The following is a 65,651-nucleotide window of genomic DNA, read 5'->3' as shown; positions in this document are numbered from 1 at the left end:
TGGTGGACTTCTCCTCCATCTAGTCCTGTAGACAGGAGAGAGAGCCTTCCCAGGCCTGTTAGTGCCAGGCTGACATCTCAATTCTGGCCCCACGCAGTCCCAGCAGTCGCTGGTTTTCCGCATCGAAGGGGTGGCTGGCCTGGCTTAGAATCAATCCTGAAAGCCATTGGTAGGCTTCTGCCTTCTAAAGAGACTGTAAGGCTAAATTGTATTCACACTGGCCTCTAGTGGCAAATTTCCAAAACAGCATGCTCAATGGAAAGTTGGCAGTGGAAGGAATCTTCTCAGAATGACCTAGATTTAGAAACTTAGGGTTAATAGGGGCCTCATTCTGATCTTCACCTGATGAATGAGAAAACAGTCTCAGAGGTAAAGTGATTTGTCCAATGGTCACACAAAAGCCTTACAGCTCACTGTCCATAAACTGGCTCTCTGTGGTTTTAGGGATGCAGTTAGGAATCATGAATTACTTACTTGAACAAATAAGGGCCCATTTTTCAAAATCAGACCAAGTCAGCCTTAGCGTGAGACCCTGTTTTCTTCCCCTACACATTTTGCTTCTTTTTTCCCCTCCTCTCTTTTATCTGTTAAAAAAATTAAAAATGTTGCTGGACAATCTCCTGTCCTGGTAGCGACATGAAGAATAGTAATCTACTCTATAGGCAACAGGGCTCTAAGGCCATGAAGTGCTTTGTAGGCAGTAAACCCTGCCACTTACACAAATGTGCTTCCCAATGCCTCCTCCTCCACACGTTGCAAGAATGTAGTGCCAGAAGGGCCACAGTGACAGCTCGGATTGGCTCGAGGATCTGGGGGTAGGAATCGTTTCCCGTGTGCAGGGAAAGCTATTTTGACATATTCTGGAGACGCAATCCAAAAATAAATCAAGCTGAGGACTTCCACAGGGCTTAGTGGAAAGGCTTTGCTGCTGTACCAGCTAAAGCTTGGGTTGGTAAAGCTATTTCTGCAAATGGATCTCAATCTTTTCCTGACAGAGAACAATTTTTAATTTGATTTATTCAGTAATAACCTCTCAAAGAATTGCATAAGGTGCTGAGGGGGCTTCCAGAGAGGAATAAGACAAGGGCTTTTGCTCTCGGAGTTTAGCCCGGTGGAGGGAGCGATGTGCAACTTGAGGCTGCTGAAATGTTGGGGTGAAGAGGCAGGAGAGGTGTGCAGGGGCTTCAAGGACCGCCGGTGCGAAGGACAGCTGCTTCCTAAAGGCCCGTCCCTGTTCTAAATACTTGCTCCGGCTCATTTGATCTTCACAACAGCCTTATGAGGTAAGGCCCATTGCCCTCATTCTGAGGAAACTGAGGCACAGAGACACTAAGGAACAAGCTCATCATACTGCTGCTAAGTGCTGAAGCTGGGCTCCGAGGCCTGGCAGTCTGCTTTCAGAGCCCTTTACCCTCAGTGTCATGACCGATGACAACATATCCCTGCCTTTCTGTGATGTCTACTAAATCATACCATCTTGGTCATTCTGGTTCCCACACAGGATCTCAGGGTCACACGTGGTCTGATGTTCATGGTACACTAAATGGGAATGTAAGGTGGAAGGGCACTGGTTCTTAAAGCTCCACCTTAGCAGCCAAAGCCAAGAGCTGGTAAAGCTCAGCCTGTGCTCTGAATCCCTTCAATTGTCTTAATCTTCTAAGAGGCAGAAGAAAAGGTTAATGTCCTGACTGCTCATGCTCTTAAGAACCACCCCCTTGCCCCAGTTTCATGTTGGGCAAACGTGAGCATTAGACTCTCACTATTCATAGTCTCTGGACCAGCAATCACCACCACCTGGGAGCTGGTCACAGATGCAGAAATCTCTGGCCAGATGCTGAATCTGGATCTGCTTTCTAAGAGGAGGCTCCCCAGTGCTTCTTATGTGTGGCAAAGTGTGAGAAGCTTGGGCTACTCCCCGTGGGGGCCATGCACTTTTCAGTCTGGGTACATGATCTATTTCATTAATCCCCATCTAAGTTACAAACTCATCCTGTGTTCTCCACATAACCTACCCTCATCTTGATCTCTTTGAGCTGTGACTGAAATGAGCTGTGTCCCAGCACATCCCACTTCCATGAGACTTGTCCTAACTGTACTTTTCCAGAGAGGATGTGAACATTCATATGACAAAAGGGTCAACCAGGATTCCTTTTACACAAGCTCCCTTTACATAGAATCAGGAATTTCTACATCTCTGGCCACCTGGCAGAATCACTAGAAACTGTGATTCAAGTTTTACTCTTTGAGGTCACCTCCTTTATGAAACCTGGCATGTACTTGCATGTATGATCACCATGGCACACGTGTGGTATGCTTATCCAGAAACAAGGAACTGTGCCTATGTGGCTCTCTTACCAGTGTAATCACAGTCTTGTTTACTTCTCAAAGTAGCCGTAATACATTTCCACCACTCCCATGACCTGGGTGAAAACAGGGATTTTCAGGATTATAATTCTGGAAGGTGAGTGATTGAGTATCTTATTCCTTGCTCTCAGAGGAGGATCCAATTATGTCCACCCAGTCCAAGCTGAAAGAAATGTATTTCTACTTTCCCACAATAGAACTCTGCGCCCTAAAACCATCTCTGGGAGGTTAGAGAGTCATATATATAGTTTGTTGTTGGGTTTTGCTTTCTTGTTGAGATAAAAGGCAACGATGCACATGGGGAAAGCTTGGGGAACAGAATCTTGTTCAGCCATTCCATAAAGTAAATCACCATTTCCAAAATTAGAGAGTGATAAGGAGGAACATTTAAGCTATAATCCTCTTTCAGTCAAGGAGCTATCCATTTAAGAAAGCAAATACCACAACACGTATTACCCCTGGGTTCATGATGACATGCGGGTGTATCTCCTGCAAGTTCACGTAACAGTTTGGGTATCTCAGCACATCCATTTGGTTAATCCACAGGGGTGTCCCCCTCGCTCAGAAACACTGGTCAACAGCACTTAACTTCTTTCTCTGGTACTACCTTTTAAAGTCAAACCTACTCTTGGATGGGAGAAATCTACTAGAGATCCCAAATCCTAAAATGATATGAAAACCTAAAGATCAGTCCTACAGTAAGTAATACTTGAGATTCAGATGTCCCAATGGCTGTTAGAACCTCGTAAAATATTTAAGATCAGACTACAGCAGTGATTTCAACCATCAATGGCATTTTATTTTGGAAGTTTCTATGCATTCCATAGGTATTAACTTCCTTTCCCTCACCACTCCCTCCTTAAAAAAATTTAGAAAGATTAAAAAAATATATATAAACTCTCTTACCTAATTTCTCTTAAGTTTTAGTTTAAAAAAACTTAAGTGGTGCTTCTCCTTTATGAGAATACTGCTTTTTTAAGGAGAACTCACAGTCTGCCTTTATGCTCACTACAGATTTCTACTCCTTCCTGGAGAAAAAATGGTCAATGCTTCTGCTTCTTTTTAATAAATTCATTTCTCGATTATTACACATTATCATTCCCCACTTGACACCTTCTTAGAAACTTGATTGTTGGATGCGTTTTTCATTTGGCAAAAATTCAATGTGGCTTTGCGTGGGATGTCTAAGTGTCAGAAACAGCAGTGTTGATGTTCTGAGAGGAAAAATATATACAGAGATGCATACAATCCCTAGAAGAACAAATGCAAGAGACTGAAATAGGGGGCGCACACAGTTAAGAAGGCTGATAGACACTACTTGGTTTTGAATTCTATGGCTGTCAGCCACTAAAGACTGCAATGTAGGCCGGAATATAAATTTCCACAAGAGGTTGGTTAGGCACTGCGAAATGACAGAGTTGGCTTCACTCTGAAGTACATAAAGCAGAGACACACAGGAAGGAGCAGTCTGGGTCACGTGCAGTGAGAAGATCATGAAGAGCATTTCTGCAAATGTTCAGTCAACACAGGCACTGGGGAAGAAAAAGAAGCATCTGACTAAAATACACTTCCATCTCTAACTCACCCAAGACCCCAGGCCTCCTCAGCGCCTCAGATCTGCAAGGCCAAAATGAAGTTTAGAGTTATGTGTCATTCTAGGTCATCTGCAAACTGGTTTGTTGGGGCCATCTCAGAAGACCTGGGTGTGTCCGAGAGGGCAGCAAGTCTACCCGGAAGGGTATGCCTTAATGATCTTCACATCATCCACGGGGCGGTCCTGGGAGTTTGTTTCCACCATTCCAACTCGATTCACCATGCCTATACCCTGACACACACGGCCAAAAATGGTGTGTTTGCCATCAAGCCACTGGGTGGGAGCCAGGGTCACAAAGAACTGGCTGCCGTTGGTGTCAGGCCCTGCATTGGCCATCGCGAGAATTCCAGCCCCTGGTGGCAAAAAGGAAGAGGAAAGAGTATGAGTAACCCTGACACTCCAGCCTGGACCTGCTACACCAGCCGAGGGATAGAAAGAAGCCACACCAAGCACCCAACCGGACAACCTTGCCCTCAGGGCAGGCTCTTTGCTCCCGCACACAGGCTGACAGCTGGACTACCCCAGCGGCCTCATCTTCCTCGTCTTCACCAGAAGTGAAGCTGCTCAGTCACGTGTGACTCTTTGCAATCCCATGGACTGTTACCGACCAGACTCCTCCATCCATGGCATTTTTCAGGCAAGAGTACTACAGTCGGTTGTCATTTTCTTCTCCAGGGGATCTTCCTGACCCGAGGATCAAACCCAGGTCTCCCGCACTGCAGGCAGACACTTTAACCTCTGAGACCCCAGGGAAGCCCTGTCTTCACCTATTCCTCAGCTTACATCCATCATGATCCCTGCTAACTGCTGGACCAGGTTCTCAATTCCCCTCAAAAAGCCAGGAAGGTTTCCTGCTTCTTTGCAAAAGTTTTTGCTTTTTTGCAACATTCAACAAGCAGGGAGAATTGAGATCATTCAGACCAGCACTCTGAAACACTCAGGACTCCGAGAGGCGCCGCTTTCCCTAATCAGCCAGAGCTCTTTGGGCGCTGCAGCTGGGCAGCTACATGGCACCACGCCACGGTGTCAGGCAGTCACCCTGAATCACTGCCAAAAGAGTGAGCTTTTAAAACCCACTGCCTCTTCCTACCCAGTCCAGCCAGATCATATACTTACCTGTGAATTTCAAGTCTGGATGAAGTTCATCTTCAAACTGCTTGCCATAGATAGATGCACCACCTCGACCTGCCAGTTAGAAGATGGGAAACCAGTCAGTCAGTCCCATGTTCTACCACACAACAAGAACTATGGTCCAGGGCCAAAAGACTGGAGTAGAGGAAAGGAAAATCAGTGAGCACACCCAGCTGCCCGCGAAGTACACTGCAACTACACAGCCCAGCAGCAGAATCAAGCACTGACGCAGCACATTCAGATCACCAGTTTCATTTAGGTAGGACGTTTCTCTTCAAAATAACACTGTTTTTTTTTTCCTGCTTATTAAAGTAATACATGTTCACTGTCAAAATGCAGAAAACATAGATCATTATCAAAGGAATAGCAAATTCTCCTGAATCTAACAATCTACAATAACCACCAATCATGATTTGACGTGTTAAGAGCTTTCTTAATTTTTTACACTTTTATGAGTACTTCAGATAGGAGTGGTCCAAGCCCTAACCCTATGCTAATCAATCAGCATTCTTCCCTGCAGAGCTCAGATTGGCCTCTGAATCTGTACCCACCCACAACTCCAGACAGCTGTTTTCAATGGCTCAGAGATGGCATAAGAATTAAAACCTATTCACTATCCTTAACCTAGATGAAGGGGAAAAAAAAATCATTTAAGTCAAAGACAACTAGCTTAAGGAGAAAAAGGGACAGTGCTAAGTGGCAATGTGGCAGAAAATAATAATATTACAGTAAAAATTCATTAGAAGGACAGGCCACATACTGTAAGGACAATATGAAGAAACATAGCACTGGGAACGATTTGCTGGTAACCACACCACCACATTATTTATATTATTGATATGTCCATAAGAGTCCATACTCTTGCTATGCTGGGCACCCAGGTTTATTGCTAGAAAAAAATGATATGTTAAATAAGAATTTACCATAGGAAAAAATGTCCTAATAGGAGATAACTCTCAATCAATTATTTAGTCAACCATATGCCTTGTTGAACTATTTTGGCTTCTCGGGGCTTTCTTGATAGCTTAGCTGGTAAAGAATCCACCTGCAATGCAGGAAACCTTGGTCCAATTCCTGGGTCGGGAAGATCTGATGGAGAAGCGATAGGCTACCCACTCCAGTACTGCTAGGCTTCCCTTGTGGCTCAGCTGGTAAATAATCCACCTGCAATGTGGGAGACCTGGGTTCAGTCCCTGGATTGGGAAGATCTCCTGGAGAAGGGAAAGGCTCCCCACTCCAGTGTTCTTGCCTGGGGAATCCCACAGACTGTACACAGTGCTGGGGTCACAGAAAGTCTCACGTGACTGAGTGACTTTCACTTTCACGTTGGCCAGTCAAGACAAAACAGCCTGAAAACAAAGTGAACAGTGGATTTTACCAGCTTATTCTGCTTGCCTGGCTGCCAGGAAACTGGTCAGAGTCAGGGAGCTCACTTTCTTTTACAGCCTGCTGTGAAAGTAGCATGTTAAAGCACCATGTCCACCCCCAGAGGGCCCTGGGCCCTGCTAAGATGTTTCCATGGTAAAAAAAATCCTTTGCTTTATCTTTTAGGATGCTCCACCACAGGGAGCCTGTCACAGCCCCCGGTTCAGGAAGGAAACACTGTTCTCCTGTAAAGAGGCATGGGGGTGAATCCTAACAGAGTTGGGGAAACCTCCCACCTGGCCCAGGCTACCTAAGCTTCTGGAAAATTACAGAACTACCAAACTATGTAAAAATTCATTCCAAAAATTCCAACTTGCCAGTATACCTTCAAACAGCACTTATATAACCAATACATTCCCTCTGACTACAGGGTCAAGGTTCCTGCTTGAGCCTGGGGTGAAGGTAGGGGGGTCAGCTGCAGAGCTAGGGCTGAAGATGAAAGAGGAGAAAGAGGGCTATGGGGACAAATCCAGGTCAAGCCCTACCCCCAGGGCTTGAATGAGCAAGCTGAGGGTGAATTTCAGCAGCTCGGAAGCATGATCTCTGCAAGTCAAGGACTGCCAGAGCCTCGTGGATGAAGCCTGGAGTTTTAAGCAATCAGGAGATGGGAAGAAAGGGCCTAGAGACTCCTTTTTACTCACTAGGCATAGTTTGACCAACCACAAGTACTTCAGGCCATGAAGACAGTTTACTCATAATGTTATCTTTTCATAACTTAATTCAGTTCAGTAGGGTTTGCAGCAAAATGTCAGAAAGACAGATAATTCCAATCAAAGCATTCCTTTGGGCATGTGGAATAGGGGAGAGATGGTAGGAGGACTGGAGTGATTAAAGAGTTCTCTGGGGAAAAAAAAGAGTTCTCTGGTGCAGAGCGGGCAACAGGTCAATGATCACATACAAAGTCAACATTAGGAAGCTCTGCGGTCAAAATCGGAGAAGGCAATGGCACCCCAATCCAGTACTCTTGCCTGGAAGATCCCATGGACGGAGGAGCCCGGTGGGCTACAGTCCATGGGGTCGCGAAGAGTCAGACATGACTGAGCGACTTCACTTTCACTTTTCGCTTTCATGCATCGGAGAACCCACTCCAGTGTTCTTGCCTGGAGAATCCCAGGGACGGGGGAGCCTGGTGGGCTGCCGTCTATGGGGTCGCACAGAGTCGGACACGACTGAAGTGACTTGGGAGCAGCAGCAGCAGCAGTCAAAATGCACTGTGTGCCTCCTCTGGTACAAGCACAGGCCCGTTTTCCACACTGTACTCTCAAAGTTCTTCACTCTTCAGTCCTCTCTTTCAAACATTTACTCAAAGTATTTAATGTTCCAGACATAAAATAATACAAAGAATAATATGGCAAACAACTGTGTATCCTCCTCTCAAGGAATGAAAGTGTGCAGGGACTCCCCTGGTGGTCCAGCGGCTAGACACCTCACTCCCAAGGCAGGAGGCACAGGTTCAAATCCCTCTTCAGGGAACTAGATCCCCACATTTGAGAATTTGCAATTGAGAGCTTGCATGCTGCAACTAAGACCTGGTGTAGCCAAATAAATAAAAAGAAAAAAAAAGAAAGAAAATATGGCCAGTCTGACAGGAACAGAGTAAAGGGACAAAGTAGGTGATTAAATACTTAACCCCACTAGGGGGACTGTAAGTAGAAAGAACACGCGAGACCCCGTAAGTTAATGATAAAGAGAAGGCTTGCTTAGCAATAGAAGCATGAGACCTGCCCCCCATCAAACAGTGGTGGCATTAGCCCCACATCCTGCCCAATGTGCTCGGTAAGTCAATGATCCCCAGGACATGCTCTCTGCACACATAAAAAACAATAATTTGTGGACCTAACTTGACCATATAGGGATGAAAAACTTCCCTACGCAACCTGGAGGAGGAACTGATGATGGAAACATAATGTCTAGTCAGAAAAGACAAAAAAAGTTCTTCCCCTGCTCCCCGCTTTTCCTTTGATTATAAAACTGTAGCCCAGTTCTCAGCACATGGCAATCCCCCGCCTGCCCACTTGTAAACCGCACAAGCAACCTATTCTAATAAATCACTTATCTATATCTCTTTGCCTCTCACTGAATTCTTTCCATGCTGAGACGTAAAGAACTGTGGTACTGGGAACTCTTTGAAGCCTCCTGAAATCACACCAGACAGTTTCAAATCCAGTCAAAGACCCCAAGCACACATCCCCCACCCCCACCCCATTTCCCTCCCTCAACTCCACCATTCCCCCAAGAACTAACAAGGGCTCTCATTTTCCTCTCAGGTAACCACTATTCTGACCAGGAATTTGACATTTCTGTGCATTTTCTTTTCTACTGCATATTGTATGCATCCCTAAACAATCCTTGTTGTTTGCATGCTTTTAAGTTTATATAAATGGTACTATATGCTATATGTGCTATGCTAAGTTGCTCAGTCACGTCCGACTCTGTGCGACCCCATGGACTGTAGCCCACCAAGCTCCTCTGTCCATGGGATTCTCCGGGCAAGAATACTGGAGTGGGTTGCCATTTCCTTCTCTAATACTCTATATATTCTTCTGCAATTAGCTTTTTTTGGCTCACACTGTAAGTGATATTTATCCATTTTGTTCCAGGTAGCTTTCCGTAGTAGTCATTCTATTGTCTGATTACACTGCAATCTTATCTCTTCTCATGGCGATGGATATTTAGGATCTTGCCCATGTTACTGCTATCATAAACTATGCTGCAATAACCATTCTTCTACTGTCTCCCGAACACAAGTGCAGGAGCGCTCAGGGACTATATCTCACTGGGGGAAGTGCAGGCTCACAGGTTATGAGCGTTTCACCATTACTACCTTTCCCCAACTATCTTGTCAGATGTGGCCCCCATCTGCATCCCCAACCAAGTGCTCTCTCACTGCCTGAGGTCCTTTTGCCAGGCTTTCTAACGTGTGTCAGTTTTAGAGGTGTCTGCTCTCTTGTGCTTTAAATTGTGTTTCCCTGGAGCCGTGCATAATTTCATGTTTAGTGGTTATTTAGCTTTCCTCCTCTGTCAATAGCCAACTGAGTGGTCTGACATTTTACAATGTGTGTGTGTATATATACATACATACACATATAAGTATATTTTATTAGTAGGATTATTCTAGATACTAATCCTTTGTCAGTTAATGCTTTTGCAAGTATTTTTTTTCCAGTTTACTTTTTTCACTCTTTTAATGGGATCTTCTGGCACAAAGTATTTTTTTGCAATTGAAATTCCTTAAACTGTTTCCGTATGACCTGTGCTTTCTCTTTCTTAAAACAAACAAAATAAAAATCCTTTCTTATTCCCGAGAGTCCTCTGATGTCTCTTCCTCCTGCTCCTGCTCACCGCCTACAGAAACCTCACAAGATGAAATTAGGTGGCATCTGAGACACGCAGAGTGGTCTCCCACACAGAGATCGCTAAACCTGGTGCTACTTGTCCCCACCACTCTCACAGCTGATGGGATCATGGATCAATATCCAGCCCTAAAGCAGCCAGAGGTCAGCCAGTTTACCCATCAGGAGGCCCATGTGAAAGCTCTGCTTCAGGCATTTGACACGAGAAGGTGACTAACCAATCCAATCAAAGCCTCTCTTCAGCAAGAAAGCCTCTAACAGATACTGAAGCTGTCTTCTGAGCATTTCCAACCCCTCCTCCACAGCCTGCCTCAACCTCAGAGACAAAAAAGGCAGGTACTGACCAGTCCCTTTTGCAGCTGGGGTGACCAGATGACCCAGTTCTGACTTACTAACGTAAACAGAAGCCAGTGAGTAGAGATTCTAGGAAAACTACAGCTTTCCTGACAAAAAGGGACAGACTCCGCTGTCTCTCATCTCCTCCTTGGAAAGCAGACGTGATGTCAGCAGCAACAGCAGCCATCTTGCAACCATAAGACAAGTTTGATATCAAAGGCCGAAGCACTAATGATGGTGGAGTGGAAAGACACAGCAAGCCTAGATCCCTGACAACTGGGCAGAGGAACCGACGCCTGCAATTGCTTAACTCCAGACATCTGTCACATGGAAAAAAACAAAGCCTCTGTGGTTTTCTGTTACTTGCAGCCAAAAGGATCTGAAACTGATACAACCACTTTGTTAGTTAACAGTAGGAAAGGGAAACTAACTAGTGGGGCTGCTAGTGGATTACCAGGGCAGATGCCATATACCAGATCTAACACAGCAAATGACACTACAGTTCTCCAAGAAGCTTTACAGTTAAGAGTCCTCTCATGCTCACTTGCCTTTGGGGGCAAAGAGATCTGGATTTTGGTTCCCACCTTACCACGTACTAGTTGTGCAACCTTAAGCAAGACACTTACCCTCTCTAAGCCTCAGTTTCCTTATCTGTAAAATAGGAATAGTAGTAGTACTTATATTTCATAGGACTGTTATAAGGATTAAATGAGACAATACAAGAAACCATGTGACATATAACACGAAGCACACACAGAGGTATCAGTGATGATGAGCCCCCTTTGAGATAATCTGAACATTTTCTGTGAGAGGTGACTGTAGGTCATGATCCACCTTGGGAGTCAGTCTGCCCGAGATTATTCTAGTTCTCCTTCAAACCTCTACCACTCCCCCGCTGCTCCTTGCTCTTTGTGGGTAACTTTGCTTCTTATTTCACTGAGAAAAAGATGAGAACTTTCACATGTCTTCACCACCAAATCCTCTTTCCTTCCTACATCTCTACCCATTTACTTTCCTTCCGTTATTAATACACTCAAACTGTTCCATTGACTATCCTACCACCATACTAATCAAGCCCATTCACCTTTAAAAAACTTTGCAACTACCATTTTCCACTCTCCTATATCAACTTTCTTTCCAGTACATCATTCCTATCAGTACATCATTCCTATCAGCATAAAAACATGGTATTACTATTTCCCATTTTGGAAAAACAGCAAGAATAACAAACACTGTCTCTAAGTTTCCCCCTACATCTCTGCATCAATTCCCAGAAAAACTCCATCCCACTTCTCCGGCCTCTTGAATGATCTCCATCCAGATGTCTGACCTCACCACTCCATTGAAACGGCTCTTGTCAAGGTCATCGGTCCTACTACGTTGTCATTAAATCCAACAGCCAGTCCTCAGGCTTCACCCTGCCTGTTCTACGAGCGTCTCGTAGCTGATGTCACGTTTCCTGAAACCCCACCTTTACTGCAGCTCTTCATTTTCCTCTGCTGGCCCCTTCGCTGCTTCCTTCTCTTCTATCACACACGTTAGACCTGCATTGTTACGTGAAGACTTCTCTTTCCAATCCTTGCTCCCTCACCCCTTTATCTTTCACAGGTGTTACCCCATTAAATCTCTTGAATTCCTAACTCTATCTAGGCATGCGCTTCCCAGAGGACCAGCACCAAAAGAACCACTATCACCATAGTCTAAACTACAAGCTTTGGCTTTGACAACAATAAACCTTCTACCTGGTCTCCCTGCTTCTGGCCTTGCCTCCAGCTTTCCTTACTAGTCTATTCTCCATGTGGAAGTCAGGGGGATCCTTTTAAAACAAGTCTTATCATGGCAGACCTCTGCTCAAAATCCTCCAGTGACATTTCTTCACACTTAGGACAAAATCCAAAGTCTTCACGACAACTTACAACACTTTCCACGACCCCCTGCCACTCTCCCCGCTCACTCACCTGCTCCAGCCACACTGGCCTCTGCTGTTTCTCACAGAACACACTCTGCCCCGAGACCTCTGATTGCCGTACCCTCTGGACTGTCCTTGGCCCTGACAGTCTCATGGCCTACTACTTTTCTTCATCCAGCGCTCCGCTCAAATAACTTACCAGAGGTCCTCCTTAATCATACTATCTACAATACCACCTCTCCCCATATCCCAGTGGTTGTCAACCAGGGGAGACTCTGCCCCCTGGGGACACTGAACAATAGGTGGAGATATTTTTGGTTATCACATTGAGGGATTCTACTGGCATCTGGGGGTAGAGGTCAAGGAAGCAGCTAAACATCCTGCAAGGCATAGGACACTCCCACAACAAAGAACTGTCCTGCCCAACATGTCAGTAATGCCAAGACTGAGAATCCCTGCTCTATCCCCTTTTCCATCGTTTTTTCTGTATCATTTGTCACCCATATTATGTACTTATTTGTTCACTCTCTCCCACTAGAATGAGTTTCACAAGGGCTTTCTTAGTCATTATTGTATCCCCAGGTCATAAAATAATGCCTGGAATCCAACAGACATTTGTTAAATGAATTAATAACCAAAATGAATAATAAAACCCGTACTTTTCTGCACTCGTATTTTGTAACAAGTCTGTGCTAACCATTTTAAAAACATCTGCTCATTTACTACTCACAATAACCTGAGGTACATATAACCACACTCCCCATTTACAGAGAAGAAGCTCAGCAAGGTTACCTAACTTGTCTACATTTAAGAAGTGTTCATGTGAAGCTAAGATTCAACCCCAAGCCCACCAGGCTCTACAACCCTCTGTTCACCCCAACACTACCTTACCTTGCCATGTACCACGGGTGGATTCAATGTCCTCAGATATTTTCCTTACAAAGAATCCCAAATGGTCCCCGAATGATGCTAGACCAAATCTGAACTTCTGTCTGTGAATCTCCACGAACTGGAGATTCTAAACCCCCACTCTCATCTCCTACTGCTCTGTGAGGTCTGTCCCTCAGTGGTCCTCCCTTACTGTCCCTTAAACATGCAGTTCAGAGGCCTCAGAAATCACATTTCCTGCATCTGTCCTGGGTGTGGAGAGGCAGCTGGGTTACGTCACCGCCAGTCTGGCGTGAGACACGACGCCTGGGGTGGTGGCTCTCCCTTGCATCCTAGAGGCCTCTGTTCCTTGTGCCTCCTCTTTGCATTCATTCCGAAATCTAAAATGCCCTTCCCTGTCCTCTCAAGTTATAATTCTACATTTCCTTTAAGGCTCACCTCAAAATATGCTTCCATCCCATTCCAGTCCCACTTCCACTGTACTTTTCTCTTATTATGAATTATTCCAACCTAGGTTCTATAGATAACCAAAAGTGTATAACCAGGAGTATGCATATTTATTGTACCATTACTTTCTGAAAGTGAGTCACTCAGCTGTGTCTGACTCTGCGATCCCTTGGACTATACAGTCCATGGAATTCTCCAGGCCAGAATAATGGAGTGAATAGTCATTCCCTTCTCCAGGGGATCTTCCTAACTCAGGGACAGAACCCAGGTCTCCCGCATTGCAGGTGGATTCTTTACCAGCTGAGCCACAAGAGAGGCCAAAGAATACTGGAGTGGGTAGCCTATCCCTTCTCCAGCGGATCTTCCCAACCCAGGATTTGAACCGGGGTCTCCTGCATTGCAGGCAGATTCTTTACCAACTGAGCTACGAGGGAAGCCCCCATGTTATTACTTTCTAGTTGTTTCTTATAATGAGTACCTTGTCCTCCTGGCAGGGCAGGGAGCTCTGCAAGGAAGAGAAAAATGCCTTGGCTTCTGTTTAAATACGCCTCACAGGCCTTGGAATAGTACAGGATACCCCGCAGACTCTTAGCAAACATTCATCAAATGAATAAAATTAACAAGGAGCTTGCTGTTGAGCACTTTACATGTCAGGTGTTCCTGGAGCTACTAAGAGGTGAGATGAAATCAGCGTGAGGGCAATGCACAGCATAATCAGCATGTAGTTAATCAGTGCAATCACGGCAGCCGGTGAGCGCCATGAGGCTAAGTGCAGAGCAGGAGGAGTGAAAGGAGAGCTTGACAGGATGCCAGGCCGCATAGGGAGGGGAGAGAGGGAAGTTAGCAGAAAAGACACAGAAGACATCCAGAGGGCTAAGGACTCTTTCAACATAGCATTATTACAATAAGGGGGATTTAAAAGAAGAAAAATGGTTTAAAATGAACAGCAGGTCAAAGATACTGAACTGAGAAAACATCTGGCAAAGGTGTATCAGAAAGATCATGGAAAGTATAGTTACAGAGAAGCCAGACTGAGGGATGGTTGGGGATGGAAATGATACAGGATGCCACACGCAGCATAGCTTGTGTTACCTAATCAGCTAGCAGTCCACACTCGGGACCCAGGAGGGCCCAATTCCTGCTTGCCTTCCATCATAGGCCTGCCAACAGGCTTAGCTCAACCACTCACTATGCTTGAGGTTGGATGCAATTATTTGGAAATCTTTTGAGTGATTCAATTTCATTAAAATTACATCAGGGAAATGTGACATTATGAAGGATTGAGAACCAATTATAGAAATATTGGGAAGCTCTGATATGAGCACTCACATCTGAGTCACTTCCAATTCTTGTACACTAATCAAGGACACTCTCAGTTCTACTGCTGTTATAAATTAAAATTTTATCTCATAACAAGGGAGAGGAGGAAGACAGGAAAAAGTACATCAAAGTGTTGACAGGACATTTTCAAACTAAGAAAGTGGAATGAAGCAGAATTAGACTCTGCCCCCTCCAATAACTGATGAAGCAAACCCCCCAAATTAAATCTCTTTCAAAGTAAAAAATTCGTCAGCAAAAACCAAATTGGAAAAGAGAGACAATCTTATTCCAAAGATTCTGAAAAGTTAGTCAAGGAAAGAATTAAGAGATTCTTTTTCCTGCATTCCCTAAAAGTAGAAATCAGGAAAGGAGGCAGGTCACCCAGAGAATTATTACACATACCCTCCACTTTTATGAAGCCAACAAGGGGAGCAGGTGAACAGCCCTGAAGAAGTTAAGGAGAAGCTCTTGAAGGCAGAAGCCCACACACCACAGGCATTCAGTGGTGGCGGTCAGGCTACCAGCAATGGCCACCTTAGTGGGCAGGAGGAACACAGGGCCACAATGGAGGATGAGGATACACTACTCCAAAATAAGGTTCCATACTGAATATTTCAAGTGGAAGGAATCAGAAACAGCAGGTGAAGAAAGGACTTTCTGACCTTCCCCTGAAGTGGGCATAAAGACCCTCAAGTGAGAGACACCCTTCGTACACCCAGGGGAAAGGAACATTCCAACCTTCAAGAAAGAAGGACATCAAGAGAAATCTGAATGAAAAAACCTTGCTAAGTCTCCCCTAGTTTACCACACTGAGCTCATACTCATACCCACTTTTGTCCGATCACATCTTCCCACAACTTTCCACTCTACCAACCCTACCACAGAAACGCTCAGACCTTTTCAGGTCTCCATTTCCTTGTAAAGGAAACATCATGCACAACTTATATGAAATGAATTTGTATGCTATTCTCTTGCTAATTTATCTCCTGTTATGGAAACACAGCTGAGAACAATAAATGGTATGAGGCTTCTTCCTATGCTCCAGCTACACTCAAGGGCTGCCCAGGACCCCGGGTGGCAGAAGGACACCGCTAGCATGGAGTCTGGGAAGGCAGAGCAGAAGTTGGCAACAGAGTATTTGGGATGGGAAAGGTGACTGGTCCCACAGAGGTGGGGACAGTGACAAAGAGAATCCACTTACACTGCACCCAAGCAAATAAAAGGTAAGCTCTATGCAGGTTCCCACACTAAGCATGGATAAGACGACAAGAAATGGCACAGAGACTGTGCAAACATACACAACAAATGGAAGGAGAAAAAGAAGGGAGAAAATACAATCCAAGAAGGGCTTCTCCATGGCTGTCTCAGCTACAGATGCTTCAATAAGAAAAATTCAACAAAACAAGAGCTGAAAGACAAGATAATATAAATCAACAGGATAAGGTGAAAAGATGGCAGAGTTGAGGAAAGTTTGAGAGCCAAATGACACGAAGACAGCACTAATAAATATGTCAGAGCAGTAAAGAACAGAATAGACATGACTCAAAATTGAATAAGGCAGAGAGTAAAGGTCTGAGATTACTTCAGCGGATGCAGGAAAAAATAGAAAAACATCATCTCACTTACTCAGAAGAAATGCGACAGATATGGAAGGTAAAGGTGATGAAACAAAGAATAACTAGTTCCCTGAAATAGAAAATCCAGTAAGTATAAAAGAGAAAAATATTCAGGAATACAAAAAAATTTTTTCCCCTGTATTGAAGGAAGGAGCAAATCTGGCCTCAGTATGTTCCACAGCCACATTCAAAACCAGAAGGCAATGGAGTAGGGTCGTCTGAAAAGATCTGAGGGAATTTGTCTGGTCCGAGTACACAGTCATGGTCTTTTTTTAACTGGAAGAAATTCTCAAGCACAATTGAGTTAAAAAATATAACACCTTCCAGCCCTTGCATTTCTGCCTTCTAGTACTTATGAATAAAGAAGCCTAGTGGTGAGTGCCGAACCCTCTGAAAATGTAAACCCACTCTGTAACTGAGGGACTCATGAGTGCAGTATAGAAAATGCTCTAAACTCTGATAAGGAAAAACAAAACTAACAAAAAATTGGGAGCAAAGGAGGGAGGACAGGTGTGAGACAATAGCAAAAAATATAAATAGATACCTGCCCCTGGTTCCTGGCACAGAGCTTCTAAACCCCTTGTAATTTCCCAAGTGATAAGAACACTAACAGTACTTCTTGTTCTAATATTTGGTCTTTGACCCTGTCCCTAACAGACGACTCTCGAAACGTTTATAAATTCCTAAGTGATAAGAGCATGAGGACCATCCTGTGTTTCAATGAGGTGACTCTGGGGGGCTCCTGGATGGGGGCTGGTCGCCAGAAAGACCAAGTCATAATTAGAAGTCAGAATTTTCAGTGCCTGCCCCACCCCCTTCTCCAGAGAGGGAAGGAGAGGAGAAAGCCTAGAAATGGAGCTAATAATTGACCATGCCCACATGAGGAAGCCTCCATAAAATCCCAGTAGTACAGGCTTTAGAGAGCTTCAAAGAAGACGAACACATCCACATTGGGAGGGTGATGCACCCCAACTCCACAGGGACAGAAGTTCCAATCTCCAGCACCCTTCCAGATCTCACCTGAAGCATCTCTGTTCGTCTCTATTCTTTGTCATATCCTTTAATAAACTGGTAAGTAAGCACTTATGTTTCCCCGAGTTCCGTGACCTGCTCTAGCAAATTAATCAAACACAGCTGGTGTCCAAGGAATTGCTTGATGTGGGGAGAAAAACTCCATATATTTGGTGACCAGAAGTGTAAGAAGTAAAGTGTTCTGTGTGAGCACATAAAAGTAAAGGAGAAGCCCAGGACAGTAGAACTGAGTTTTTCCCAACACAGGAGGGAGACAAAACTAAGTTTTTCCTAAACAATAGGAATGGGTAGAAATTTAAGTAAAATTGCCTCATCTTTCAGAGCAGGAAGTCTATTTTTCTGTTAAATAGATACAAAATTAAATACTTTTTCTTTAAAAAACAACAGTATTCATGACATAGCCTAAAGCTCTTGAAATTATTTCCATCTAGCTGGCGATCCATCCTTTTAACTAGGTATCTGAAACGCAAGATGTCTATAATAATGGTCACCAAAAGTTAATGTTCATTATTTCTGAGAGGTGGGATACTGGGGGAAATAGCTAACGGTGGTTAGGAATCCTTAGGAGGTATCCTTATGAGTGATTTTTCTTGTTTTGACCACATTGTGCAGCTTGCAGGATCTTAGCTCCCCAACCAGGGATCAAATCCAAGCCCCTACAATGGAAGCATGGAGTCCAAACCACTGTAACCAGCAGGAAATTCCCTCTTCACTGATTTTTTGGTTCTCTTTTCTACTTTCCTCTATATCCTGTATTTTGAAATGTGTCCACATATATGAAAAAAATAAAATGCCTCTTAGTCATAAAGGATAAACAAAGGACAATTGAGAATGACAAAGAAGAAAAAGATGGAAAAAAAGTTGCCACAGAGAGACCCAAGCTTACTTAAAGGGAAAAGAGCAGGGGTAGGAATCAGCAGAGAGAAAAATGCAGACTGAGAGGCAAGCGCCCTTTAAAGTTATAAATGTTGGCATCTACCAATTTCAGTAATAAATTCCACCTAAATGATGATAACTCCCAATTCATACCTCCATCCTAGACCTTACCATGAACTCTACGTTCATATCCCATTACTTATCCTACTGAAGATCTGACAAGTCTTTCAAATATAGTGTCCAAAATCCAAACCAAATTCTTGGTTTGCATCCAAACATGCTGCTCTCTCAGCCTTCTCATTTTACTAAATTCGAGTTAAGAACCTTGAAGTCATCCCTAACCATCTCTTTCTCTCACCCAACTGCCCCTCCCCATTTCCAACCTCAGCAAATTCCACTGGCTCTATCTCTATCAAAACATAACCTGAATCCAGTCATTTCTCACCACCATCTCTACCATCACCACAGTCCCAACCGCGTCCAGACTGGCTGACGACAGCAGCTTTCTAACTGGTCCCCAGCTCTCACTCTTGCCCCATCTCTATTCTCCAAACAGAATTCAGTGATCTTTTTAAAGAATAAATCAGATCACATCACTCTTTTGCTCAAAACCTTCTAATGGCTCCCATCTTATTCAGAAGAAAACCCGAAGTCTCTATGACTATGCCCTAAAAGGTCCTATTTGATCTCCCACCTCACAGTCTCTGGGCCTACTCTTCCCTCCAAGGGAATGTTCTTCTCTCAGTAACAAGGCTCATTCCTTCACTTCCTTCAGATCCCTGCTCCAACCACATCTTCTCAGACAGGACTTCCCTGACTTTTCCACGAAAATCCCATCACCAAATCTTTTTCCTGCTTTACTGGGAGCAGAAGGGTTATTTTCCTCTGTTCAGAGCCATGCCCCTAGAACTCAGAAAAATATCTGACACAAGGCAGGTGCTCAATATTTGTTAAATGAGTGAATCAAAGAATCCACTATTTTCTTTTCCTCAAAACGCGGCAAATATCTTTCCTCTGATTATCGAGACCGTGTGCTTAGTCGCTCAGTCGTGTCCGACTCTGCAACCCCATGGATTGCAGCCTGCCAGGCCCTTCTGTCCATGGGGATTCTTCAAGCAAGAATACTGGAGTGGGTAGCCTATCCCTTCTCCAGGGGATCTTCCCGACCCAGGAATGGAACTGGGGTCTCCTGCATTGCAGGCAGATTCTTTACCACATGAACTACTTACTACAATTCAGGCAGATGTCATTTGCTCTTAGTAAGCAATACATAGAAGTTATGAGAAACTCTGTATAGCTCAAGAGTCAAGACTGGTTTCTGGTCATATGCATGTGTTTGGGGAAGGGTGCGTGGTAACAAGGGCAGGAGTGGTCGCCAGAATCAACTAACCCAGGCCCTGATACCTGGAAGAAAGCTCTGGCTGCCACATACCCAGTTATAAACAGGATGAGACTTCAGAAGCTATCACTGACTTAACTGTACCTGTCCCTGTTGGGTCACCTCCCTGGATCATAAAGTCTTTGATGATTCTGTGGAATTTGGTGCCATTGTAGTAACCTCGACGAGCCAATTCAGCGAAGTTCTTACAGGTCTTCGGAGCATGCTTCCAGTACAGCTCCAGCACGATGATCCCCATGCTGCAGGGGGAGAGGACAGTAGAACTCCAGTCAAGAACAAGGTCACAGCACACAGGAGCATTACGGGACCGCTCCACAACTCTCCATTTGCAAGCTTATTGAGTCGCGAAATGATGATAAAGGTCAGATTGCATGCTCAGCGAAGGAAACAATAACATAAACACAGACACCTCCTTTGAGGAAAACATGCTGGGGCTTCTGGTTCTTCTTTCAAGCAAAGCAACCACGGACAACTAAAAATCCTAAAGCCATATATACAACAAATCACTGATCATTGGAAACCAATATAACCAACCCCTAAATTAGGGAGAAAAATCTTACACCTAGTTTATAACTTTAAGTTGGCTATTAAAATATTGGGAATTCACATTTATTTACATATACATAAATTTCTAGGGGCTTCCCTGGCAGCTCAGCTGGTAAAGAATCCACCTGCAATGCAGGAGACCCCAGTTCCATTCCTGGGTGGGGAAGATCCCCTGGAGAAGGGATAGGCTACCCACTCCAGTATTCATGGGCTTCCCGTGGCTCAGATGGTAAAGAATCTGCTTGTAATGTGGGAGACCTGGGTTTGATTCTTGGGTTGGGAAGTTCCCCCGGAGGAGGGCATAACAACCCACTCCAGTACTCTTGCCAGGAGAATTCCCAGGGACAGAGGGGCTTGGCAGGCTATAGTCCATGGGGTCACACAGAGTCAGACACGACTGAGCGACTAAGCATAGCACACAGCCTAAGTTTCTGGGGATGGGGTGGAAACTGTGTAAATGAGAGACAGAAAGGCTTTCAGTGATTTTTGAGCCATATAAATTTGGAAAAAAATTAATGGAAAAAAAAAAGTACAATTTGTGTGTATTGAGGAAGGGTGCAACAAAGGCAAAACCTGATTACTTCAAACCTTGCCCCAAACCTGAGCAAACTCCGAGAGCCAGTGAAGGACAGGGAGGCCTGGCATGCTGCAGTCCATGGGATTGCAAAGACTCAGACATGACTGAGCAACAACAATGTGATGAGCGCTTCCCCCCCCGAAATGCGGCTAAGAAAAAGGAACAAATAAGATTCAAAATAGGTGCCTTCCTATCTTAATTTCATTCATCTACCTCCATTTCATCACTCACTTAGACTTTAAGCTCCAAGAATTTAAGAATTGTGTCAACTTTGTATAGCCTGAATACCCAGTGTGAAGCACAGTGTAAGGACTCTATAAATAAATGTAGTATGTGCTAGAACACAGCTTTCTAAAAGCCTTCCGAGTGGCAATTCATCTATTACACACCTAACATTTAACACAGATTAACAGTTACTCTGTGTAAGACACAATTCTAAGTGCTTTTCCTCTTACAGAGGAACATTCTGGTGGATACTTTTAAAATACAGGGAATAACTTTTTGGAATGGCAATCAGAAAATAACCTATAGAAATCTGGAATGAGCATACCTTTTGACAGCAATTTCAACTTCTAAAGTTTCTACTCTATGTGAAAACTTACAAAAGTGCTTGAGGATATAATAGGTGCAAGGATGTTTATTCTAGTAATTGTCCTAAGAAAAAAAATGAGAAGCAATTTAAATGTCCTTCATAGAGGGAATGACTAAAATATGAAATATCCATACAGAAGGCTGCATGTATTACATGCAAATTACAGAAAAAAACATACAGCATGATCATACAATCTTATTACTGTTTAAATAAAGAACATGAAAGAAATGTCTTTATGTACAGAGAAACAGATCTGCAGATCATCCAACATCGGTTCAGTTCAGTCACTCAGTCGTGTCCGACTCTGCGACTCCATGGTCTGCAGCATGCCAGGCCTCCCTGTCCATCATCAACTCCATGTCCACAGAGTCGGTGATGCCATCCAACCATCTCATCCTCTGTCATCCCCTTCTTCTCCTGCCCTCAATCCTTCCCAGCATCAGGGTCTTTTCAAACTATTAGTGGTGTGTTTACAGACAGGAGTGGCTGTCACTTCTTACTGTATACACTTCTACTACTGCTTGAATTTAAATTTTCATTTATTTTGTAATTAGAAAAAAAAAAAAACAAAACAGGTAGTTGAGAAATTACATACTTTCAAGTAGACCAGAAAAAGTAGAATTTTCTCTTGCAAGAAGATGGGGAAGATGGCCAGGGGGCAAAAGCAGCATCTCAGAGAACTGTGCTCTGAAGGAAAGCAGCAGGAGCAAGAGGAAGACAGAAAGACAATGGCTGGACTTTGGCTATTGATGTGCAAATGACAGATTGTAAGCAGAGAGGCAGGCAAAGATCAGGTGAAAAAAATCACCTTTGAAGGTGAGATCACAAAATTTCAATTTTATATTGCTGGAGCAGTAAGAAATTACTTAAGGTTATTTGTCCTACTTTGGAAAGATCACTTTTAACTTTTTCCAAAGAGGCAATGGAACGAATGGGGCTAAAGAACCTAGCTAGGTAGGCAGACAGACCAGGCTCCAAATGAGATTCCCCTACTTACTACCTACAAAACTTTAATCAAACAATGTACTCTGTAAATTTTGACATTTCCTCTGCTAAAACTGGAGAGAAGGTGGAACAGTACCTACATGATCTGAGTTGCTAAGAGGATTAAACTAAATGTGACGCTACACATAGGGGACATGGCACTAGCTGTTTGGTGCTCAATACTATAACTCCTTGACAGGAGGGAATGAATGCGCTTCTTCCTGTGTTCTCCTAAAAATCTGTGTAAATAACTGAGCTACTTACAACCCTTAATATTTACATGTCTGTCTCCTTCACTATACTAACGCCAAGGTTGTGTTTCATCCACCTCTGACCCTCCGATCCCACATCCCCGGTCTGTAGACTGAATGCGCGCTGGTTGAACGAAAGGATGAATGAACGGAGGGGTAGGAGGAGGGCACTCGGGCCGCTGTCGCTAACAGCGCAAGTGGGTGTGGAGCACGGACGCGGGCAGTGGCGGTCCCCACTCAGCCCCAAGGTGGCCCTCGCGACCGCCCCTCTACGAGGAGACTGGTCTTCCGAAGGCGCAAGCCCAGAACCCAGCCCCGCGGCTAAGCCTGAAACTCCACGTCGCCTCCACCAGCCCAGCCCCGGAGGCTGGACCCTCACCTGGTCTCCAGGTACACGTTGGGCGGCTGCCAAGAGTCTGGAGGAATCGCCGCCATGGCGAGGCTGTCTGAAAACTCCCGAGGCGATCGCTACTTCCGGCGTCGATTCGCCGGGGCCCCGCGGCTGCTGCAAGACACTTCCGGTTCCCGCCGTTCAACTCCAGAGATGCTAATATTGGGGCGATTTGAGACAAGGCAGAGGAAAGACCCCCGGCCCCCACCCCCACCTCCAAGGCCGAGAATCTAGAGCGTGAGGCTAAAGCAAGCTGTCCGCTAGGATGGAGAAAAGTGCCAAGCTCCATCGGAGGTGATCTCCAAGTGGAGAGAGCGAGAGAAAGAGAAAGACCGCGCCATTCTATGGACGCTCTGATTGGTTCGTTTAGACATGGGGAGGCGTAAGCGACCAGCAAATCTGCACTTCTATTGGAGTGAAAGCCTAACCTTCCGTTTGGAAGACTCTTAGTCCCACAATAGTGCTGAGGCCCAAGAAGAGGAAGAGGATGGAAGGGGATAGAGATGAGAGCTGCCAGTGACTAACACTAATGTAAGGCGCTGTACATTTCCATAGCACTTGAACATTATTATGTTATCTACTCCGCAAAACAGTCCTGTAAAGTAGATGTTATTATTCCCATTTTTCAGATGTGAAAACTGAGACTCAGCAGTTAAATGGCTTATATGTCCATAGCCAGGCTTCCCAAGTGGCTCAGTGGTAAAGAATCCACCTGCCAATGCAGGAGACACAGGATAGATCCCTGGGTCAGGAAGATCCCCTGGAAAAGGAAATGGCAAACGACTCCAGTATTCTTGCTTGGGAAATCCCATGGACAGAGGAGCCTGATCTATAGTCCATGGAGTCGCAAAAGAGTTGGACATGGCTTAGGTACTAAACAGCAACAACAGGTCCATAGCCCCATAGCCATAAAGCAAATTAAACTTCAGTTCAGTTCAGTTGCTCAGTCGTGTCCGACTCTTTGAGACCCCATGAATCGCAGCACTCCAGGCCTCCCTGTCCATCACCAGCTCCTGGAGTTTACTCAAGCTCATGTCCATCGAGTCGGTGATGCCATCCAGCCAACCCATCCTCTGTCGTCCCTTTCTCCTGCCCGCAATCCCTCCCAGCGTCAGCGTCTTTTCCAATGAGTCAACTTTTCGCATCAAACTTTGGAGTCTCCAAAGGCAAAGTGTCTGGGGAGAGGGAAGAGGGAAGGACTGGGAAGAAAATCAGAGATAAAGGAAGGGAAAAGCTAGGAGAATGAAGATCAAATATGTCAGGACTAGAAGCAAGGATTAGAGTGACTGTGGCTGGGATAGATGGTAGTCCAAGGTTGTTAGGAGTGTTTGCACATTATCAAAGACAATGAGAGGAGGTTTGAAGGGAGGACAAGAAAGAAATGGGGTCAGTGAACATACTGTAAATGCTTTGAATGCCACTTGATAATGGCAGTTAAATGAATGCTTACTTTGTACCTGGCATCCAGTAAGCACTATTGTGTACTTTCACACTGTTAAAAATCAAACACAAATGGAACTCAGACTTGAAAATTTCCTCATTCACAATTTGTAGAGGTTATACTCCATTTATAGTTATTATTAAAATCTTGGTCATATTCCCTGTGCTGTGCAATATATCCTTGTAGCTTAGTTTTGAACTTTTAACAACACTTAATCTTTAAACCCACAAGAGGTAGATATCACTATTCCCCCTTTTACTTTGAGGAAACTGAGACTAACAGAGATAACTTGCTCAAAGTACCATAGCTGTGATCCTGTGCTCTTGACCACAGTTCAATCCTAGTTTCCTTAATTGCCGAGCAGGAATAAGGGTATACAAGGTTGTAAAGGTCAAATTAGACAGTGCGATCCTTGAGAGAATAACTGAGCCTTGTTCATCTTTGTACCCTTCTTGCAGAGGACTGAACGAACACAGGATGCTCACTGAATGAATAATAAACAAGAAATTTCATTTTAGGGGCTTCCCTAAATATTTACCACTGGTGGCTCAGTGGTAAACAATCCGCCTGGAATGCAGCAGACAAAGGTTCAATCCCTGCTACAGGAAGATCCCATGCACCACCTCAACTAACTTAACTAACTAAGCCTGTGTGCCACAACTACTGAGCCTGTGCTCTAGAGCCTGGAAACCACAACTACTGAAACCTGTGCACCTAGAGCCCACGCACCGCAACAAGAGAAGCCACCACATTGAGAAGCGCAGGCACTGCAACACAGAGTAGCCTCGGCTCTCTTCAACTAGAGAAAAGCCTATGCAGCAGTGAAGACCCAGCACAGCCATAAATAAATGAGTAAAATGAGTAAATGAATAAAATTATTTTTTACAAAAAGAAAATTATATTTTAGACTGATGAGAGCTGTGCTAATATAAGGTATAATTAATTTACACTTCCTGCACTCTTGTGTTCGTGCCCTCGTTATGGCCCTTGAGCTGGGTGGAAAAGTTTTCATTGTTGGTCCTGTCGTTATCTGAGTTTCCTTTCTCTGGACCTTATGTAGTTCCTTACTACATATCTTGGGAGGCTTAGGGCATGATGAAGATGCACTGGGGTTTAACAGAAGCATAAGACAGCACCTTGCTGGCTCATTCCAAAATCCTTACTCAAGAGGCTCAGCTTTGGTTGGACTTTTTATTCCCAAGAGAACATTAAGTATCAGTGACTTCAGGGCAGAGTTGACAAAGAGGCCTAGATTACTGTTCTAAGTTCACTATTAGATTGCAGCTTGTACTTACTTCATTTATTCTGTATCTAAGTTTAATGTGTCTTCTAAATTAATGTCCCTTATTAAAAACAAAATTATAACATCATTTTCTGAGCTGGAATCCTAAGGATCATCCTCTTTATCTCTGCTCCCTGTTAAGTGACACATCATCAAACATGTCAACTCTTTTTTCCAAAGGTCCCCAAATTGTATTCTTTTCTTCCCATTCCCACTGCTGTTTCAGACCTTTAACACCAGGATTATTTCAGAAGCTCCTTTGCTGGGTTCCCTGCCCTTTGGTTTCCCTCTAGTAACCCATTTTACACACAGCAGCCAAAGCCCTCATCTGAAATACTACAAGATATTGCCATGAAGTATTAAATGGTTTCTCTTTGCCTATTAAAATCCCAAATCACTTGGCCTGAGCTTGAAGGCCCTTCACCATTGACCACTCACTGACTTCTCCAGTCAGATTTTGGACTATTTTATTAAACAAGCCTTATATGTGGAATCAGCGTTCCCACTCTCAGACTTCTGCCCAAGCAAGTCTTTTTCCTTGCAATGCTTTACCAAACTTCACCCAATCTCTCTTATTCCATCTTCTCCTCTCTACTCATCCCGTCTGTAGTAGACTCTCCTTCTCTCTTCTTGATCTTTAATTTGGTGCCACATTCCATCCTTGTCTAAATGCTTGTCTCAGATTTTCTTCTCACCAAGTAGACTGTCAATAACCTATGTTAGGGACCACGTCCTTATGCAGTTGGGCTTCCCAGGTGGCATAGTGGTAAAGAATCAGCCAGCAATGCAGGAAACACGAGTTCAATCCCAAGGTCAGGAAGATCCCCTGGAGTAGGAAATAGCAACTCACTCCAGTATTCTTGCCTGGAGAATTCCATGAACAGAGGAGCCTGGAGGGCTACAGGCTATGGGGTCGCAGAGAGTCAGACATGACTGAGCAGGCATGCCTTATCCAGTTCAGTTCAACATTCACACAGGACGTGTTCCAGATCAGAATCTGAGCAGAGCGAGTTTCCAGTGTAATCTCGAGCAATTTAACCTTTCCATAAACTTCAGCTTGGTTAGTAAGAGGGTAAATGAAGGTTGTTGAAGCAGTTTCACGAATATAAAGTCCTTTGTAATGTCTGGCAAAGAGTAAACATTAATGAGTGTGCCGTGTGTAAATTTGAGTGATCTGTTTGCCTGCCTTTCTTTTAGATTTCAAAGGTAAGGGCTGCCCACCATTTACGTTACCTCTCCCACTTCCATCTCTTAATGCCTAACACGCTGCCTGTCACATAGTAGGAGGAACAAATACTGATTGAGTTAGTTCAGCTATGAAGTCGGCGTTGGCTCACAAAGAGACCGCCGGCAAGAATTGAAGACCGAGAGGGAAGAACTGGCCGCCAGGGGGAGCAAGAAGCCGTACTCTCCAGATCTCGTGATAGTTCCCAAGCTCTCCGAGACATCGCCAGTTCTACTTCTGGCGGAAGCTTCCGACTGGAAGAAGGGGCGCTGTCTCGCCTGTGGAGTGGGAGTTGCTTCCGGGTTGCGCGCCCGGAAGTAGGAAGTTGTCGGCCTATCCTCCTCGCCCGGCGGCTTGCTCTCCCCGAGGCGGGAGGAGCCCGAGGGGGCGCGGGCCCCGCATGTGAGTGACTGGGGCCCGAGGCCGGGAGGGGGGAGGCAGCTTCGTGACAACACTGTCGCCGCACCCGTCTGTAAAATCCTGGCGCAGCTCACCTTTCAGCGCCAGTGCCTCTCCTGCCCCTGCGCTGACCCCTTCTCTGAGCCTTCGGCGTTTTGCGGACTGACAGCTCCCTTCACCAACTCCCCCGGGGTCAACTTTCTTAAGACTTCTCCTTTTTTTCCCTTGGCTCTGCCGGGGAGAGCAGAGAGTTTCACCCTAATTGGACTTGTTACGCGAGGTCACAGTAGTGACCAAAATAGCGGACCTAGCAAAGTCTATATTTCTTTGCCCTTGTAGAGTTCTTTTTTTTTTTAAATGTTTACAGTAGATTTCCCGCCCCACTCCGAAATATCTTTTTCTGATCATTGTTAGGGAAGGAATATTTTTTTTTTTTAAGTGTGGTCTTGGTATATGACAAACATGGCATCTCGGATTTCAGAAAGGAATATGACTTGGTTTATTGGCCTGATTAAATGAGCTGTTTGTAATCTCCATTTAGAACAAGGAAATTCGCCTGCTTCCTGTTGCCTAGTATTTTAAGATCATTAGTCCTGTAAGTCACACTTTTTTTTCTGGTCTAAGAGCCTGCATATACTTGGTATTTATCAGTACACCAGTTTTAGGGTATTTGGCCTTCTTCTCATGATAGAGGCTTCTCTGGTGGCTCAGATGATAAAGAATCCACTTGCAATGCAGGAGAAGTGGGTACGATCCTTGGGTCAGGAAGATCCCCTGGAGGAGGAAATGGCAACCCATTCCTGTATTCTTTCCTGGAGAATACAATATTTTTGTCCTGTATTCTGTGGACAGAGGAGCCTGGCCAGCTACAGTCCATGGGGTCGCAAAGAGTCAGACAGACTGAGCAACTAACTTTCACTCATAATAGAGACTATTTCCAGAATAATTTCTGGCTTTTCCTGTTTGCTCATTTGGTTGTTCCCATGGTGGAATCTTCCATGGACATTTCTCCCTTAATAAATTTGCTTATTTGAGTTTGAGTTATGACAGTTTCCCTTTAAGGAAGGACATGCTTTAACCTAAATTTAGCTTTGCTACACTGACGTTTTGACTGAAGTTCATATCAAACTGGTATACCAGTTTGAATACCACAGGCCCTGTTTGCCCTTTCTGCTTTAGACCAAAACAGTTTTCAAGACCCAGTTCAAATCCCAGTTCTTCCACAGCTACTTAAAGCTCCACACACAAAAAAAATCCAAATGTGAAGTTCCTATCTTGCTCACCTAAACTCTCATTAGGCTGATGTATTTTTTAAAAAAAATAAGAAGTAAAATAAACCATTAGTTTGGGAACAAAATGATTACTTTAGGTCTTTCTATAAATTTGTTCAACAGGCAGTGATAAGGTTCCATGTCTCTGAGGTGAATTTCCATGTCTGTTATTAGTTTGTGTTGTTATTTTCTCCAAAAAAATCTGCTTTCAAGAAACAGTTTCGTGGCAAGGAAGACAGGAATAGATGTAATACAAAGTGATAGGGTTGTGTTTAAGGTTCAAAGGGCAGAAATGAAGGTCTAAGATTCAAAGGGCAGAAATAGTGTTCACTCATTGGACAGAGCACGGGGGGATAGTTTTTGTAAACAGATAAAATTATGTGTACAGAAGCAGAAAGGTGTGAAATAATGTGGCAACAAAGAATGTGAGGGAAGAATGGGAAATGAGACAGAACAGATAGACAGTAACCAGCGGGTCATGCTAAGTAATTTGGACTTCGTCTTATTGTCATTATTACATATTTGAGTAATAAGACAAATGTTTTAGATATATCACCTTGTAATTGATTAACAACATGGTTGGAAAGGCACAATTATCCTTATTTTATAGATAAACACTGAGTTTTAGAGAGGTTAAAACAGTGTCTCATGGCCACAGAGTAGATGGAGAACCTAGTGTTTGAATTCAGTTTTTTCTGACTCCATTGCTGGTATTCTTAACCACCACGCTAAATTGTTCCCTAGCCGGGCGTGGGAAGTCAAGGAAAGTGCTAAAGTGCTTTAAATAGACGAGCAATGTGAGCCAGTTTGTGTTTTAGAAAAATAATTTGTAGAGACTGGCTCAGAAAGGAAAAAAGGGGTTGGAAGTATAGAAATTAAAATATCTTTGTGATGGTCTATGGGAGGGATATTGAGGACCTTGACTGCCACTAATGTAGAGCTAAAGAGGACGTGATGAATGTGAGAGCTATACAGGATATAAAATTGAGGATTTGGTGATTGGTTCATTGGTGGGGATGAGGAAGCAGGAGGAGAGGTTTTAAATTTGGAGAACTGATGTTTCCATTATTTAAGGAAAGGAATATAGTAGGATAAACAGTTTGCAGGGGAAAATTAATAAGTCAGGTATGGGCACGTAACATGTAGGGGACTATAAGAAATCTGGGCCAGGATGTCTGGTAGCTGATTAGATAGATGGGTCTTGAGTTTTGGAGAGAGTTCTAGACTGGAGAAGAGATTTAGGAATCACTAAAGCTGGTGGCTAAAGCCGTGGAGGGAATGAGACAGTCAAGGACATCCGTGATGAATACCAACATTCCGAGAGAATGAGAACAAGAGAATTATGCCAAGATTTGAGGGCACTTGAGGGAGATAATGGATGGGAATGGCAGCTGCTGCAGAGATAACTGAAAAAGTGTCCTTTGGACTTGGCATGTGAAGAAAGCCTTTGGTGACCTTAGTGAAAGCAGTATCCGTGGTGTGAGGGGAAAAGAAACAAATGGTCCGAGCCCTGAGAAACAAGAGAGGGAAGGGAAACTTTTTTTTTTTTGAGAGCTTAACTTCGAAGAGAGGAAGAGTATATAAGCTCTGGAAATCTAGATAGGAAGGATTTTTTTTTTTTACCATAGAAACTAGAAAAAGTGAGACTAGGAGATATGTTTAAAAATCTGGGGGTTCCTGCTTCAAATATGTCAGTGTCATAAAAGGCCAGAAAACAAAACACCAGCATCTGTTGTAGATTTAAGTAGAACAGCGAGACATAACAGCTAACTGTGATATGTGATCACTGGTTGGTGCCTAGATTTCTAAAAAGCTGTATGGCCTTTCTTTCCTTTTTTTTTTTTTAAGTTTGACCATGGACTAGATATTAAGTAATGTTAGAGAATTATTAATTTTAATAGTTATCATAATGATGCTGGTGGTTATATAGAATAATACCCTTATTCTCAGGAGGTACATGTTGAAACATTTAGAAGTGATTTCATGATGTGTTACATTAATAAATGTCAAATGGTTCTGGTTAAAAAAAAAAAAAGAGTTGGACAGAAAGCAAATATAGCCAAATGTTTGTTAACAACTGGTGAATCTAAGTTAAGGATATACATTCACTGTACTATTACAGTTATTCTAGAGACTTGAAATTTTTCAAAATAAAAAATTGAGAGAAAAGCAATATATTTTCAGAGAGCAAAGAAAACACTAGACTCTTCAAGTCTCAATGAGCAGAGAGGTCCAGAAAGAGGAACGTTGATGATAAGAGTGCATAAAAGTAGAATTCCCTTAATTGTAAATTTAAAGCAGTTATTACAGTTTTAGATTGCTCCTCTTTTAAATTGTATCATTTTAATGTTTTATCATTTATCTTTAAATGTGGAATTTGTTTTTTCTTAGTGGTTTTTATTACAAGTCATTGATAACATTTTTTTCCAGTTTAATGAAACACATCTTTAATCAATGAGAATCACTGGAAAGAGTAGAATGGAATATATTCCTAACACTGAAGAATGGATTATCATACTACATAGCTAGCATAATACTAAAAAACCTAGTATGGGGAAAAAGAAAATTTATTGTTAGGTACTCTGTATATTCCTCCAGTAGTTGAAGATTGGGACATATTTAGATGGGTTTTTGACACTTTCTTTCTGAATACAGCTTTTGTGTTTTAACTAGATGAGTCAGTATTGCATCTTAAGAGTTGCCTGGATGGTATAGCCATTTATTTGGGGAAACAGCTTTGGATTTGACATCCAGGATGATGTCATATCAGTGTTCAGGACATATTTATGTCAATAGAGAAATTCTGTTTTAAACAATATAAAGGAGAAATGTACATTTTGTCTGACCTCTTATCCTGTTTTCTGCCTTAAACATCTTTATTGGTGAGTTCTGTCAGAGTCATTCTACCAGCTATGTCTCTGTCCTGTGTCTTCCTAGACTGAGAGTCAGAAGGAGTTGTGGAGAACATCCCTTCAGAGTTGTCAGTTGCCTCCTCCTTTTCCTGAAGTAATCCTTCAGACATTAACAACCCCCAGGCCTCTCTTGAAAGCAAGATTTCTTAACCTCAGCACTCTTAACATTTTGAGTTCTTTGTTACCGGGAGTTGTCCTGTGCATCATAAGAGGTTTAGTCTTTATGCGTTAGATGCTTGTAGTGCCCCTACAGTTTTTATTTGTGTGTTTATGTGTAGCTTTATTTGGAGAAAAATGTATCCTTCTCAGTCTATTGCCAAGTGTGCTAATGCGTGTCTACCCCACCGAAGGTGGTATTCTGTTATGTAAGAAATTGTTTTGTTCAAGATCAGAAGTAAATACAGGCCTAGGAGACTTGCTGCAAGACATGAGTTGTGACTATGAGAGAAAGTAGAAATTCCAGGTTTTCCTGTCTGTTCCCTTTGGTTTCCCTCTTCTTGGGACTTTGAAGTTGGCATGGAGAAGAAAAAAATCATTGGGAAAGGTTGAGTACCCCTCCAGTTTTAACAGTCAAAAGGTCTCCAGACATCCCCTGGGGAGCAGAATCACCCTGCTTGAGAAGTACTGTTCCACAGCAGTGTCTCCTGATTGGGGGTCTGCCTGTGATCAGCAGGAAAGAGATTTGAAAACTTCCACACGTGGGTCCCACTCCCAGGCTTCTGGCATTTCAGTGTATAAAGCGTGTTGCATGATACCTTGATTTTTGTAACTCTGCAGGTCACTCTGCCTATGCCCTTGCAGGTATAAGCCACTGTTAAGAGTCAAGCTCACTCGTAGAAACCTCTCTGTGGCAAAGCTCATTTCTGCCAGGTTTGGACCTTCTTACTAGAGAGAAAGGGATTGCCATCAAGCTTCAGCTGATTTCACTCAGTCTAGATGAATATACTTGATGCTTAACCCTGACTTTGTGTTTGATTTTGTTTTTTAAGGGATAAGTTCTTTGTTTTTGTTTTTTTAATACAAACCCTTGTGTTGAGGGTTGACTTTGAAGAGATCCCAGCAAGGGAGCTGCTCTGCTAGTCTGACCTAAAGGGACAAGATTTTTTGTTGTTGTTTAACATCATATCCGCTAGATGCCAGTAGTACCCCTGAAGTGTGACAATCACAAATGTCTCCGAACTTTCCACATACCCCTGGGGGGAGGGGGAAGAGAGTTGCCCCTAGTTGAGAACCACTAATTTTACCAAAGGCAAAAGGAAGGCTTATTACCAAGACCCCCCATGTGCTTGTAGAAACTTCATTAGATCGGTAACAGTCCTTCTGGTAACTCGGGAAATGTGTCAGAATCTCAGGGAAGAAGGATGTACAGCTTGCAAGAAGTGTATGTATTCAGTATCATATTATCATTTTGCACTTCCTGAAATAGTCATATACTCCTAGAATTTTAGAGCTACAGGAAACTTTTAAATTTTTATTTATTTATTTATTTTTATAGAGGAAACTTTTAAAAACATTCTGGTTCAGTCCTCATGTCTTTTGGATGAGGAAATAGGCCAAGTGACTTAGCCAGATCATAGCAGTGAGTATAATAAATGCCATAACAGTGGTAAGTTAAAATTCTATAAATACACATTTAAAATATCTTTACTGAGATATATATATATAATTTATGTATGCCGTGAAATTCACCTATTTAAAATATACAATTCAGTGGGTTTTGTTTATTCACAGAGTTGTGCAACAATCATAATTTGTTTTGAACATTTTTGTCACTCCGGGAAGTAGCTTTGTATCTATTAACAGTCACTCCCCATTCCTCCCCACCCCCTCCCCTAGGCAACCTCTAATAAATATTTTCTGTCTCTATAGATTTGCCTGTCCTTGACTTTTCATATAAATTCAGTCATATAATTATATTCTTTCACTTAGCATAATGTTTTCAAGGTTCATCCATGTTGTAGCATGTATCAGTATTTTATTCCTTTTTATTGTTCAGTAATATTCCATGAATTCCATGAACATTCCATGATGTATGAATATTATTGAAATCTGTTTTGTTATCCTTTCCTGGATATTTGGATTGCTTTCATTTTTGAGCTCTTATGAATACTGTGGCTTAAATAAGTTTTCGTGTGGATATTTGTTTTAAATTGTCATGGATACATACTTAAAAGTGGAGTTGCTGGCTCATATGGTAGCTCTGTATTTGAGTTTTTGAGGAACTACCAAACTTTTCCAAAGCTGCTGCATCATTTTACATTCCCACTCTCAGTGTACAAGAGTTCCACTGCCAGCACTTGTTATTCTCTGACTTTCTGATTATAGCCATCCCAGTGGATGAGAGGTGGTGTCTCACTGGGGTTTTGATTTACACTTCCTTGATGGCTAATGAGGTTAAACATTTTTTCATGAGTTTCTTGGCCATTTGTATATCCTCTGCGGAGAAATATCTTTTCAAGTATTTTGCTCGTTTTTAATTGGGTGTTTATCTTTTTATGATTGAGTTGTAAGAATTCTTCATGAGCTCTGACTGCCCGTCCCTTATCAGGTATGTAATTTGCAGATGTCGCCCCCTGTTCTGTAGGTTGCCGTTTTGCTTTCTCCGTGGTATCGTTGGCAGCACAACAGTTGTTAATTTTGACGTGGTCCAATTTAATTTTCTTTCACTGTTTGTGCTTTTGGCATCCTGTCTAAGAAGCCATTGCCTAATCCAGTGTTATAAAGATTTCCCCCCTTGTTTTCTAGTTTTAGGTCTTTTATCCATTCTGAATTAATTTTTATCTGTAGTATAAGGAAGCGTCCAACTTCGTTCTTTTGCATGTGGATATGTAGTTGTTCCAGCACCATTTGTTGAAAATATCCATTTTATTTTATGTTACTATTTTTTTTGGCCATGCCATACAGATTATGGAATCTTAGTCCCCCAACCAGGGATTGAACCCCAGCCCCTGGCAGCGAAGGAGCCAAGTCCTAACCACTGGACTACCAGGGAATTCCCGAAAATACACACTTTAAAAAAATAGACTTTCACCACCCTTTCACATGAACCTTAAAATTAAGCCCTATGTGGTCTTTTAAAAAAAACCCTTTGAACAACAGCAGAGAGTTTGGAGGAAGATTGTGTCCCTTAAAATGTGTGGGGTTTCTCGCCACTCCAGTCCTCAAAATCTAGGTTACCTGTTTGTTAATCCACCATTTGAAGTCTGACTCTGATTTAGTCGGCCTTGGGTCGGGGCCCAGGTGTGAGCATCCCTGAGAAGCTCTCTAGATGATCCACTGTGCAGGCAGTTAAGGACTAGCTGCGCTGCTGGCGGCGGAGCTGAACCAGGATGCGTGCTGGCCCGTGGCAGCGCAGGCCGCCGCCTCTGCTGGAGCCTCCTGGCTGTGGTCTTCTGCTCTACAGAGGGCGGCATCTCCTCACCGAAGGGATAGTTGTTCCGTGTTAGTGCTTTTCCATGTTAGAAACACCTTAGGGATGAAATCCTAAAGTGAAATAAGAGGACCCTCTGCCTCATGGAAACAACAACAACAAAACTCCCGACCAGCAGAAGACAGCATAGATCCCAAGTGCTGTTTTCCCTCCTATAAGTGAAGAGAAACACTGTTCTGTAGCCCAAGCGCTTTTTAAAGAGAAGTGCTTATTTTGTTTTACAGGTGATCCAGGGAGAATTCTATGTTGCCTTTAGTTTTTGCCTTTTATTGTATGGCCATTGTGAAACGACCTGACTTTAAAATAACTGTGCGAACACAAATTGAATTTTAAAATGAGTTATATAGATCTTAGGTTTTTAAAACATGTAAAATACAAACGAAATGCCCTTTGTTGTCTAAAATTCTGTTTGCTGAAAAGCATGAGGACTGCAACCTGCCAAGTGTGAAGCACTCTCATGCCGTGGTTTTGTGTTGTCTGAAATCCTGGCTCAGCCAGGAACGAATCTTATCAGCAGGTTCCTCAGTAAATCTTGCCTTCAGTGGTCAGTTCCTCCTCTCGTGTTGCTAAAAGGTTCATTTGATGTGAAACGAAGGAAATAATTGATCAATAACACTTTCCATAGTCTGTTTCTTTTTATTTTAGTAAATTACCTGTAGCAGATCTCCTGTGATTGGTTTCAGAAATCATTTGGGAGACTTCCCAGGTGGTCCAGTAGGTAAGACTCCTCACTCCCAAAGTGGGGGGCCCAGGTTTGATCCCTGGTCAGGTATCTAGATCCCATATGCCTCAACTAACAGATCCCTCATGCCACGGCATAGATCCCAAGTGTCACAACTAAGACCCAACACAGACAAATATTTATTTATTTATTTATTATTATTATTTTTTTTAATATTTATTTTTAAAAAATCATTTTGGATGGGCACTAGTATTCAAAGTCCCATTAAGGTTTTATTTTTGTGCTCTGAATTGGTATTCCTCAAAGTGTTTGGGAACCAATGCTGGTCTGTAAACCACTTTTGTCACTAGCCCACAATTCATTTCATTTCAGTTCAGTCGCTCAGTCGTGTCTGACTCTTTGTGACCCCATGAATCGCAGCACGCCAGGCCTCCATGTCCATCACCAACTCCCGGAGTTTACTCAAACTCATGTCCATCGAGTTGGTGATGCCATCCAACCATTTCATCCTTTGTCGTCCCCTTCTCCTCCTGCCCCCAATCCCTCCCAGCATCAGGGTCTTTTCCAATGAGTCAACTCTTCACATGAGGTGACCAAAGTATTGGAGTTTCAGCTTCAGCATCAGTCCTTCCAATGAACACCCAGGACTGATCTCCTTTAGGATGGACTGGTTGGATCTTTTTGCAGTCCAAGGGACTCTCAAGAGTCTTTGCCAACACCATAGTTCAAAAGCATCAATTTTTCGGCACTCAGCTTTCTTCACAGTCCAACTCTCACATCCATACATGACCACTGGAAAAACCATAGCCTTGACTAGACGGACCTTTGTTGGCAAAGTGATGTCTTTGCTTTTTAATATGTTGTCTAAGTTGGTCATAACTTTCCTTACAAGGAGTAAGCGTCTTTTAATTTCATGGCTGCAGTCACCATCTGCAGTGATTTTGGAGCCCAAAACAAAGTCTGACACTGTTTCCACTGTTTCCCCATCTATTTCCCATGAAGTGATGGGACCAGATGCCATGATCTTAGTTTTCTGAATGTTGAGCTTTAAGCCAACTTTTTCACTCTCTCACTTTCATCACGAGGCTTTTTAGTTCCTCTTCACTTTCTGCCATAAGGGTGGTGTCATCTGCATATCTAAGTTTATTGATATTTCTCCTGACAATCTTGATTCCAGCTTGTGCTTCTTCCAGCCCAGTGCTTCTTCCAGCCCAGTGTTTCTCATGATGTACTCTGCACATAAGTTAAATAAGCAGGGTGACAATATACAGCCCACAATTAAGAAACACTTAAAAATTTGTATCACATCTTGGCATTATCTCGACATATTCATTATGTTTTACAAAAGAATTGGTCAGCAGTGGATTGGGAAAAACACAGAACTGGTCCCTCCCCACAGGTGGCCAAGAAGTACTGTTCTAAAGGATGTAACTTTGAGAAGGAAGTACTTCAAAGAAACCACCTTTTTACATTTATTTTCTCTCTCTCTCAGAGACTTTGCATTGGAAGACATGGATCTTGCCGCTAATGAGCTCAGCATTTATGACAAACTCTCAGAGACTGTTGATTTGGTAAGACAGACGGGCCATCAGTGTGGCATGTCAGAGAAGGCAATTGAAAAATTTATCAGACAGCTGCTGGAGAAGAATGAACCTCAGAGGAGGCCACCCCAGTACCCCCTCCTTCTAGCTGTGTACAAGGTAAAGACTTGGAAATAGCTTAGACGGAGCACAGACTCATCAGTGTTCTCCCCAGATATTGCTGCTGACTGATTCCACCACTGAACCTTGGTTTTTCTATGAGTTAATTGACCTTTACTCTTTATTACCATATATGATTAGGAAACTTGACTCTTTTGTTAAATGTTGTAGATGAAAGCTGCGTACTTATGGTTAGCTATATTTGTATATATTTTTAAATAGTGAACATGGCCCCTGATCCATGTGATATAAACTTGGTGAGCCTTGCAGTCCTCACAGTTGTCAAGCTTTAAATCCTTTTGGAAGTGAATGTCAATGACTTGTTTATGAAAAAGGATTAGTTCTTAAAACACACTGGACATAGTAGAAAATGCCTGTTACTTTTTTTTTCCTTGGCATTAAAGTATTTCATTTGCTGGGACCATTATTAATCCATTTCCTGTCTTTCCTTGTAGGTCTTCATAACCCTGGGATTAATCTTGCTCACTGCCTACTTTGTGATTCAACCTTTCAGCCCGTTACCACCTGAACCAGTGCTTTCCGGAGCTTACACTTGGCGCTCACTCATCCATCACATCCGGCTGATGTCTTTGCCCATTACCAAGAAGTATATGCCAGAAAATAAGGGAGTTCCTCTGCATGGGGGTAATGAAGACAGACCCTTTCCAGGTAGAACACTACATTTACTACTTACTAGATACAGCTTTCTTGGCAGTATATCATGAGAAAGAAGGTCACATTTATTGACATCTAATGAGAGACACTTTCCCTTATTGTCTCATTTAATTCCATCCTCAGTAAAACTCTGTGGGAATGGGTTTTATTACCCCATTTTGCAGATTGAGAAACTGAGGCTCAGAGGATGAAGAAACTTGTCAGAGAAACACATCTGGTGTTGTCAAGTTCAAGCCCCCTGATTCTTAACACACATGTTGGGGATGAGAGTTTTTCCTCATAGGAAGGATTTGAGTGTATCTTTACCATTTTCTCTCCTATGATCCCTATCCATAATAGATATTTTAATAAGTAGCTATTGCTTTGTTGAAAGCATCTGAATCCAACCCCTTAATAGTCCTTAGCCTGTTAGGCTAGGTTTTTGTCTAGGTGTATCCCTCTCTTTCAGTTAAATATTTTCTGTTTCACAATTCACTTACGTAGTGCTCATAAGTATACAACTTTGCCAAAAGTTGAATTTAAGAAACACTTTAATTTAGTAACAATGCTATGGTAGCACAGAAATTCCTGGTCCAATAGACCATTTGAGGAGTTGCTTTTTTGAAAATAGTGTGATGCAGTAAGACTTGAAATTTACTTTTTGAGAAAGAAGAGAGGGATATTATTTGGGGATTTTATTTTAGTCATCTATTATCTGTTTATCTTACTCGCCTGTATGAAAGAATATGTATATTAACACCACAAATGGATTATAGAACTTTGTATAACCAGGTTCTAAAACCTTAGGCTTCAACATAACTGTTGGTCTTCTCTTCAATGTTGTTTTCCAAAAAAAAGTTAGTAGTTGAAACCAAGCTTTATAATCATAGTGCTACTCTTTAAGCCAAGACCTAATCAGTCATAAAAATCATCACTTGGTTTGAGTCTCCTTTGAAAGTTATTTTTGTACACTTGGGGAAATCCTGAAGAAGTTTCCAGAATTATATCAAAATCAGAGGAAGGGAACATTGTAAAACAAAAACCCCACCTCGTAAGTCTTTTTCTTTTTTTTTTTTAATCAACTCATATATTTAGACTTTTAAATTCCAGATATAGCTTTCTTATGTTTATTGGGAGGGTTATTTTTGAAATGTCATCAACAGAGCTCCAGCTCTTTATCAGGGAGGTCCAGAGCACGTGGGGAAAAAGCCAGAGAAACTGGTCAGTGAGGCCAGCCTGCCCTGCTTCCTCGGATGCATCAGCCCCTGTCCTGTCTTCCCCTCCCAGCCTACCGAAGCTCATCTTCTGCTCTGTGGCACATGGGAGGAAAGTCCGCAGTTTTTAGGACCACGTTCACGGCATTTATTTTCTTTCTCCCCGTTTTATAAACTACATCTCCACAGACTCTTGAGTTAAGAAAACATAGTCAGTGGACAGTGATTGCTCATTCTGTGTATCAGAGTTTAAAAATTCAAGAAACATCAGTGTCTTGTCAACAAGCTAGGTTCAACAAGCCAGGTTGTTTGGCAACTCCAAGTGAATATTTTGCCTTGCATATTGAAATAAAATGAGTCCTTAGAGTGCACTTGTAAAGAGAAGGGTGTGGTTTTAGGTCTTTAATGTTGTTGATTCTACTACAGAACTGCTTTTACTTGTAAATTGAGATTTGTTACCCTATTTTCCTACGTCTCATATTTCTGGGAAGCTGTAGACATCTAACAGCATTTTGCATAGCATTTGGAGGGAAGCTTAAGAATGCATAATGAAATAAGGGGTGAATGGAAACATGTTGGGGAGAATTAGGTAACAGAAGTGCAGGGACGTCCTGGTGGGTCCAGTGGTGAAGACTCAGCGCTTCCATTGCAGAGGACATGGGTTTGATCCCTGACCAGGGAACTAAGATCCCACATCCTGTGAGGTGCCCCCCCCCCCCCCAAAAAAAGAAGTGCAAACTGCTGGTCCTGGAAGAGGGCCAGAAAAGCAAAGAAGGTAAATTATCATTCCTGTTGTCATGTACCAAAAAGCAGCGGCCTTTCAGTTAGGACTGCTTAGCAGTACCTTTAGTAAATGTCGAGGGAGAATGTAGAGTGAGTGTGGCTCCCCAGAGGAAAGCCCTCCGGCGCACCGTTTCCCTGAGGGCTGGTTGAGTGCCCCCGAGGGCCACCTGACGCTCCTTGCCAGGGCAGCAGTGACACCCCGGAGGCGCCACACTGGTGCTGCTGGGTTCCTCCCGGCCACCGGCGTTTTGCCCTCTCAACTCTGCCCAGGGAACAGAAGGCAACAGACGTGGGGTTGTGTTTTTCTAGGTTTCAGCCTTGGGTAGGAAACCCTGCCCCTAAATCTTCTTCATAGGGTGGATGAAGTGACTCTGTGGTGAGTCATGTGGACACCCCACTCCGTAGCAGAAAATAACCAAGCTGACTATTTAGTACTTCCCAGTTGCCAGGCCCTGTTCAAAGGGCTTTCCGTGTGGTGGCTCATTGGATCTTTACAATATTCCTAGGCAGTAGGTTCTGGTTTTTTGTCTGTTTTACAGAAGACACTGAAGTACACTGAGATTAGGTCACTTGCCTGAGAGTCCACTGCTGGTAAGTCATGGAACCCTGGCAGGCAGATTCTTTACCGGATTCTTTACCACTGAGGTACCTAGAAGCCTTGACTTACTATTTGACTTAATCTTTTCTCTCTCTTTTTTAAAAAAATACTGATACATTTATTCTATTTGGCTGTGCCAGGCCTTTGTTGCAGCATGCAGGGTCTTTAGTTGTAGCATGTGGGTTCTGTTTGCTGACCAAGGATCGAACCCTGGCCCACTGCATTGGGAGCTCTGAGTCTTAGCCACAGGGCCACCAGGAAGTCCCAATCCTTTTTCTTATTAACCTATAGTTTTCCCTTCACATTTACATTTTTAGTTCTTATCCACTCTCCCACCCCCATCTCCCGCCTCCTGCCTTTATATCCATTTTGACCCCACCATCTGTCCTCTTGGATTTTATCCTTCCCTAAAACCATTGTCTTAGAGCTCAAAAGGAATATTAGAGTTGATCTGGTACATACTCCTGCTTTTTTTTTTAAACTTTTTATTCTGTATTGGTGTGTAGCCAGTTAACAATGTCGAGATTGTTCAGGTGAACAGCAAAGGGACTCAGCCATATATGTACATGAATCCATTCTCCCCCAAACTCCCCTCCCATCCAGTCTGCTGCATAACATTGAGCAGAATTCTGTGTGCTATACAGTAGGTCCTTGTTAATTTTCCACTTTAAGTACAGCGGTATATATATGTCCATCCCAAATTGTCTGACTATCTCCACCTTGGAATCTTCCCCTCTGTCAACCATAAGTTTGTTCTCTAAATCTGTGTCTGTTTCTGTTTTGTAAATAAGATTATTTGTATCATTTCTATTTAGATTCCCCATATAAGGGATATCATACAATTTTTCTCCTCTGACTGACTTCATTCAGCATGACTATTTCTAGGTCCATCCATGTTGCTGCAGATGACATTGTTTCGTTCATTTTAATGGCCAAGTAATATTCCATTGTACATATGTACCTTATCTTTATCCATTGCTTTCTTGATGGGCATTTAGGTTGCTTCCGTGCTCCCGTTTTATGAAGAGGAAACTGAAGCTGGGAGAGGTGGAATAGCTCGCTTACCCAATTACGCGTAACAGACTAGCACTTGAACATTAGTTTCTTAACTCGAGTCTGCCACTCTTTCCATCACATCACATTTACTGCCTGCTGCCTTTGCCCTCAGACGAGCTAGGTTCCAGCCTGTTAGACTGAACTATTTTGTTTACTTGGGCATTTCTGATTTTTTATTGTAACACTCATATATCCTGAGAAGGCCTGGGACAGTTCCTCATGTACAGTTAGACGGTGCATCTCTGTATCTGTACTGCGTAACTGGAACCTTATGTATCCATGAACTTTCAAGGGGTGGTTAAGTGGATCTCCCAATATTAAGGAGTTTGGGGAATAGTAGATCATTTATTGACTTAGAACTAATCAGACTTAGAGTCCAGGCCAGTGCTCAGAGATGAAGTGCTCAGACCTATTTATTTGCAAATAGAAGAGTAAAGTGATGACAGCTCTGTCAAGAATTACAGTGTGTATACCAGCACTGTGTCATGTACTGCACCCTGTATTCCTCAGTCTTCACAGCAGTCACATAAGACAGTTCGCATTTTTATGTTAATATTTGAGAGATGAGGAAGCTGATATGCAAGGGGGTTGACTAACTTAGCTGAAGTCTCACATTTAGAGAGAAATTTCTATACGAGGAGAACTTACAAAAATAGGTGGACTCTACAGTTTGGAATTGTTCATACAAATTGCTTCCTGATGGCAGAGCTATGGGCAAAATGATTTCTTGGGTTCTTTCCATCCCTATGGTGTATGAAAGTGCCTCTGGGCCTGTTGCCACTCCTGCAGGGGGCCTGGCCAAGGTCAAGGCTTCACCCCTGCCTCATGCCCAGGGAGCCGGAAGTGCTAAGCAAAATGAGCTCCTGGAGCATAGCCTGATTAAATACTGAGCACGCACCAGTGACTGTCACAGAGGCTTCGTTGTGGGCTTTGCAGGCTTCTCTTAGGTACATTTCTAATATGAGACATCTAAGAAATTATGAGGTTATATTTATTTAATTCTTATTTTGAGATTTTTCTCCAAATTTAGATTGTCTGATTTTTTTTCTCCTGATGGACTTAATCCTATTGTGTGTGTGTTGGCTCAGTCATGTCCGACTCTCAGCGGCCTCGTGGACTGTAGTCCACCAGGCTCTTCTGCCCATGAAATTCTCCTGGGAAGAAATCTGGTGTGGGGTACTGTTTCCTACTACAGAGAATCTTCCCGACCCTGGGATTGAACCTGAGTCTCTTGCATCTCCTGCGTTGGCAGACGAATTCTTTACTACTAGCACCACCTGGGAAGCCCAATCCTATTGTTAAATTTTCTGAAAAGTCAAAGTTTCATTCATTCAGTCAGTCATTCATTGAGTATGTATCGAGACCCCACTGTCCACCAGGCACTGTTTTCAACAGGTCAGCGAACAACACAGTCCCCACCCCCACCCCGCTCTCATGGGGCTGGTCTTGGCTTCGTGCCTTTCTTCTTCCCTATCCTTTGTACCCATAGGGAGGTTTGTGCTCCTGGAAAGAAAGATGTATATATATATATATATATATTTTTTTTTTTTTTTTCTTTTTGCCAGATTAATAGTCTGTGTAAAAGGACTCTCCCCTTCAAATTCCAGAGTATGTTACGATTGTCCACAGCGAGCCAGCCTGGGTGCCTTTCCTTTGCAAACGACTCTCAGGCACCAGGAAGCCTCCTGACAGGCCCTGGCTCACCGCTCTTCTGCAGGGTGCCCAACTCACAGAGAAGCCTGGGAGGTTACAGTTTCTGCCTTCCTTACCTTCAAGGCTGTGTTTTGTCTGCAAGACTGTTTTTGACATCTCACACAGTGAAACGATGCCATAATCGCAGTGATAATTTGGAATCCAGGACCTGTGTTTTATCGAACTCTAATAATGTGGCGTTTCAGTTCTCTGGCACAACAGTTTTTTTAGTATAACAGACATAGCTTATATGAGGAGGATACCTTTAGTAAAGAAGCCTTGGAAATCAAAAGAAAGTTAGGGATTGCCATCCAACTTCCTTTCTGTCTGGTGCTGGAGGACAAGTGGATAGATGCCAAGGAGGGCGGAAAAGAGGTGAGATGCAGTGTGTTCAGTAACTGAAGAAAAGCTGTGGACCAGGGTGGTGTGGAATGGTCTGCTGTGTGCTCTTGGCAATTTTCCAGCATGAGTGAGATTTTGCTCACTCTGTGGTGTGACAGCGCCAGCTATTTGTACAGAGCACACAGCAGACAAAACCTTTTCAGACAGATGGAGGCCAAGTGAAGTCTGGTCTCTTCTCCTTTTGTTGTTGGAAATTCTGTGAGAAGGGGAGAGGGAGCCCCAACTGTACACAGCCCCCCTCCTCCTGGTCACTTCACTGCTTAGCCATTCCTCAATCCCTTTCTGAAACAAATAGGAGCACATTCTTTATCCACCTTGGTGACAAAGACTGCAGAGAAGTCCAGGGTAGCTCTTCCTCTGGAAGTGCCGGCTCCCCTTAATTCAGATGGGAGTGTGTGAACTACCCCATTCCAGGGATTATTTTTCCTCATCACCTCCCCTCTTCCTTGGCTGGCCACCAACCTGGCCCAGGTACCTCTTCTGTCAGGTACCTCTTCAGGGGCCTGCCTTCCAAGATGACTAAACTCTGCATTAAAAGTTAATACTCTCGGTTTGAGTCTTCATGGTCTTCAAAGACATAAAAAAATTTTTTTTATTGAAGCATAGTTGATTAACAATGTTGTGTTTCAGATGTACAGCAAAGTGATTCTGTTCTACATATACACGTATCTGTTCTTTTTTTTTTCCACCATACTGCACGGCTTTCAGTATCTTAGTTCCCTGACCAGGGATTGAACCTGGGCCCTCAGCAGTGAAAGCTCAGAGTCCGAACCACGGGACCACCAGGGAATTCCCTCCAAAGACATTTTTATTTGGAAAATACATAAAACATATACGAAGACAAAAAAAAAGACATAAGATTTTGATTTTTGAAAATATCCTTTTTTTTTTTAACTTTTTTTTGCCATGCCGCATGGCATGTGGCATCTTTATTTCTCTTCCAGGAATAAAGCCCATGCCCCTCGCATTGGGAGCACAGAGTCTTAACCTCTGCACTGCCAGGAAAATCCAAAAATATATTTTTAATGAAGTAAATTTTCTCACCTCTACCCCTCCCAATTCCTCCACCTAGGCAACCACTGGTAATAGTTTGAATATACATCCATCCTTCTGAGTTTTTCCGTGGCTGTGCAGGTTGCTATACTTTATATCCATAAATATAAAATATTTTTTGATTCACACACACAAGGAAGGCTTATGTAGATATTTTTGGCTAGGCACATTGTATTAGTTCCTAAGTTTGCTGTAACAAAGTACCAAAGGTCAGGTGAATTATAACAACAGAAATTAATCCTCTGACAGTTTTGGAGGCTAGAAATCCAAACATCAAGATGTTTCAGGGCTCTTCTCCTTCTCAAAGGCTCTAGGGACAAATCCTTCTTGGCTTCTTCCAGGTTCTGGTGGTTGCCATCAGTCCTCGGCATCCTTGGCTGTGGCCACATAACCCTGTTCAGCCATCTTCCCTCTGGGAGTCGTCGTGCGGCCTCTCTTCTTCTGATAAGAATGCATGTATATTGAATTTAGAGCCCACCCCACTTCGGTATCACCTCATCTTAGTTAATCACATCTGCAAGGAACCTATTTCCAAATATGGTCAAATTCTGAGGTTCCAGAAGCACTTAAGTTTTAGTGGGGGGACACTATTCAACCCAAAATACACGTTTTTCAGGAGTTTATATTATTCCATTGTGTGAGTATTGCTTAATTTAACAGTTTCTAGATTTTTTTGCTGTTATTAAAAAAAAGAGATTTGGGACATTCATATACACATATTTTTATATACATATACTATTATTTCTGTGGGGCTTCCCCGGTGTTTTAGGTGGTAAAGAATCTCCCAGCGATGTGGGAGACCCCAGGTTTGATACCTGAGTAGGGACAATCCCCTGGAGAAGGGAATGGCCACCCACTCTAGTATTCTTACCTGGAGAATCCCATGGACAGAGGAGCCTGGCGGACTATAGTCCAGGGGGTCACAAAGAGTTGGACATGACTAAGCAACTAACGCTTCACTATTATTTCTGTAAAACAGATTTTTGGAAGTAGAATACCTGGGACAGAAAGCATGGGCATTTTACATTTTAATAAATACTTAAAAATTATCTTCATAAACTTCTGTCAGTGTGTAACTTTCATTAACATGTATTGGTCATCTACCTTGGATATTATCATGGTTTTGCCAGTCAAGTGACTGAAAAGTGGTATCTCACTTTAAGTTGCATTTCTTCAGTTATCAGTGATGGTGGATGTCTTTTCAGATGTGTTTTTAGGCCATTTGTATTTATTTTTCTGTGGACTACTTGTTCATATTATCTACACAGAGAGAACAAAACAGTGCCCTTTGCCTCCAGACCTCCTGCCCAGCACGGAGGTGACCCATGAGCTGTCGGAGGTGAAGGTCCTCGGGTCTGCCATATGCCCAGTGTCTGTCACAAGGCTCTTACTACATCCTCTAACTGTACCTGTGCCTAAGGAGTGTATCCCCCATAGATTATAAGCATGACCATACTTTATAATTCTTTTGTGTTACCCCAGGATGCCTTTGGGCACTGAAACATTTCCTAGAGTTAATTTGGCAGGTGGTGGATTGTTGTCTGTTGTTATTCTCATACATTTTTTTATTCTAGATAAACTTTAGAATGCAGTTATCACAGCCCTACCTCATCCCCACCTTCACCAATAAGAGACTCTGTTCAGAGATTTTATCCAGTTGTGTTAAATTTATATATGTGTGTTTTTGAGTAGGCTTGATGTCTTTATGACATATAGTCATTTATCTAGGTCTTATTTTATATCCTTCAGTAAAATTTTATAGTTTTACCTTTTTTGTTAAGTTTTTTGCCAGTTATTATGAATGAGATCATTTTCCATTTCTGTTTTTAAAAGATTATGGTTAGTAATGTAAGAACAAGGTTTCCTAGGTGGTTCAGTGGGTAAAGAATCCGCCTACAGTGCAGGAGATGCGGGTTTGATCCCTGGGTCAGGAAGATCCCCTGGAGAAGGAAATGGCAACCCACTCCAGTATTCTTGCCTGGAGAATCCCATAGACAGAGGAGCCTGGTGGTCTACAGTCCATAGGGTCGCAAAGAGCCAGACATAACTGAAGCGACTGAGCACACACAGACACAGTATAGGAACAGTGTTGATGTTTACGTGTCTAGAGATCTCTACCTTGTATTCTGCCACCTTAAATTCTCTTTTTAGTATTCTGTTCTTGTTTTCTTTTCCTCTCTGGGTTTTCTTCCTCCACCTGCTGTTCAAGCATCTCTACCTGGAAATCCCAAGAATACCTAAAGCTCAGAATAAAACTAAATTAAGTGACAGTTAAAATAATCTTTTGATACTCTTAGGTTCAGAACTGCTGCTACTAGCCCATGAAGCAGGCTTCCCTGGTGGCTCAGATGGTAAAGAATCAGCCTGCAGATCATTTTCCATTGAACCCAGGATGGGTTCAATCCCTGGGTTGGGAAGATCCCCTAGAAGAGGGCATGGCAACCCACTCCAGTATTCTTGCCTTGAGAATCCCCATGGACAGAGGAGCCTGGCAGGCTGCAGTCCATGGGGTCACAAAGAGTCGGGCATGACTGAGCGACTAAGCACGAACACAGCCCACGAAGCACCTTTGTGTATGTTAGAAGAATTTCTCCCAGCACTTCACTCTTGGTATGATTGTCAGAATTAATGGACTCATTTGGAATATGACATGTTATTGCAGAAAAATGTGATGATAAGTATTTGCAGCCCTCCAATGTCTCCCTTAAATGAGGAGCTCTAGGACCATCTCAGCCTGTATAGATGGTCTCCGCAGTGCTGCTGAGAGCCATGGATTTTGTCATCACTGCCTCTGGAATCACCCCTTTCTTCCCAAGCCCACTGCCTCAGACTCGTTAAATTTCCCCTCTCATCACCGTACACCTCCTCCCTCCCCAATAAGAGGACAGAAACAAAGCATAACTGGGTCTGCCTCCTCCCAGCCTCCCTCTTCCGGGACATGCTAATCACGCCGCAGAATAGCCTTCCTAGAAGGAAGCCCTAGAGCCCTCGTCACTGTCCTCCTCAGCGTCTGTGTTGTTCCCGCCCCGCGCCCTTGGGTGGTGATTCCTTTTGCCTGCACTCTCAGTTTGCTCATCTGTCAAATCAGAATAGTGATGCCGCCTCAGTAAGTACATGGTAAGGAGTAAACAGTATACTACCCGTGAAAATACAGCTGACATTGGGCTTGGTGCTGATCACTTTAATCTTCTCTTCCTTTCCTTCCCCCTCCCTCACAAGTACTTTGGAAACTGAAATGCTATATAACTGTAACATAGTATGTTGCCTCAGGGCTCTATTTTGGCAGCTTTTCTTCTGTGAGAATTAAGACTTTTCAACTGAATTTGACTCAATATAAGTTGCATTTGGGGTTTCCCAGGTGGCTCAGTGGTAAAGAATCTGCCTATCAATGCAGGAGACGCAGGAGATGCGGGTTCGATCCTTGGGTCCGGAAGATCTCCTGAAAGAGGAAATGGCAGCCCACTCCAGTATTCTCGCCTGGAAGATCCCGTGGACAGAGGAGCCTGGTGGGCTAGAGTCCACGGGGTCGGTCACAAAAGAGTTGGACATGACTGAACAACCGAACACATTCTGAACACATAATTACTTATGCCTCATTGTATGTCTGTTACCCGGAGTTCTTGTGTTTTGGCAAAAGTTCATCATATTTGACCTCTAATAAGGAACATGTGAAAATAGCCTAGAAGGGAAAATAAGAGGGTAACTGCAGCCTCAGCGTGCCGCTAAAACAGGTGCCACTGAAAGTTTTTCCACTGCCCCTGGAGCCTCGCAGCGATCGCTGTGTGCTGTGGCGTGTGCTCGTCCCAGGGGTGAGAATAGTGGGTGGTGCTGCCTGCGGGAGACACAGAGTCTGTCTGCAGGAGATGGGGGCTCAGGGGACATGCTGAGCACACGCACCGCCCTCCCCTGGTGAGTGTTTCTTATCCTGCAGACTCCTGCCTTGTGCTCACTACAGACGATGTTTTGTGTTAAGAGTCAGTTTCCACGTCTGTTTCTTGGCTCAGAGAACTGATTTCCTTTCAGCCACTTTCGATTGTTGTCTTTTGTTCTAGGCTCTCTCCTGATTGGGTTTTCATTGGGCTTTAATCAGAAACCATCTGGTGAAACATTTTGGATTCAAATTAAAGATCTATCACAAACACATATCTCAGAGAACACAGATGAAACCCAGACTGGACCAGAAAGCAAACAAGACATAATGTAATAATATTATGAACAGAATAGTCTCAGAGGGAAGGAACGCAGAGAAAACCAAGAAGGGCTGCATAGAAATAGAGCCAACCCCTCAAAGAGGGACCCACCAGAGTAGGGTGTGGGGGAGCCAGCGAGCGCTCACATCAGGGCCTGAGTGGGATGTTCTTCTAGTTCTGACCACCCTGCAGTCCTTGGGGCTGGAAGCCACAGTTAGTAGCCCTTTCCCCTCCCCTGAAGTGGGACAGAGCGCTGATGAGCAGAGGCCATTTACTTTACTCCACAGATGGGCCCTGAAAAGTCCCATCTCTCCTCTCCATCCCTTCTCTTTGCACCCTCTCACTCTTCCTTCCCAGGGCAGTCCTGGCCCCGCCTTGTACCTGTGAGCCTGGGGTCTAGGATATCAGAGAAATGCTGGCATCACTGGCAGTGGGATCACCCTGCCTGCCTGCCCTCCCCCACGTGCTGTAGCCGGTTCAGACCTGTTGGTCACAGGTTAGAAAACCGGGAAGGAACTGCATCTCCAACCCCATGTCACAAATACCGCTCGCCAAACTAACTGACTTCAGTTGTTGATCTGACTAAGGAGATACTTGTACGTGTTAAAAAATACTTTCCACAAAGCCTGGAAGAGTTTACAGAGAGAAGGACCTCCCCTCTCCACCTCTGTCCCCTAGCTAGGCTGTCTGCTTCCTTCTTGAGGGTTCACTTATTTGATATGTATCTTTTCAGAGGTCACCCATGCTGATCACTGTGAGCTTTTAAAATTATTATGCCTCTCTGTCTCCTGGATTCACCCACTGTATTTGCTTTCTCCACATGCCTTCCTCTCTCAGACTTTGATCCCTGGTGGACAAATGACTGTGAGCAGAATGAGTCGGACCCCATCCCTGCCAACTGCACTGGCTGTGCCCAGAAATTACCCCTCCAGGTGATGCTCCTGGAAGATACCCCAAGAAAATTTGAGAGGCTTCATCCTCTGGTAATCAAGGTGCGCAGAAAGACTGGTTCTCCCACTGCCTTCATAACCCATTAAATGGCTAGAAAGCATCAAGTCCTGGGACATTCCTTATAAGTAATTTCGTGTTGTCTTGTTGCACTTTTGTTTTCTGCCTCCCCAAGACGGGACAGTCCTTGTCGACTGAAGGGCTTCAGGATTTTTTGTGCCAGTATCCGGAGGTGACAGAAGGCTTCACCGAAGGGTTTTTCACCAAGTGGTGGCGCTGCTTTCCTGGACGGTGGTTCCCATTTCCGTACCCATGGTGAGTGCAGAAAGGGGCAACCAGCCATGTGTGTGCGCGCGCGTGTGTGTGTGTACAGAAAGAGGGCAGAGCAAATGTCAAAATGGTACTGCCATGACCCTGCTATGCCCGGCACTGTGTAAACTTTACCACACACCCTCCAAGTCAAGTGATAACTCCAGAGCAGTGTTGAAAACCTGATGGGAGAGAAAGGGGCTGAGTTGAAGAAGTGTGTCAAGAGGGGCGTCACCATGGTGGACACCGAGATTGCCTAATAGAAGCACAGTTTACTTCTAACTGTAGTGTTTGGCATTTGCTTTCATGCTGAGTGGGTCCTGAGTGTTGCCTGCAGAAAGAGCATAGAGAATAAAAGGGAAGGTTATTTCTTGGCATTTGTTGGTGCCAGGCAGCATGCCTTGATGCTTAATGTCTGTTCCTCATTGGAGATGCTCATCATGGCGCTGGGAAGTCGAAATTGTCATTGTCGTTTTTCCGTTCAGGAAAAGTGGGAATCAGAGAGGTTAAGTACTTTGCTTAAGGTCACCCAGCCAACACTGAAACCCGCATCTGTCTCCCTGTTCCTTCTTGGGTCTTATAGAAGACATGGGCCATTTCTTGGGGGTGAAACTTGCTTTCTGCAAAGAAAAGGAATGCCAGTTTACTTCTAGAATCGTTCCGAAGAGGATTAAAACTGCTTTTTCAGGCTTTTTGTTGGGTAGTTTCTCTGCTTCTGCCTTTCTTTAAATTTGCTGTTTATTTGCATGATCAAATACTCGGTTTATGAGTTGATACAGGCTTCCCACGTCATACTGCTCCACTTCAAAAGGGTCATGATTGTTGCCCCCTCCTCCTCCCTTTTCCTTTCTTGCCCTGCCTGCTGTTACTTCAGTCTCTTTGCCAAGAGAGGATGAATGGAGTGTTTCTTTTCTCCCTCTATATGTTGTTTTAGCTGGATTTTATAAACATCCCACCCACACAGACAAATTGTGGCTGTAGAGTGAGTGTGTGTGTGTGTGTGATGTTTCAGTTAATTGATTCGGCATGACTGTTCTTCATGGACCGAATACTTCTTGTTGTCCTGACATCTTTCCCTCTTCACCCACAACCCACAGTTTTCCCATCCTTGCCAAGCTCTCCTTAGCCATGGTTTTGGGCTGGCTTGCCCAGTTTAACTACCTTTTCCCTCTTGTACACATTCTACAGGAGAAGACCCCTGAACAGATCACACATTTTACGTGAGCTTTTCCCTGTTTTCACCTATCTGCCGTTTCCAAAAGAAGCCTCCTTGAAAAAATGCTTCCTTCTTCAACCAGAACCTATTGTGGGGAGTAAGGTAGGAAATTCTGAGAAGATTTGGATCTAGAATTTTTCTTGTTTGGTACCTAGGCTGATGTCATAATCAAAGCCTTCCCTGCATGTCAACTTAGAGGGTGAGCTGAAGGGTCATCCACAGAATCTGGAGTTCTCTCTTCCTGCTGCTTGCCAACACACCTGCAGCGGCCTGACTTTTTACTGAAGGCATGCTTCCAGAAAGTCTAGTGACCTCGCAGATCTATTACCTGCCCTTAACACCTGGGGGCAAGCTACCTTTCTACATTAAAGGAAGTAGAATCCTCAAGTTTAAAGAGTCCTGAGCATGCAGTCAGACTGCTCTACCTCCAAGTCGAGAGCAGGCAGACTGTGAATGAATAGTGTGTAAATGAACAGTCCAGCGTTTCTCATTTTGTAGGTATAAGGAAACTGACCTCCAGAAAAATTAAATGATTTGCCCAAGGACACAGCAAGTTACTGAGAGGTCTCACCACCTTCCACTCTCAGATTGGCTTTCCCCAGAAATAAACACATGAGAAGCTTCAGATGGAGAGCAAAAAGGGAGAGCAGAAAGCTTGGGAGCGTGGTTCAGAAACAAGGGCTGACAAGCACGTGCCTGAGGCAGTGTGTGCGGCACTGCCTCTCCCCTCTGTCTGTGGCCAAGTACCCGGAGCCCACGTTTATACTCTGGGGCCGGCGGACTGGCTAGAACTGTTCTGTCCTCGTGTCTGTTTACTTTTCTCTGAATTGCTCTTTTGTTGAGTCTCAACCCTGAGGAAGCTTTTTGAGTCTGGATTGGTTTGGAATAATTAAAAGGATGAATTTTCCTTTGTTAAAAAATTAAATTTGCTGAATTGCGACCCCTACCAACTCTGGATTATGTCTTTAACCTCCTGACACTATTGTTTGGGTCCAAATGTGCTGAATCGTGTTAAAGGAATTTCAAAGCCTTTAAAAAACAATCATTTTGTCTAGAAGTAAACTTCTGCCTGCCAGCTGTAGGGTGGAGGTGCTGGGCTCTGGCTTCAGGTTTTTAAGAAGTTTATTCTGCTGTCTTCAGCTAGAACTCGGGGCCTTATTATGATTTCATCTTCATAATTATGATACATGAAAAAATTTTGGGTGAGGGCCTTTATCACTGTCTTGGGTTTTCCCACTTGAATCTTAATTTCACCAGTCTGCCGAACAGGGACACCAGGGAGCCCAGCCAAAGGGGTAAATACAGAGTTCTGCAGATGCCTGTCAGAATCATCTTGTTGTGGTTCTCAAGGATGTTTTTGGAAGGGGAGTGGCCCAAATAGGCAGAAATCCTGAGAGTCTGATTTCTTAGAGCATCTGTTCCCCACCCTGGCCCAGGCTCTCCTTTCTCCACAGCCACGTTACTCCACCCTTGGTCCACATCCCTGGGCCCTGGACTCTGGTAAAGTCATGTGTCTGTGGGCCCAGATTCCAGGAGGCAGCCTTGGGATAGAAGATAAGCAGTGGGGTCCGATTGTTGAGAGACCCTGGGGGAAGAGGTGAGGGGCTCCAGGGCCCACTTTTTCCACCCCAGGATGTTGCCTGGGGCTGGACCACTCCATCCTGTCGTCTGTTTCTCCTGAATGTGGAGGAGCTTGGTCCCATCCCTTCTCAGGCCTATGTGAAATAGAGACATATCTGCTTAGCTTTTGGCCTTCTGGAATTTTTTCAAGACTGCTCGTGACAGGGCTTCTGTCAGTCACAGCAGCTCCAGACACTCGTCCTCCTTCTGTCACTACAGCAACAGTTGCAGTGGCTTGAAGCGTTTCCATGGACACAGAGTCATGGCCAGGGCCTGTGGGGAGCAACAGAGAGACCAGGGTTGGGAGGCAGGAGACGGTAGGGCCACACTCTCAGGCTCTGGAGGACCCAAATGGTAGGAAAGAAACCAGGACGTGGCCTAAGGAGTCGGACTTCTGACTCCTGCTCTGTAAGGGTGCATAAGGGGTTGGGGTTTTCTCTCGCCATCTAGACAGGAAGAGAAGTCTGACCGAGTGCGCCCTAGACAGGAAGAGAAGTCTGAAGCGCGCCCTGTCCCTTCGTCTATACTCCCTGCCCCTCCCAAGCCCCAGGCACACAGCAAGTTGCACTTAGTGCCTGCGGGAAGCAGGACTGATGCCCCGGTGGTTCAATGGTAGGGAATCTGCCTGCCAATGCAGCAGATGCAGGAGATGCCAGCTTGTTCTCTGGGTCAGGAAGATCCCCTGGAGGAGGAAATGGCAACTCACTCCAGTATTCTTGCCTGGAAAACTCCATGGGTGGAGGAGCCTGGCAACTACAGTCCACATGCCCTCAGAGTGCTGTAGTTACCCGTGCAGTTGTACATCCTTAGCTTTCAAAATCAGAGGCTGATCTTACTGTTACTAGTCCTTAGTCAGTAGCATCATGTATCTGCTCACCTGGGTCTTGCCAAAAAATTGTAAACTTGAACTTGCTGCTGTCTGATTCTCTTGAAAAGTCTGACAGTAAGAAATAATATTCCACAGACCATTGCCCAGAGGATATGCAGACTGTCTGTTTGGATCAAACTAGACCCGCAGAAGATTGCATATTTAGACCACCACATGTTGGCCTCTGTGAGACTTTTGTTAAAATACAATTAGATATTTTGCCTATGACCTACTTGGAAACTATGGCTAGAAATTGTGAATTATGAAGCTTGAGCCATTTCTGCTACAGGGCTGTCATTGCAGATGTTTCCCACAAAACTACACAATGTCTCTTTAAGAAAAACCCTAGAAGAGATCTTACCGTGGGACTTCCCTGACAGTCCAGTGGTTAGGACCCTGAGCTTCCATGGCAGAGAATGCAGATTTGAGCTCTGGTTGGGAGCTAAAATCCCCCATGCCTCCTTGACATGGCCAAAAATAAAAAAAAACAGAAGTCTTCCCTTAGCCTTAGTACAGGGAGATGCCATGCTTAGCAGAAACTAACTTGTTTTTTGTCTTTCAAACAAAATTGTGAGTTTTATTCTTGGTTCTGTCTTCCTCTTTGCGTAGGCTGCTAGGAGATCCAGAGCCACATGTGTAAGAATTTTTGTGTGTTCCTCTCCCATGCCCCAGGATTTGACTTGGTTTTCTTTTGCTTCCTTTCCTTCCCCCGTGTCCTCTCCTCCAGATGCACAGGATGCATGACCTGTTCACCATCGGCAGCGGGGAGGCCATGCTGCAGCTCCTCCCGCCCTTCCAGTGCCGCAGCCACTGCCAGTCCGTGGCGATGCCGCTGGAGCCAGGCGATATCGGTAGGTGGAGCCCCCAGAGGGCAGGGTCAGCTGCAGGGTCTTTCTAGGTTTTAACTCAAAAAGGCATTCTAAAAAGTAAACTCTGCCTTCGCAAAGATTTATTAAAGTCAAAAATAGCTTTTTTTTATTAGCAAGGTCGATTATTTATGCTTAGATGTAATGATAAATGTGCATTACTGAGAAAATATAGCAAAGAGAAATGGGTCATATGCACATTTAGAATGCATGTGTCCGTTGGCTTTAGAGATTTCAAATTAGGAGGAATTGTTATGGAAAATATTTAGAGCAATACTTTCTTTGCAGATCAGGACATTGAGACCAAGAGAGGAGAGGTGACCATTCCAAGGCCCAACCGTCAGTTAGGCAAAGCATCAGTCTTAAGTGACTCCTTTTACTTACTCAAGCCAGAGGAGGTACAATTCAGATTTGATGAAACCCTTTCTGTGCCCAGTTTGCTGGTAAAACAACTCAGGCAGTATGTAAGGGCAACAGTCACACAAGGAAATACTACCTTCCTTGTGGATCCCATAGTCTGGTCACAGCCTCACAGTCATGACCCACCCTTGGCTCCATGAGTTCCCGACTGTGACTTGTTCTGTGCCTTACCATCTACAAATCGGTTCCGAAGAAACAGACTTGAATCAATCACTATCAGTTTGACAATAGAACTTTCTTGGCAGAAGCAAAATAAATCAACAGGCATCACCGTTGCCCTTCTTGTTTTTCTTGCTTGTTCTTCTTTCACAAAACCTAGGGGAGCCCTGACTCCCTGACAGAGCCCAGACTGATTTTCCAGTTTATTTCTTTTAATTTTTTTTTTATTTGGAAGACCCCAGTCCCTAGAAACCTCTCACCTCGCTTGGAGGTAGGGTGCATACTGAAAACTGCCGGACTTTAATCCAAGTTTCATAACTTTTATTTCAATTTAAAAATGAAAAAAATGCACAAATTAAGCACTTAGCCGATAATGGAGCACAGCTGGCTTGGCCCTTGAGAATTACTGCAAGAAGAGAGGATTCTTGTGTGGAAATTAGTCCAAACCCGTCGTTCTGTAGTGGAGTGACGCTGCACAAGTCTGTGTGGCATTCTGGTTTTGGAATGTGTAGCTGTGCTTGAAAAAGTTTCTGTCTTATGTTCTCCAAATGCCTGACAGTTCAGACAGCTCCAGAAACACGTTCATTACCCAAATTCCAGGTTTTCAGCTCCCACAAGCATCCCGAGTGCCAATTGTAGAATTTAGGAGAAAAGGGAAAAAAAATGGGTGACTGGCAGTGATCAAAGAAGCTTTGATTCCGTGATCAAAGGCTGGTGTGGCTAGTCCAGAATGGCCCAGAATCCAGAGACTGATCCTTGTCTTTCTATGACCGGCCAGTCGCTGACCGGAGGGAAAGGAGCCCTGTGCTTGGCAGTGTCTGTGAAGGGCAGAATGTGACAGGAGTGTGGAGAAGGGATGGAGGCTGATGAGAACCAGGGGAGAGGGCAAGTCAGGAGAAGGTTGGGGGTGGGGAGGCCTGGGGAGGACAGTGGGCTCGGGAAGCAGCGGCAGAAGTAGAAGCAATGGCTTCAGCTGCCGCAGGGAAGAGTGAGGAATGACAGTGGAAGAGAGAAACTTTAGTGCTGTAAAACAGATGGCCACTCTTGCACCTCAGAGACCCTCAAGAATAGCACCATGTCAAGCAGATTCTGTGTTTTTTGACAAAATAAGCATCATCCCATGATGGTTGGGTTCAGAGGACAGTGTTCAAGGTCACCAGAAAACCCATGATGGACGACATTTTCAAGAGTTACGTGGGTGTTGAGTGTCAGAGGCTGACGCTGGTAAGCCCATGTTACCTGCTGTGATGGTACAGTCACAGCTCATAGTGACCTTTCTTGAGTCACCAAACGGAGGTTACATTCCATTCAATGCTCTGAGTTTAAAGATGAGTGGTGTATATCCTTCTCTAGAAAATTTTTCATCAGGAAGTTACTGAAGTATTAAAAGTTTTTTGATTTTACCTTTCTAGCCCATTCCTAGATATCATTGCTCAAAAGATACAGGTCATGACCCTAGGGTTCATAAAGCAGCCCCTGGGAAAGACCCTTGGCAAACAGGGCTCTTGAGTCACTGACTTTGGGAAATGCCTGTCTTGTTGAAACACAGTACACATTAGTGTACAAAAGGCTCTGAAAAGCCCTGGAGGGATCTAGTGGTTTTCAAACTTACTTGACCATGGAACCCTTTTTCCCCTGAGCTGTATTATAGGGTGCTACTGTTTGCAGAATACAATTTAGGAAGTATTGGTTTGGGTTAATCTGGATGTTGCAAGAGACATGTTGTATATAACCTCAGGAGAATTGGACAGGGCGCCCTGGCCTCCCCTAGAACCTGTCCTGTTTTTTTTTGCTGAAAAAAAATGACCCTGAGAATTGATGCTCCATATCAACCTTATCTGGGACTTCCCTGGTGGCTCATTGGTAAAGAATCTGCCTGCAGTGCAGAAGCCACAGGAGATGCGGATTTGATCCCTGGGTCAGGAAGATCTGCTTGAGGATCCCCTGGATGAGTATGGCAACCCACTCCAGTATTCTTGCCTGGAGAATCCCATGGACAGAGAAGCCTGGTGGGCTACAGTCCATGGGGTCACAAAGAGTCGGACACGATTGAAGTGACTTAGCACACACACATGCACATCAGCCTTATCTAGGGCTTCCCAGGTGGCGATGGTAAAGAACCCACCTGCCAATGCAGGAGACATAAGAGCTGCGAGTTCGATCCGTGGGTTGGGACGATCCCCTGGAGGAGGGCATGGAAACTCACTCCAGTATCCTTACCTGGAGAATCCCATGGACACGGGAGCCTGGGGGACTACAGTCTATAGGGTCGCACAGAGTCGGACACAGATGAAGCCACTTAGCACACAGATGCATCAGCCGTATCTAGAATATCCTGCTTTCTTAAACCTGCTGAACTGTGATTCACGGTTACCCAGGTGAGGGGTGACTGAAACACTTTGGTTCGTGGTTGGGTGAACCCACTGGATGTCAGCTTTCAGAGAGGACTGATGATAGCTGGGGATACTTGTGCTAGGAGGAGCTCACGGACCTCCAGAGCAGGCATGGCCTGAGTCTGTAGGTGAATCTGAGGGCAGCTCTGCAGACCCACCTAGCTTGTGCCCACAAGTCGGCCCAGTCCCTGCCACTCACACGCTTTCCTTGCTGTCTCCCTTCAAGGCTACGCTGGTGCCACCCACTGGAAGGTCTACATTATAGCCAGAGGGGTCCAGCCTTTGGTCGTCTGCGATGGAACTACCCTGTCAGAGCTATAGGACACAGATCTAAAGGAACAGCTTTGAGAGCTGAAGACCAGATCGAAAGGGGGAGAATAAAAACAAAAAACGATGAAACCACTTTCCAGGGGTTGGTTACTTAGTCACCTGCCCTGTGCATGCGTGTGTGAGCCAGTTGTGTGCTGGAGGCAAAGACCAGAGCCAGGGCCTCCCAACTCTTCCAGCCCAGCCGCTTGGCCAGGACTCCGCTACCAATACCGGTCTATGAGAGACGGGCCTCTGCCCGGCCTCTTGGCACCAAAGCCTTGAGGCTGCCTTCAGGCAGGGAGCAGGGTTGGTACCGTCCCTCACTTGCATGGCATGATCCCCTCTGCTGGCTCCTGGCCACGAGAGGGCAGTCAGCAGGTCCTGACTTCAGCGCCATCCTCTGTCAGGTGGGCCTGCCTGTCCCGTCTCCCTGGTAACACCACCCTGTACGTCTTTTGGAAAGCCACGTATGGTTAAAGAAGTCATGTCAGTTTCTCAAGCAGAGTGGAATCTCGAACCAGTGAAAAGGATGAAATAACCTCAAACTGCACTCGAGAAGTGCATTTCCTTCCCAAGTGCGCGTGGCTCTGAGAGTCTCCGGTGCCAGGTCAGAGCCTGATTGTAATTGAAGCAGTAATTCCTAAGGTAATACCTCTCTCCATTCTGTCAGGTTCTCAGTCCCTCCCTCGCCTGTCTGGCCGGCATCTCAGCAGTTGGGCTCCCAGTGCCCCTCCCTTGGCCCGGCCAGAGTCCTTTACTGCTGAGGCAGCACCGCTCTCATCAGCCGTGTTGCTTTTACCAAATGTCTTCAGAGGGGGGTGAGTTAAGAGTGCTGGCCCGGGGAGAGGGCGCCTCCCCGGGTTTGATCTTTTGGGTCCGACTTTCTGCAGAAAAGATGTTTTACAGATGTGTCAAAGTGATGTTGTCATGTGGCTAGGGAAGGAACTCCAGACGCAAAGTGCTGGTCAGCTGGGCGTGCGACTGTGCGACTCTGTCTTGAAATGATTTCTGTCTCTGTACTGGGAACCAAAGTGAGGTGTTTTTAATTCTTGTGAAAATACAAAACCGTGTTCCTTTTGATTGGACAATTCGCTCTGCTTGTTGTTTTCCCCAAGTGCTTTTTGTATGTCTTAAGTATACAAATAAGGACACTCTTTTTTTGTTTCCTTTCCCCCTTTATTAATCCTTTATTGACTTTGTTAAATATCTGGCCTCTGATCATGCCATTGCCAAGCTGAAGGAAAAGAAGCAGATCACGCTACAGCCTCTGGTTCTAAACTGCAGAAATCAGACAGATAGTGGAGGTGTCTGCTGTGTTGAGTTACAGACCAGAGGCAGACAGTGGTGGGGGAAGAGGATGGGACTCACTGCGGGGTCTTTGCCATCCTTTGGAGGCACCCCTGTACCTTGTCCCAGGCCCTCTCTCTACACGTCTCATGAGCATCAGTGAGGATCACTGGGGGCCTGTAAAGGACACGGAGGGTTCACAGAGCTCAGAGCCTCCTCCATGGACTTGAGTGAAAGTAGGATAAACTGTACCTGAGGGAATTTTTGCTTAAAAGAATCAGTACCATGTGTGAAGTAATACAGGAAAAACAAAACTTCATGTCCATATAAAAGGCATGCTGCTAAGCAGTTAGAATTTAAAAGGTTTTAAATCAGAGGGACCATTCAGAGGCCAACTTTGTGCATACTTTTAAAGCCTTTGCAATATCCGTGCCCCTGGTGATTCGTAAACAAGTTCCTTAGAGGTCTCTCAGAGTTCTCTTAAATTAGGCCCTTTGGGTTAACAAAAGAGAGGCTTCCTTAGGAGCAAAGCAACTGTTTTGATGGTCGAAATTCCCTGTTGTGTTTTTATGAATTACCCCGTGTTCCTTCCCCATTTTATTCTGGCCCGTCACACCTTAAATGATCTTAAAATGCCCTCTTCAACTCAAAACTGAAAGACCCTTGTGTGTGTTGGTGTTCTGAGGTCTCCTGTGGGAGGTCCCCAGAGCTGTCAGCTGTCTTCAACAAAGAATGGTCTGGCAGCAGATAAGTAGAAACTTAACGTGTGTACACTACTCATTTTACTTAAAATCTGTCCAGTTCAGAATTGAATGTAGATTTATGTTAGGGGTGAAATTCTTCAAAGAAGGTTTTTTAAATAATGTACCTTCTTCTCAAGGTAATTCTGAAAAGCAGAATCTACCACTGACCAGTCAGTGGTGAGTGAGTAACCAGCTAGTTCCTTTCCAGTTACCCAAGGCTTTGTGTGAGGGTGCCGCAGGGTCACCCCTGCTCACCTAGCTCTCAGCTCCTCCGTGGAAGCAGCAAAAGTTCCTCCACATGACCCAGTGTGGGAAGGAGGCTCATAAAGATGAGGAAGCAGGGTCAGGGGGCTGGTGGGGCCATAGAAATCCCCATGTCTACCACCACCCTAAGAACAAAGCCACAGGGCTTGCTTTAAACAGAGGGCCTTGCTCACAAGTTTGCTGAGTGTTTACCAAGAGGTGACATGGCAGTGAAACTCATGTACTGAGTTTCTCTGGGGAGAAGTCAGCTCTCTGGGGGAGAAAGGCTGCTTTGGCCCCAGTTTGAGGCATTATATCCAGGTGTCCTGAGGTCCCCAAAAGTCAGATGTTGAAAAGAACACTACCCCTGTTCTGGTTCATGAAGAACATAAGTAGAACTTACCCTCTCCCCACTCTCAATTTTTTCAGCAGGGAGAGAGAGTTTCATAACCATGGTTTATGAAAACAGAATCTGCCTCTTTGGTGAAATACAAAACAGTCCATGAAATAGACAAATTTGGGGTCATTTTCTGAGAGAAAGACATAGTAATGTTTCTTAATAACGAAATAGTCCATTCCAGCTTCAGATTGTCTGGGTACACATGATTTTCTCCTCTGATCTTTGCCCAGTCCTGTGAAACAGATATGAGAGCCTCATTTACAAGTAAAGAAACTGGGGCTAAGGACAGTTCCTTTGCTGGCGGTCGATGGCTGGTTCCACAGCACTGTGTCTTCCTGCTCCGGTGCAGAGTGCTGCCCAGGAATGAAGCCATGGGTCAGACTGACTCTGGTGTGCCCAGCTGAGTGGGAGAACCTAGGGGCAGGGTCAGCAAGCCAGGAGCTCTTCGGGGTTTGTTTTTGAAACTGTTTGAGACAGAAATGGAGAGAAGCTAACAGATGACTTTTATAAAAAGCCTTTTCCTTTCCCGTCCCCATCTGAAAGCGCTTTTTAGGAGTTAATGTTCCAGCCATTTTCCCATCACCACAAGTTTCCAGATGTGTGAGAAGCAGAGGGACTCAGCCCAATTCCAGTTGTGGGTCCCCTTGGAGTTTACATCACTTGTTTTTTTGTTCGCGGTTTTCTATTCCCTTCTTCCAAAACCTAGCCTAGGCCTCGGTGTAGGAGCAATTTTAAAACAAAATAATTCCTTAGCTGCAGGTGATGGCCTCAATCATTTTATGTTTTTTATATAGGCAGTGTTCTTTTTTTTTTTTTTTTTTTTGGCTGCACCACACAGCGTGTGGGATCTTAGTTGCCCGATCAGGGTTGAACCCACACCCCCTGCACTGGGAGCACGGAGTCTTAACCACTGGAACACCAGGGAAGTCCCTCACTCATTTTAATACAGTCTGGATGCAGTTTTGCTCATTAGCCAGTGGCTTCCATAGTGAAAATTGAAACCCTCAGAGTAGATGTTTGCTTCTCATGTAATCCTCACCCAGCAGAAGGCCAGGTTATAGAGGAAAGAGACTAGTGCAGGGGGAGAGTCGATCTTGTCTACCTTTTGAGAATCACTTATTAAACAGGAATATTTTAGACTTTTGAGTTTTCCTATTGCTAGAAGGCAAGCTCTCCTGACTTAACAAGTTCCACACTCCTTAACGTCCCCTTTCCAGCTTTTTCACCCACTAAAATTGGTTGAAGGAAGGGAGTGCCAGAGATGTGCTTTAAAGTAACATTTTGGTCTGAGAATCTCTCCATGTTCAGACCCACGGATATTGGGTCCAGAGCTGACGCACGTCAGGGCCAGGCGACTAGGAAGGTGAGGTGCTTACAGAGCGAACTCTGTCACAAATGGAAAGTTTAGTTGCCATCAGCCTCTCCATATCCAGCAGCTGCTTCTGCAGAAGCATCTCAGAGAAGATGGACAGGTGGTCTCCCTCGTGCACACATCCGAGTCCACCCGCCCTGGGCGCGGCATGGCTCTAAGTGCTGGCCCTGGTGAGAAGCCCTCCAGCCAGCTCGTCTGTCGTCCAGGTCGCTTTGCGTCTGGTTTCTCTGCCCTGCATAATTTCAGCATTAGAGCTAACTACATCCGTCAGTTCTCCCTCTCTGGAGACCGTGAGACGTCCAGATCTTTGCAGAATACTGGAGAGAAGAGATGTTACGAAACTCCCAAGCGGAGGCCTGGAATGGTCTAGACGTGATGGGGCTGCCCACGGGCCACTCCTGCCTTCTTGCATCTGTCTGTCTGTCTGTCAGCCAGTGTCAATCCAAGAGTGAGCCATAGCTGCAGACACACGTGCTGAGAAGGGAAACCAGCTTAGTTTTGAGTTTCAGACAGAAATTGGAGAGTCGGGACATCTGTTTCACACCAGGCTTAATTTACCTCTATCCCTCTCCACGGCTCTGTGGGGGAGGCGAGGTCAGCCTGCAAAGCCACCTTGACCTACAGCTCAGCAGGGTCCCAGCCTTCAAGCTTCAGCCCCTCAGAGCACTTCCAGCCTTTCCAGGAACAAACTCTTACCTGTGAGAATTGGTGACCGGAACTGGGCAACACAGGCCGTCATTCCCAGAGAAGACGCAGCCTCCATCATAGATGACCTTCCCTCCAAACTTCTGTCCATAGTCTCATCATCAGAAAAATTCTGGCCATGGTCTCTTCCCCCTCGTCCTTCCTGCGGGAAGGTCAGTGACAGACCCCTAGGGCGGAGGGGAGAAAACTGGAGAGGCAGAGGTGAGCGGGAACTGGGCGCCCAGCAGAGTCCCTACCACCACCAGGGACGAGATCCAGGACGGCTGCAGTTCCTCTTGAGGGAGCCAGGGGTGGTGGGCCCCTTGGGGGGGGGGTCCCAGTGAGCAGAGGGGTGGACACCTGTCCAGCCATGTGGGCTCTGAGTGGTCTAAGCCGTTACTCTGTTCAGTGTGGAATGTTGATTGTAACTTAATATACCGAAAACTTGTAAAGAATGTATGTACATTAAGGTTTCATGTGACAAAAGTTTTTACTTTTTGCAATAAAAAGTGTGTATGTTGGTTGATAAGAACTCTCCTGTACTTGGTGTCATCCTTTGGTTTCCCATTTTCTCTTCTCCCACAGCTCGGAGACTGATAGTCACATCCTACTCCTGAGGCAGGCCTCTGCTGTGGGCCTCCAGGTCACCTGTCCACCCTGGCCTGGGTCCTGTCTCACATCCACACCGCGCTTTGCACTCACTCACATTCACAGACGCTTCTTTTACCCCATTCTAACCCTTTGCCTGCCGTGGCTTCTGATCTCCTGTTCCCATGAATTCTCAAATCTCAGTCCTCCTGTTAGTACCCTCCCCTATTCCTGTACTTTGCCCAAAATTCAAATGAGACCCTCCACCCCTTTTTCCTTCTCCCAGCGGGCTGCTGCACGCAGCCCAGGTGCCCTCACAGCGTCGCCCCACCCATAGGTATCCTTGGTCCTTGCAGGAGGACAGCGAGGCCCCCTCGCTGGCTGGCGCCCTCGTTAGCTCAGCCCCATGCCCCCCGATTGAGGCCACTCGCAGCACTGAGTCAGCTCAACTGCAGATTTGATCTAAGTCATTTTTGTGTGTTCATTCTTTTTTGATAATTTCTTTGTGCTATATGCACAATTTTATATAAATGCATAAATATGGCCATTTTCTATATAGTGTTTAGTGTTCTCTTTTTTCAGTTTTTTTAAAAAATAATTTTTTTTTTTTACTCCTTTGGCTGTGATGTACAGCATGTGGGATCTCAGTTTCTCAACCACTGCAGGCCCTCTGCATTGGCAGCATGAAATCTTAACCACTGGACCTCCAGGGGTGTCCCCTGCTGCACCCTTCTCCCTCCCCCCAACCTCATCCCTCCTCTTCCCTGGTCAGGCGAATGTAATATGTATACAGCCATATCCTGCCATGTATCTTCCCACTCTTTCTTCCATGTTCGCTGTAATCATAATCAGAAATCACGAGACTTTTGCCATTGCTTGGCCAAAAGTGGGATCATATTACAGGCATTTGATGTTTCTTGCTTTTCTTAATACCTCACAGACTTCCCTTCAAGTCAGCTGGCATAGCTCTCTAATCCATTCTTTTTAGTGGTTAATATTCTATGGTGTGATATGCCATCATGTATTCAACTCTTCTCTTGCTGGTAAATCACATCCTGTTCAATGATTATCTAGATTATAAGTCAAGGAGTCTAGAGTTAATTTTTTTAATGCTTGTTTTTACAAAATGTATATTCATTCTTGTTTGTGCCAAGTCTAATGTACATTCTTTGAAAATTAGTGCATTCCATAATGCTATTCATTAACCTGCTTGAACACTGCATTTCAACCAAAAAAAAGGTAAGTCTTGATTCCATGTAAAAAGGTGGCAGAATCATCAGGTCCCTTCTTTCTCGACCCCGCTATAGCCCTTGACACTGACCTGTGGAAAAACCCCTCCCTCCCCTGGCTTCTGTGTGACCACTGCTCCCCTCTTGAGACTCCTCTTTCCACTCATCTCTATAGGTCCTCCCGCCCGTCTCTGAAATGTTAGTCTCCTCTACCAGTCTGCCCCTGGATCCTCCTCTTTGCTTCCTCCCTGGGAGAGATCTCAGCTCTTTGCTTCACCTTCCACCCATGGACAAGTCACCTGTGAGCTCAGGCCAGGCCCGCTCCTCACCTGACCTCTAGACTTGTCAATCCAAGCATCGGGATCTCATCTCCATCAGCTCTCTCCCAAAGCACTTCTGATTCACCATGTACAGAACAACTGTGCAGTCTCCGAGGGTTCCCGTCTTCCCCCCCAGCCTCTACTTCTGGTCAGGACCAAGCTCTGGAGACCTCTGCCTCCTTGCCACATGCCCAGCCCGGTTTAGAACCTTGCTGTTTCACTCCTGGACTCAGACAGTAATTGCCTTGTTTGTTTCTCATGTACTCCCTACCATCCCAATTCACCATCCACTTAGCTGCCACGGGGATCTTTCTAAAGCATCTGTTCCCTCACTTCCTTGCTCAGCACCCTTCAATGGCTCTCCATTACCCACAAGATAGGAAGTCCTGGCTGGCCCCTCCAGCCTCATTCCACTTCTTTCCTGTGCTTTCCCTCCTCATCTACTGTGCCCCACCTCTACTGGAGGTGTCCACAATTCCTAGAAACATCCAGACTGTGGAGTTTGTCCTCTTTTTTTTTTTTAAGAGAAGTTTTAGGTTCATAGCAAAATTGAGCAAATAGAAAGTTCTTATATACCCCCTACCCTCACACAGCTTCCCTCAACTATTGACTTCCTGCACCACAGTGGTACATGTTAAAATCAATGAACCTACACTGACATC

The 65,651-nt window shown here is 44.4% G+C and overlaps 2 protein-coding genes across 5 annotated transcripts; one reads left to right on the top strand and one right to left on the bottom strand.

Moving 5' to 3' along the window:
- Positions 1-3,138: 3,138 nt before the first annotated feature.
- Positions 3,139-23,345, bottom strand: PPIL1 (peptidylprolyl isomerase like 1). The gene is made up of 4 exons (XM_020912553.2): positions 23,020-23,345; positions 19,775-19,929; positions 5,075-5,143; positions 3,139-4,311 (listed from the first exon to the last, which is right to left on the bottom strand). Exons 1-4 carry the CDS (start codon positions 23,073-23,075, stop codon positions 4,091-4,093), a joined length of 501 nt encoding a protein of 166 aa, XP_020768212.1. The 5' UTR covers positions 23,076-23,345; the 3' UTR covers positions 3,139-4,090.
- A 3,951-nt stretch (positions 23,346-27,296) lies between these two features.
- On the top strand, positions 27,297-63,384 carry C27H6orf89 (chromosome 27 C6orf89 homolog). 4 transcript variants are annotated; one of them, XM_020912551.2, is made up of 8 exons: positions 27,297-27,381; positions 37,166-37,373; positions 37,829-38,042; positions 49,853-50,007; positions 50,139-50,278; positions 51,461-51,590; positions 54,704-54,827; positions 58,041-63,384. In XM_020912551.2, exons 2-8 carry the CDS (start codon positions 37,185-37,187, stop codon positions 58,133-58,135), a joined length of 1,047 nt encoding a protein of 348 aa, XP_020768210.1. In that variant the 5' UTR covers positions 27,297-27,381; positions 37,166-37,184; the 3' UTR covers positions 58,136-63,384. The 4 variants fall into 4 exon arrangements, with proteins under 4 accessions (XP_020768210.1, XP_020768209.2, XP_070312627.1 ...); XM_020912550.2 differs by lacking the exon at positions 58,041-63,384 and adding an exon at positions 55,131-55,537; XM_070456526.1 differs by lacking the exons at positions 27,297-27,381; positions 58,041-63,384 and adding exons at positions 35,645-35,709; positions 55,131-55,537.
- Positions 63,385-65,651: the final 2,267 nt, after the last annotated feature.

This window comes from Odocoileus virginianus, chromosome 27 (assembly GCF_023699985.2).
Source record: "Odocoileus virginianus isolate 20LAN1187 ecotype Illinois chromosome 27, Ovbor_1.2, whole genome shotgun sequence".
In the NCBI taxonomy this organism is placed as follows: domain Eukaryota; kingdom Metazoa; phylum Chordata; class Mammalia; order Artiodactyla; family Cervidae; genus Odocoileus; species Odocoileus virginianus.
Note: the sequence above shows the minus strand (reverse complement) of the source record. Positions and strands in the feature narration are given on the sequence as shown.

What these genes read in the sequence shown, in the direction of transcription:
- PPIL1 (XM_020912553.2), bottom strand. Translation starts at nt 23,075, where the DNA reads ATGGCGGCGATTCCTCCAGACTCTTGGCAGCCGCCCAACGTGTACCTG. An exon ending in AACGTGTACCTGGAGACCAG is followed by an intron (nt 19,930 to 23,019) that starts GTGAGGGTCCAG and finishes CTCCCCCTGCAG; the next exon opens with CATGGGGATCATCGTGCTGG. An exon ending in TCCAGACTTGAAATTCACAG is followed by an intron (nt 4,312 to 5,074) that starts GTAAGTATATGA and finishes TTTTGCCACCAG; the next exon opens with GGGCTGGAATTCTCGCGATG.
- C27H6orf89 (XM_020912550.2), top strand. Translation starts at nt 37,185, where the DNA reads ATGGATCTTGCCGCTAATGAGCTCAGCATTTATGACAAACTCTCAGAG. An exon ending in TGAAGACAGACCCTTTCCAG is followed by an intron (nt 38,043 to 49,852) that starts GTAGAACACTAC and finishes TTCCTCTCTCAG; the next exon opens with ACTTTGATCCCTGGTGGACA. An exon ending in TTCCCATTTCCGTACCCATG is followed by an intron (nt 50,279 to 51,460) that starts GTGAGTGCAGAA and finishes CACATTCTACAG; the next exon opens with GAGAAGACCCCTGAACAGAT.